The sequence below is a fragment of the Myiozetetes cayanensis genome, unplaced genomic scaffold (genome assembly GCF_022539395.1).
Source record: "Myiozetetes cayanensis isolate MyiCay16 unplaced genomic scaffold, myiCay2020 scf1, whole genome shotgun sequence".
NCBI classification, from domain to species: Eukaryota; Metazoa; Chordata; class Aves; order Passeriformes; family Tyrannidae; genus Myiozetetes; species Myiozetetes cayanensis.
The window spans coordinates 38,911,056-38,983,144 of NW_026086604.1; the positions used below are offsets into that span (position 1 = coordinate 38,911,056).

At 37.6% G+C, this 72,089-nt stretch overlaps 1 protein-coding gene across 1 annotated transcript; it reads left to right on the plus strand.

Annotated features, from left to right (window-relative positions):
- Window positions 1-5,187: 5,187 nt before the first annotated feature.
- On the plus strand, window positions 5,188-42,498 carry ALKAL1 (ALK and LTK ligand 1). Its single transcript, XM_050328611.1, has 5 exons — window positions 5,188-5,521; window positions 31,214-31,267; window positions 34,768-34,848; window positions 37,063-37,139; window positions 40,019-42,498. Exons 1-4 carry the CDS (start codon window positions 5,188-5,190, stop codon window positions 37,125-37,127), a joined length of 534 nt encoding a protein of 177 aa, XP_050184568.1. The 3' UTR covers window positions 37,128-37,139; window positions 40,019-42,498.
- The last annotated feature ends 29,591 nt before the right edge of the window (window positions 42,499-72,089 follow it).

Here is a 72,089-nt window from a genome sequence, read left to right on the forward strand (position 1 = left end):
CTCTTTGCTTCCTGCTATACAACTTGAAGGTTAGTTTTTAGGTTATTGCTTGAAATCTGTCAGAAGCTGCTTCTTGTTTCTAGCTGAGCTTTCCAGAGCACAGGGGAGCCAAAGGTCCTCCAAAAATTAGTCATTATGTCTTAATTTCAAAATGCCCTCAAACCCAAAAGCTGGTGACTTTGAGGTAGAATTTCTTAATGATAAGGACAGTAAAGATCATGATAGCTTTGTAATTAAAAATACTTAGATAGACAGGTAGTAATAAAACTAATCTGCTATGATGCTCTTTATTCTGTGGAATAACCACTGTAAGCTGCTGCCTAAAATTATGTTAAGAACAAACCACAATTCTCTGCTGCACCAAAAATGTTCAAAAAATGGCATCAAGTTATGAGATGCACTAAGTTTTTTCTAAGATATATATAAAGCACACTGATTCTCACATCTCTTTTTAACACTGTTTCACTTCTTTAACTGCATGGCTTTCCTCCGTCAGACAGTTCATTAGCGTGTCCTGTGTCTTAAAACTATTTCCAAAAAAGTCTATATATTCATAGAAATAAACGACTGCAAAAGGTATTCAAAAGACCATCTGATCAAGTCCTCTGCACTGAAGTAGGATCCAGTATATTAGCCTCAACAGGCATAAACGTATATCACTGTGTAAAAACTCTGATTTTAAGGAAACAGTGTGATATGAAAACCAGCTGGAATCCCCTGTTACTTATCAGAAATTGCAACAGCTAGCAATAAATTACTGCCTTGGCTAATACTTTCATGTTTTTGATTTTTCACTTCCTCACCTCTCCTTTAGTAACAACCCTGCATTAAATCCCTGCTCAACAAAGTCAACAGGAAAATTCCCATGAACTTCAATAGTTTTTCTTCTTGATTTAGATGAGTGGCCATGAAAATCTTTGGCTGACAGATTTATTTAGAGACAGCAAGACACCTACATTTTAAATCTTTGCTTTAGCCTGTCTTTTATTTAAGTGTGTGCTTTGGGAATACATTTATATAATTTTTAAATTTCAGTATAAATCCTGAGGTAAAATGTCACTACTAAACCAACATTTACCAATTTTTCATTTAATGGATTTGTGATGAAGAGTTGAGCTTCACGAGAAAAATTAAAAGTTTCTTACTGAGTTCTGATGACACAGAAAGAGTTGTCTCTGCCTTGAGGAACGGAAAGCACTAGATCATCTCTCTGAGTCCCTGTCAACCCTGTGATACTTAGACATAACTAGTTTGCTTTTGACTTCAATCAGACAGACCTGTGGCTAAGACAGATCAGAAAATAAAAAGAACATGCCACAGAAAAATAATGTGATTTACTTGTTTAAATCCATTAGCTACAGGAAGCAAATAACCTCACTTATTTAAGCTCACTATGAACAGGTTTGCTGTTCCTCAATAAGATACTGAGTGCAGTCTTAAGATGCTCTCTTTGATGTAGATCTCATGCTGAGGTTCTTTCTCCATATAATGATGAGGAGGAGCACTAGAGCTAACTACCAAAAGGGCCAGTGAGAATGGATTTTCATCCTGCCAGAATTGCCTGGGATTAGTAAAACAATCATCCTCTAGATGAGTCTGATTGTTCTTCTATCAATAGATCTCTGATGAATTCAAATATCAAAACAATTTAAAAAGAGACATGGCTTCACACAATAATAGAACACAAAACTTTTTTTGGGGGGAGGTTTTTTTGTTTGTTTCTAAAAAGATCTTTAAGGTTCTTGGGCATAGCAAGAATTTGAAAAAGCTACTTAAAGCTTGTGATTTAGATGTGGTGTTGTTCTAATTGTTGGTTGTTTTTTTTTTTGTGTTTCATTTTAAGATTTGTCCCAAATCCCACAGAAGTGAATGGAAATCATTGCACTAACTTCAAGGCCTGATAGATCTGCCTCTCAAGCTACTCTGCAGGGATGCTCTCTTCCTTTCTTGGCTTCTTGTTTATTCTTTTGAAAATACCAAAGGATAATATACGGGGGGGGAGGGGGGGAAATGTCCTGATACAAAATGAGGCAACCAACCTGTCTGTTTGGCCTAACCTAAAACTAATTAATAAAACAGTTAACTGCCCTCTGGATGGATATAATGTCCATATAATGTCCCAAGGAAAAAAGAATGCATCTTTTCCAAAGGAGGGAAACAAGTTACAGCAGAGGTAAAGGACAAGGGTAATGGCTTCATAATGGTAAAGGGCCTAGCTGGTTCCAATACAAAACTTTAAACCCCTAAATAATCAATACCTAATTAAAGAAAAAAATGGAATGGCCTTAGCATTTGTAGCAGCATCTGTATCTTGGAAATCCACCTCCTACAGGTGGAAATTTGACAATCTTTGCTGAAGGAGTTACAAACTATCTCAAACCAGCAGCTTCAGGATGTTGTCCATCAAGATTGCATAGTCAGCTATAGAAGTTTGCAGACTTCTTAGATCTTCTTTGGGGATGTGGGGGAGAAAAGAGGGACTATTTGCTTGCCTGTTGCAATGCTGCTTTCAGTTCTTATGAGGACTCTGCTATCTGACTCAAATCAACACCCCATAAAGACTTTGGGTTTTTTATGAGCAACAAAATTATTCTGTCTTGACAGTGTTACATAGATTTCCTTCCCATGTGATCTGCTCCCAGGGCTAGTAGAAGATGCAAACCTAATCCATGACCAGTAATGAAGGTGGGCAGAGGATCTTGAATTAAGGTAATATTTTGGTAAATTCTGGAGGAGAATTCAATTCCATCCTGTGGTGGCAATATGTGTTTCTGAGGGCAAAGTTAAAGCAAAGAAGCAAAAAGCTAATGGAGAGAAACATTGGATTTATTTGGGGACTGGTTAATTAATATGCTGCTTTGTTTCTCAGCTTATTACTGTTCTCCCTCCCTCTTCACTCAACCTAGTCATCAGCGTCACCAGAGAAAACTCCTTATATGCCCCCATAAATATCTAAAAGCAAGAAATCATGTAGCGACAAAGAGAGGGCACCTCCCTTCTGTTACCCTGGCAATCCACAGGTCAGACCAGTGTATTTAGTGCAGTGCTCTGACCTCTAAAAAAATTGTGTGATCAAACCCTTTGCAAGCCTTCATTAGTTAAACTTGGTTTGATTTCTGATCTTAGTTGCATCACTCCCCCACCCTCAAAGGTGAGTGAGGATGGCACAAGCATAGAGGGATGTGGGGAAGAAGCTGGTTCCCATCACCAGCAATGATGGTGAGATACAGCCCAGAGTATGCCCTGCCTGAGATAACTAGAGAAGGATATGAAAGATAGAGTTTTGGGAAAGAGACAGAGTTTGTAGGGAAATGTTATATGCCAGACAGATTCAGAAGAGTTTAAATCTCTTTCAGATCTAAATTCCCCATTTTCACATCTTCAAGGATATTTCAAATATATTTTCTTTTTCTCCCACTCTTATTAAATAAATATCTCTGTGGTACCTTCTGACAAAATGTTATACTTGCAAAATCTGTCATAACGCAAAATATTGTCTGGTATAATTTAAAAAATATGTATTGCCTTTCAGTCTACCAAGACCATCTTCATTCTCTGCTCTCTGAAAGTTGAGACCTTATTAATTAATTTTTGCTTATTTATTTAGGGCTCTAGAAGGCAAGTTTTTTAACCTGTGGGTTTAATGGTTTCACTAGGTCAGTACCTTTTTTGCCAGCTTTTCATTAAGTCTCATTGTCAAACATTAAAAAAGCTGTTTCAGAGAGTCAAACTTTTACAAGGCCCCCAGTTTGTGAATTTGCCCATCAAAGACAGTCTACCATGTTCCTTTCCATCAAAACAGTACTAAATTTATACACACTTCAGACTTTGTCCATAGCTTCTTGATTCAATAAGAAATCGGGGGCATAAAATAGTTCCCTTGTACTCCCAAGGGAATCCCGCTAAGTTAAAGCACATTTTAATCTCTTGAGCCGGCAGCTTTATTAGTAAGCGTTTCCCAATCTTCAGGGAAATCTAATTTCACAAATAGATCAGAGTCACTTCAAACGCAGCTTTCAGTTGCCATCCACCGGGGGACAAACGGGGAGGAGGAAGTTTGTCAGAAAAGACCGTCTCTGAGCCCAAGAGTGATTACCAGAGGTTTCTCCATCGACCGCCACCCACCTAAAGTCGATAGTACTCAAATGAGTACGCCGGTGCGGACTATATAAGAGAAGCGCATGGCCCTGAAGGGCGCATCCCCCATCTCCGGGCGCAGCACCGAGCGCCCCGCTCCGCGCTTGGCGGAGCCTCCGCGGGTACAGGGGCTCTCCGACGGCGGCACAGCACCTCGGTGCTCGGCCCGCACGCACCCAGCCGGACTCGCCTCCGCCTGAAGGTAAGCAGCCGCCCGCCGGCTCTCCGGAGGGCACTTCTGCGTGGCGAGTCGCTGCCCTGGCAGCGAAACCCTGGTCGTTCCCCGGGTTACCCCCCGGGTTTGCCGTGCGCCCCGGCGGTAGCGGAGGGAGGGAGAGCCCGGAGCCGTCGGGGAGAGCCGGCTCCCTTGCGTCTCCGATTAACTTCTTCGCCCAAGAGGATTTGCACGGGAGGCCAAGTATAAAAGAGTTTGTAAATAACAGAATTTCCCTCCCTCCCCCTTAATCCTACCCGTTTTCTATAATTAGAATAGCTTACTTAGGGGCATTAAGCACCGCTCTCGAAGCCCCTGCCTGTTGTAATTGTTTTTGCCCTTTACACCCTGATTTGCAGCAGTTCCGATGTAACTCGCCCCTCACTGAACCCCGTCCAGTTGCCCGTCCATGCGCTCTCCCTCGAACACCACCGTGTGGCACTACCCTGGGGCGGCGGGCGGGTGGGAAGGCTGGCCCGCCGGCGGAGCAAGGAGGCACCCACAGGAGCTCTGGGGGCAAAGGGAGCCGAGCAAATCCCCTGCAAAACCCTGTACCGCGAATATGTGTGGCGGGATTAATACCCTTCCCCTAATCCGTGTCTATAAACGCACCCTCCGGGGAGCCGGGCGAGCGCAGCGGGACATCCCTGGGGCTGGCGGGGCCGGGCGGGGTCGGCCCGTCGGGTCCCCGCACCGGGAGGGCTGAGCTCGGCTCAGCGTGCGGGAGCGGCGGGCGGGAGTGCCCCCGGGCGCGGCATGGGGGGCGGGCAGGCAGGGTGCGGGCCGGGGCCGGCGCTGACCGCCTTCGCTCTCTACCTCCTCCCAGCGCCGCAGAGATGCGAGGGGCGAAGAAGCGCCAGGCGCTGCCCGCCATCGTGCTCCTGCTGCTGGCCTCGGCCCCGCCGCCGCCGGGCGCCGAGGGCAGGGACGTGCCCGCCGCCGGAGCTGAGCGGGGGGCGCTCCTCGACATCCTCCTCCAAGCCCTGGGCGACGACGGCCGCCCGCTGCCGCCCCGCCCGCCGCGGAGGGAGCGGGTGATCTCCCGGCGCTACAGCGGCGGCGGTGCCCCGCAGACAGACCCCCGCGCCGCCGCCGCCGCCCCCCGGCCACCCCCGGCCAACGCCGCCGCCCCGCCGCCCCCGCGGCTCCTCGCCACCGCCCGGCACGGAGGTAAGAGCCGCCGCGCTGCCCCGCGCAGGGAGCTCCGGGGTGCAGCCCCCTGATCATCCCGTCCCTGCCGCCGCCTCCATCGGGCCAGCCCGACGGCTCCTTCTCCGGAGCAGCCCGCTGCAGGAGGGGGCGGAAGAGTGGGAAGTGGGCAGGGGGTGGGGATGCGCTCCCATCGCCCCGGGACAGCCACGGTGGGGCTCTGCCTTAGAGGCAGAGCAAGGTTCGAGCCCCCTTGAGGGTAGCACAGCCCAGCCCCGCTCCCCGGCTGGAGCTGTGCGGGGTGTTCGAGACGTAAGGGAGGAGAGGGTAATTGGGACTTCAGCATTTTCTGCCGGCGGGTCAGCTGCGGCCACCGTTCATCTACAGACCCTCAGAGCAAGCCTTCCAACTTCCCTACATTGCAAAGTAGCACTGGGGGAACGCCGTTTCTCCTCAAATTTAGAACCACTCCTCTGATTTGCACAAAGAGGAAAAATTAGTAATCTGAGAGACAGCTGTCTGGACTTACTCCTTTAAACTTTCTCTTCAACTTTACTGTTTCCTGTGTGATGCATTTTTCTAGTTTTCCAGGGCAGCTGCAGAAGATCCAGGCTGTACTGGCCATGGGGGTTTGTTTCACCTTTTGGAGGATGCTCAGACTGGGGCAGGCAGCTGTCTCCAGCACTGGCACAGACCAGGCTGGGCTGTGACAGCAGGGAGAGTTCAGGGCCAAGCACAGCTACCTGGTGATAGTGAGATTGTCCGTGGCCAGGAGACTGCCACAGACAGCTAGGTTGGATGCAGAGCTATGCAAAAACTTTTCCTACTAGAATGGAGCTACCTGAGGGTTTGTGTAGGTTAGGATGGTGCAGTTCAGCAAAAACGAGATTATAGTGACTGTTCTTGGCTGTTACCAAGCGTTTTTCTCTTGTTGCCTACCAGAGATCGTACTGGAGAGAAACTAAACTGAGGAAACCCAGGGAAGTTCGTTTTCTTAGGGATTTGTGTCCCTGGAGGGCATACCTCTGGTTGATGACTGGTGAAGCTGAGACGCAGCCCTCCACTTTGTTCTTTTCTGTTCAGTAGTCTGTTTTAAAGGAAATCAAACCCCACTTTCAAAAAACTTGAAGTTGGGTGACAAGTTCAGAAGTTAATAGGTGAATAACTGATTGTCAGGACAGGCACTTGTGCATGGAGATTGCTGCTCATTATATGGAAACTAGGCTAAAAATATATTTTATCAATCAAAAAGTAATCAATACTCTGGCCTTGGGAGCTTCTCAATGTGACCTGTCCCAGGTACCAGGCATACACTGGTAAGGGGTTGTAGTGTTGCAGTGAACTTCCAGATATTCTTGATTTTTCAGACCGTTAAGTCTCTGGTAGTTCTGGAAAACCAGCCCAGACCAGATTGCCACAGATTTGTGTGCTGATTGGAAAAGGTGCTGCTGGTTATCCGTGTGACTGGTTGTAAGTGTTTACTTGGCTTCTATATTTGCTGTGGGTTAAACCTCAGTCCAGGAAAAAAAAAAGTAAAATGACCTTTACAAGGCAGAATATATGAAGGCTTATGTGTGTCTTCTTTTCAAGTGAATAAAGATAGAAAAGTATGAATCTCAGAATTGCTCTCATATCTACACTTTGCAGTAATTATTGCAATAATTACTAGTATCAGGTGACTTGAGGAAAAAGTTTGATTTGGACAACAGTATCTCCAGTTTGAGATGTTTGCTTCTAACTAAATAATTTTATTTAACTATAGAAAGTGTAAATATTTCATAATATTTATATAACTTTGAAGGGGAATTTTCTTGAATCCATCAGTGCTATACATCGTAAGGTTTTGTTTTCTATTAATTGTTACATTTAGTAAACATATTACTAAATAGTAATCCTGTTCCTAAACAAAAGGAACAGCTGAACATCCTTAGAGAAATTCTCCAGTTGTCCCTGGCATGGGTGCAGTGTCCTATGGGCAGCCCAAAAAGTACCTTTCTCTTCAGCCTAGGAAGGGCAAATCTACAGTTTAAATAATAGTCACATTTTCTTAATCATTCAATTTTTTTGTAACAAACAGCAAGGATACTAATTAGTACCTGTCATGATGGCGTGTGCTTGTTTTTTTGGGATAGAGAACTGTGACAAGGCTTTTCTTACAGGTCATTAATTCTTTTATTATAACTCCTGTCACCAACAAATTAATGGCAGCTTTTTACTCCAGCTGGTAGTACCTGATCATCAACTGAGAAGAATGGCTTATCTTCCCCTCAGTCAGGAAAGTTGTTGCATTCCGCTGAGTACTCAGCCAAACATTTAAAACTGGAGCTGTATATTTGGATTGTCTGTAGTTGCTGAAAATCAATCCCAAGTGTCTGATTTAAAGACAATTAAGCACTTCAATTGGTTCTTCTGTTTGACAAAAAGCATCTGGAACAGTGCTGTATACAGAGCAGAGAATGCAAGACTAATAATTTCTGTGTGTTTTCTCTTTTCTGAGAATGCTACTGTGTATTATCAATCAGTTGAATAGCAGGAGGACTGAAATGTGCTTCCCCTCCTCTTCTCTCATTCCCTCACTCTAAGGACTCACTTGAGAATTAGTCTAGCCACACCATGAACTAACTCAACCCACTGAGCCATGTCTCCATGCACATCCTTATTTTATTTCATTTGAGGGCTTGGCTCATTATTTGTATAGTGAGAGAGCTGGCCTAGAGTGCCACCGGGTGAATTCTAGGAGCAGCACAAGGCAAGTGATTAGACCAAATGTCCGGGGTGAGGTTTGAGAGTGGATGGGACCTCTTCCTTAGATTTAGCTCAGGCCATAATGGAAAAGCAAAGTGATGCTTCCAATGAGGCAGGAAAAAGAAGAGTGAAACACTTACTGTCAGACATTGAACATATATCTCTCATTTAGAGATACATAAATAGGATATGAGAGCAAGAGTGTTTGGTTTGTAATGCCCCTTCTGGATGTGGCTTGCAGGTGGTTCAAGGACAAGTCCTGGGCTAGAAGTATGTCATGGGAACAACAGTTATGCTCTTATTCATGTGCTTTTGTTGCAGGGTAAATTGTTGCATGCTTTTGTTGCATGACTGAAATAGGATGGGTACTCAAACCTACCCTGCCATGTTGGGGCATTGAGCTGCTGTGACCTGCCTGGAAATGACTATTTAGGTCTTTCTTCCCCCTTATTAATCAGGGATATATTGTCTGTTGTGTGCTTAACCATAAGACAATTTGTGTCATAGTTCTTGTAGGACTCAGAAGGACACCCACACATGCAATAAAGATACCAGTTTCACCAGTTTCACATCACTTTAGCTGTCTTAACTTCTTATCTCTTTTATCCCTACATGTTCAAAAGTCTTATCTCACACAGATCTGTCCCTGCTTTTCTTGGTGACCTGAATAATGAGAGTGAGCACTTATCTGAAGAGTACATTTAGAAGAAATTCCAACTAACCAAAAAGCAGTCTTTATCTTCTGCTAGGATTTCTGGTAGGATGTCACTGAAAATACAAGTCGTTCCTTTGAATTATTATATCTGGTGGGATTAAATTTTCTTTCATAACATTCTTTACTTGCCTAATTTCCATGAAGTTTCTGTGCTTGAGTGTGATTTTATTTTTTTTCACTAGGAAGTGTCTCATAGTTTTTAAGCTTAATGATGAAAGCTTCTCAATGGGCAATCTTTTTTTTTTTTTTTAACTATCTCCTGCTTCCGATGCATAACTGTGGATCAGGTTTTTTATGAAGAAGATGATATTTTCAGAAAGAGAAGGTATAACATCAGGTTATTTTTGGATATCACGTCAGGGGAACTAGAATAGTTTGTCATTCTTCTTCTCAGATTTTCTTTGTTACTTTTATCCAGACACTTTCCATGGAACCAGAATAGCTCCCATGTAATTAGATTTAAAGAAATCTCAAGAAATAAAAGTCTGAATTAACTGTTCTTTCCATACATATTAGCTATCTAAACTTATCAGGGTTAGGGGGCTGAAATTTCCCTTTGTGCTAGGAGACCAGCACATTTTAAAACATTAATTTCACAACATTTTGAGTGGTTAATTTTCAAGCATGAAGGAATGAAGATAAATAGTGCTCTCAGTTTACCGGTATGTTCAAATTAGCCTCCTGAGCATATCTACTTCAGATTTAGAATAACATGTCCAAGAAGAGAATTTGTCCCTCAAACTATTTAAACTTAGAGGTTACAATTGAGCTCAGTTTTATGCCAAAATTTCTTACACATCATCAGCAGAAAACTATAAGTTGTCCCATGACATGTTGGTAGTTTAACCGTTATTCATAATGAATTAGATTTGAAAGATACGTTTGAGGTTTATTTTAGCTTACAGTCGAATCAAACCCATGTATCCTTATGTAAGGCATGAGAAATGTTTCATTCTTTTTGCTCACTTGAAAAATCTCCTGTAAGTGTAGTGATAGTTACAGCTGGAAGTTCCTAATTCTGCAAGAACTGTTGGGCCTAATACCAAACTACTCCAGTGAATATAATAACAGATCTGGAGTAAAAAAAGGAGACTGCTGAGGAACATAAACCTTGTTTCTAGGAAATTAAAATGTGTGGCATAATGTAACACAGAGTTTTTTGTAATACTTATGTCTTGTACAATTATTATTCCTATTGTTAAAATATCTTTTTGTTTATTTATTTATTTTAGTATATTTTGTTAATAGGAGTTGCTGGCATTTCAGGAGACTTAAAAGAAGATGAGAGTTAATAAAAATAGCTTTCTTCAAAATCACCTTTTACCAAAACAGACATTACCTCAGAAATTAGCAAAATAGTAGATGAAATTGATATGAAAGAATAACTGTTACATTAAAAAATCAAAGTAAATTCTGTTGAGTGGTAGTAAACACTACTGATTCTACAACTAGTTTTTGAATAAATTATTTTTACAGTGAAGCTAGTAGGTAGGCTTTTCTGGAGCAGAACCAGAAAAATGTATTCTGCTTTTGGATGCTTAATATAATCCATATTCCAAATGTTTTTCTTTATTTTTATTGAGGTAGACATGCCATGCAAATAAGTTCTAAATCTGCATATTCAAGATCTAGTGATTTAAAGAAAATATATCCTCATAAATGAACAAAGGGAATGAATTGTACTGGAAGCAGTGAAGATGCCATAGGGCAGTGTAGTTCCCAGGCCAGTGGTTACTGAGGAAGGATTAGAGGGGCTGTGAGTATCTCACCACATCACGAGGTAAAAATATAAACAGTCCCAATGAATTCAGTGGAAATAACCATTATCTCTGCTTATACCAAGATTAGGTGTCAGTTCTGCCCAAAAAGTACAAGTGGGCAGGATAGATTTTTGTTACATAGTGTTTCATTTCAGTGAGGGGAAAGAATCACTTTTCATTAAATATCTTGATAGTATTTTGATCTCAAACCATCCTCAAACTTTCCTTTATAAATTCTCCTGAACAAGTTGATATTGTCCACTTTTATTGACCCATTACTTATTTCTTCCTGTAATAAATACATAGTTTCACACAGCTATAGGTTTAATTCTGATGTGCATATTTGCAACTGTATTTGTATTCATAAGAAAATTTTGTGTTTTGTGTAATTTTTGTAGTTTTTAATAGAATGAGCCTTGACTTTGCTTCCTTCAGTTCAGCTGTTCTTTCATGAATGAAGCTGACCTTCATTTCCTTCCAGAAAGTGTTAGCTTTGTACTGGTTCCCTGACCTGTAAGACGCCCGTCATCTCAGTTCCTCTAATTTGCATGCTGACTTTTTTTATTTCTAATTTATTTAAGTCCCAAAGGTTGCAGAGATTCTATATTCCTTCAACCTTCAATTTTACACAAGTGTTTGGATCTATCATCATGGTTCCTTCATGGTTATGATACTTTTATGACGTGTCATGCCACTGCTATGTTTCTTTCCTTGACTTCTTGGAGTTTTAGGTGTATTGTGCATTATGCCTTTTAATACCAATACTCCATGTTTGGCAAACATAATTATGAGACAGTAGAGCCAGACCACTGAACAGAAGGCATCTGAAATCTAGGATAAGTCAGAAGTCTTCTATTTCATGGTGGAGAATGTCAAGCCTATGGACCAACTCTGACAACTGACGATGAGCAAAGATAAAGCATATTTGTTCCATACATGGAGGCTTAAAATATATTGAAGTCCATCAGAATAGTCCTTAAAATGAAATCATGGCACTGGCTCTGCAAGGGGCTTTGCTCTCACTCCCAAAAATTACGGAGAAGGGAGCTCAATATCTGAGAGTATTGGCCTGACATTGTGCTGTCCTGATAAAGGAGGGAGAGGCCTCACGGAACTGCAGTATGCTGAGCAGCAAACATTTCAGATGACAACGTGCCATTTCAGGAGCAAGATAGTGTGTCAACATATGGAAAGGCTGTTTTGTTGAGCTATTCCTTTAGTCAGTATGAGGTTTTGTTTTAATCTTGAACTTCTGGGTTTTGTTTTAATCTTAAACTTCTGGGTTTTGTTTTAATCCTATTTGATATTCTTATAAAAATTGCATTTACCAAGACAAGAGGCACAGTTACTAATGCATACAGTTCTGGCCCCAGAAAAGTGAATGTCAGAATTTTCACTGTGTTACACCAGGCCTGAAGTACCTGAAGTACACCCAAGAACTCCCCCAATATGCAGGGAAATGAATAACAAAAAAGACAGAAGTTTTGTTTCAAAGTAGATCTGTCTGTAATTCAGGAACAGCATGCATTTTGATTTAATCTAGCTTGGCCCTGAGCCTGTGAGCAAACTGAAGAGTTGATGTGTTTCATGGGGAGGGGTGGTGGTGGTGGTAGTTCTTTACTTTAGGCACAATTTGATTTTTCAATCAAGAAAGAATGGCAGGTCTCTGTGTTTTACTGGTTTATGTTTTCAGGTCTTAGTCTGCCATGGAGAGCCTCTGAGAGGTGCAAGAATGGTAGTGCTCAGGTGTAAGGCTTTGTAATGAATTTACTGTTTGATAGATAGCCTTTAGCCTCGAAAATACACTACATCTTGTCTGGAGATGTTGATTTTTAAATATGCACGTATACAGGGAGAAAGCTTTAAAAAGATGAAAAGTTTAACTATATATGCATGCATATAGGGACACACATTCCTGTTTTAATTAATAGGGTTTGAGGGCAATTTGAGTGATAATGATGCGGTGTACACCCACTTGGCTGATACTGTATTGGCAAAAAAATTTTGATAATTTGTTGCTTACATCTGGTTTTGATGATGATAGAGAATACTAAAGTAGACTGCTAAAAATCAACATAGTATCTCCTGAATGTATGCACACAGGAGCAGTGTTACGTGGGATGAGATATATGCTCTTAGCTGGAAAAACATGTGTTCCTGGGACATTTTTTCCTTTTGTTTTGACACCTAAGCAATTACACATAGTCCTTGCCCATGAGGCCACAACTGAAAGTTAACTCTGGTGATGAACATATGTTAAAATGAAACTTGCAAAATGCCTAGAAATCTGGTGAAGATACATGATGGAAAGCATTTTACTATAAAAAGTGCAGCTTATCTCCCGTGACAGCCTCGGTTGTTGGTTAGGTTTTCTATTCAATTTAAGGATGAATGCTTCATTTTGTCATTTGTGAATTAGAGGTTATTACTTCTGTGAAAGTCCTACAGGCTATTTATTCATGTTCTTAATGTCGGTCAATTGGAAAACAGTTGCTCCAGTGGGGGCATTGATTGACTATTGATTACATACTGAGGGCACAATTCCTTATCTCTAGGTTATAAACAAGATTTTACACATAAAGGGTCTAAGAACTTGATTGATTAGTGGCCATTTTTATATTATCTTATGTTTTATTATGTCTGCTGCTCCAAAAACAATTGATGTGCAGTGGTCCACTGATTTTACTAAAACAGTGTAAAAAAAAAAGTGTTTGTTTAATACAGATTTTAACACCAGTGGAAAATGCTGTTCAGAGTTAAAACTGGCAGCTACTTTTTGATCCTAACACTTTGTTTTTAAACATAAAGTTAAAATGTATGTAGTCAAGCAAAAACCACGCATGGTAAAGACATAATTTTGCATACTAAGAATATTTAAACTTTCTTTGTAAGTTTGTTTGTTTGTTTTGGTTTCTTTAAGTCTATTAGGTCTTTCTTTGTCAATTCAAGTAAACTGGTTAGATTGCATTTTAGTACGCGATATCTTACTACATAATTTGAAATCTGTGTCTTTTGTTTAAAGAAAACCATTAATGTTACATCAGCAGAGCAGCTGATGTCCTGTTTCTTGCATGTTTTAGACAGCTTCCATAGCACAAATGTAATTATGTTCTCCTTTTCACTTGAACCTTTAAGATAAAGGTGAAAAGCAGAATAAAACCCTACTGGAAAGCAGTCAGACACCTTTTTCCCCTTAACCTTTACCGTTTATAATGTGTTTCAGTAGAAGGAACCTTTGAAATGAAGTGTTAGGAAATGCATCCTTGTCAGTATATGTGGCAGTACTGGATATGTGCACTGGATTAGTAAAACCCTTAAATCCCATTGGATTAAAATCATGATAGAGTAATTACTTCTTTACTTCTTACTCTAATCATGATAGAGTAAATACTTTGTCTGTTAATGACCTAGCATGCCTAACACGTGAGAGACTTCTCTGCTATCATGGAAATTTCAGTTTAGGAAATTGAAGGAAAAAGATTTTCAAACTTCTCTTCTACACAGTAGAAAAAGACTTACGACCAAAACATACTAATATGAGGATTTCTTCCAGTCTCCAGGAAAATCTAGGGCAGAAGACAACCTAGAGCAGACTAATTCCTTACATTTGATTCTGTGGGCCTAAAGTTTGAATGGACCTGTTGGTTGGTATTAATTTAGCAAGATACCACAATTTATGCTTCCCATTATTACATGATCAAATTCCAAGTTTGCATGTAAAGTTAACATGTAGAGGTTTCTCCCTTTATTCAGTAACAAAATATCAGTCAATTTTCAGACTTTCAGAAGTGGGATTACTATAAAATAAATAATTCTTGTGGATAAAACCTGCAGAGTCTTATTTGCAGCAAATTTGCACCCGTATGTACTTCTCACGAACAGGGTGGCTCTAGATCACGTGCATGGTGGAGTATATACTATATAAACTGTAGTTAGGGTTTTCAAAATCCTTGAAACAGATCCAAACTACACATTTATGCTGAAGTCCACTGACCCAGAACTGAGCAGCACCTCCACATAAACCCTGCTTCTTCTTCTTTACCTTTGGATGGGGTAGCTTATTCCTTTCCTTTCAGAGCAAGGAGTGAAAAAAAAGAGAAAATCTATATATTAAGTATTACAAACAAGGTAAGTGTTATCTCAGAATAAATAGAAAACTCTAGAATAGTAAGAGTAACACTTTCTCTGCAGTTACACTTCATCTCAGAATATTATAACAGCGGCATTGGTATCAGAAAATCAGAGACATGTTAAACTTGTTCAGTTCCAGGATATGGAAAGCTTTCTGATTTTTTATTTAAGGTCGGCTCTTTCTGCTCAGCGCCTTTTGGCCCACTGAAATGTATGTTTGAATGTATTTCACACCTGCTTATGATCTTTGAAGATAAAACATCCAATATGAGTATGTCTAAGAAGCTCTGTAGTAGATGTATCCTCATGTAACTACAAAAGGGTAAAATGACCTTAGCCTGAGTATAAACCTGGCACATGATCACTGGGAACACCTTTAAAATAGTAGTGTAGCATGAAAGACAACAGAAAAACCATGGATTATTAATCTATTGTGATAGTTCTGTATCTGTTCTAATTCGGAAAGAAACAGAAACATTTCTAAAATAAGCACAGGAAATGTAAAGTACAGTTAAACATTACCATTTGCACAGCAAATCAACCTGGAGCCTATTCATATTTCAAAAAAAGCAGGGTCTAATTAAGCTCTGGCAAACTCAATTCTATTTTCTTTGCTTATGTTTGTCAGATCTGAGTTTGGCTTGTGTGCAGTTAAGCACATGTCATCAGCTTTCATTCAATTGATTCAACTAGTTCATATATTGCTTTTGATGTATTGCAGCTGTTCTTGTGTTTAATTTATGCAAATATTCCAGAATCTACATTTATTAGCAGCCATGATAGCTAAAACAGAGTACTTTGCATAGAGTCCTGCAGAATTGCAAGATATGAATTTCCTCTTCATATTTGTCAATGTGTAGTATCTGTATCTCATTCTAAGAGTGGTTCTGCCTTCAGTCAGGAGTCCTCCAATAACTTTCCAGGCATAATTTGGAGTCTCTGGATTCATCTGAAACATCTCCCTTGATAATTTAGTGATTTCAAGTAGCTGAATAAATGGAAAGTGTTATCTGTTACAGAAAAAAAATCAATATGAAAAGATAACTTCAGTAAATAATGCCTTGAGTAGTTTCTCCAGTCTTACCTATATGTCTCATTATTTTCAGTGAATTATCCTTTTATAAGTTTAATGAACAATTAGTATTGTAATACATCTTTCTTCAAGTGCATATTCACAGCTTAGCATTCAAAATAGCAAGTGTTTTATAATACCCTACATTTTCTCATTTGAGTTGATGGATATGCCATCCTGTTTATCAGATTATATTTAGAAAAAAAGAGTACTTTTAGATAAACCCATACATCATATCTGTAATTGTTTTGAGATTTTTTCATTTACTTTTCAAAATAAATATGTATTTCAATGTTTTCCATGTTCACATCTCTGACAGAAGAGAAAAAAAAAAAATGCTTTTAAATTATGCACATGGTGCTTATCTGTATGTGTGTGGTGCTGTTCCCAGACTCTCATAATGCAAAGCATAGTTGTTAAGTCATTTTTTACATTTCAAATGAAATGTTGAATTCTTGACAGAATATGTTAATCTAGACCTTTATCCATTCTAGTTCTAACTGTATTCTCGTGTGATCCCTAATAGTAATAGGAGAAAAGTAATTACATATACTATGTTTAGTTTATTTCTCCATCTCACAGCATTTTCTCATGGAAACAGGGATTTACAGAGTGGAAAAGAAAAGGAAATCCATGCTTCTTAATGTTCTTTTGCCAAGCAAATATAAAGGTCTCCACAGGCAAGGATTAACTAATACAAATATGCTTTTTGAGCAGCTATTGAAGAATTACTAATAAACGTAATTATAGCTGAGTTCAAGATATTCAACCTTGTAAATATATCCTGCTATAATTTCATTACGGTTGGCTGAAGCCCTAGGAGAAGCCAATGTTTCAATCTCTTTGTTCATGTCTTAATGAATTATTGGAAAGTGGCTGATTAGAAAGCATTGAATCAGAAGGGGCCACTGCATTCTGAATGTTGCTCTCTTTGATGTTGTTTACCTCCCAGGTTGACTCATTTCCTTGGCCAACAATCTTGGTATGTCAAGCTGTGAGCCCTCTTTGTTGGACCATTATATTCCAGTGCATGTGTGGAAGACAAATGTGGTATGGTAGGTAGGTATCTAGTGAACATCCTAAGTGTTCACTGGAACTCACTCCTTAGAATAGAATTCTCCCCTGATATGGGGTACAACTATATTGCAGCTGAAGGGGATACAATGAAATAGGTATGCTTGGATGACCAGGCAGACATTCCATTTCTTCTTAGACTAACCACACTTTCCATACTTACTACCCTTTTTTTATTTTTTTATTTTTAATTTGGTGAATCTTCTTACTACCTGCTTCCGGTTGCTTCTGAAATCAATGACTCTTCAGCTGCCCAAGGCAGAGTCTATAATGCAAAAATATCTGTTTGTGACACTGAGGCCACTTTGTGCCTCTGGGTGAGAGCAGTGGCCTACACTGTGTACCAGCACATGCTTCTGGAGAGCTCCAGATTTTAGGTAATCAAAGAAGAGCACAGGCATAAGGGCTTAGGATGTGAGTGCATCTCACCTTGAGACTGGAGTCTAATCCTTGAAAATTTCCTTGACAATGCGAACATATTCGAAGATGCGGATGAAGTTTTGAGTAATTGATACTGCCTTCACAGTGCCTTAGCATTGTTACATTGCTTCCCACAGCAGTTGCTCACACTGCTCAGCAGATCGGTTCCACATTGTGTCATTGCTTAAAGTGAACTCGGATAAGAGCAGTGTTAAATTACATCCTGATTTTTTTCATCTCCATTAAACTAGTCTCACTTGAAGATCTTTTCATTGGGTGCATCACCTACAATAATGAAGAAAGGGCAGCCATTAACCATAAGGTTCTCCACTCAGGCAATGATTGACAAACTATTCAGACTGTGTGGCATTGTTCAGTCAAACCTTTCACACAAGCTCTGCTCTCTTGGGATGGGGAGATGGGTTTTAAAAGTTGACATGCTTGGATTGAAGGTCTTTCCATTAAGAATGACCTTGCACTATGATTAAATTATTAAGCATGGCCTGCACAGAGTTCAATGGTTCAGAGCTTCTGAGATGTCTCATTGGTAACATGCCTTGGACAGATCCTCAGTTATATGTCATCTGAAATACCACAGATGTAGGTATACTATGGTTTTACTTAAGTTACAATAGCCTAAGAATTATTTAAAATTAACCTGATAGCTTTAATTTGAAGAGGGAAGTATACAGGCTAAGAATAGCTAAGGCATGGTAATGAGAGCTGTAGCCAGGCCTCTTACTCTTTCACATAAGAAGATGGTGAAGATTCAGAGGGTTCAATGGAGGAAGAAATAACATGAAACCTGGTTTTGCCAGACAGGTAAAGACTTAATTCATGCTGGGAGAATCTCCAGCTGGGAAAATCCACAGTTGTTATAGCCACCAGAAAAGAAAAAAGGGTTGGCTCAGAGAAGAGAATCTGGCTCAAAGAACTTAAAATAAATATCAGATGTCAGAGCTGTGACTTAATTGTTTAGCTAAGTAGATCATGTGAATTACACACAGATTGAGGACATGGTTTTGCTCCCATTGAAATCAAGAAGAACAGAATCAGGGCATACTCTCCTTCTAGTGTTTTTCAGCCCTTAAAAATGTGTTATTTGAGAGTACACCAGTTCCTAGAATAATTCCTTGTACCAGCTGGGAATCCAGAGAGCTGCTAGTATACAACTGCTTTGTGGTTTTTTACTGTAGACATAAGATAGGACTATAAACAGAATGCACTTCCCTAGTTGCTCTTAGTTTTTATTACAAAATGTGTCATTCAAGCAATGGTTTGTGTGACTAACCATAGAAATTGGAACTCCAGGTTCAGACAGCAGTTTCTGACAGTTGCCAGTTTCAAAGACACACATCAAGACATACATGTTATTTTCCTCTCTTTACAGTAGTCTTGCATTGCAACTCTGACAGTCTCAGAATTAAACCTATGTTCCAATTAAAAGACATTTTCTGATAAGTATCCCCTTGGGAAACTGTAGTTCTGAAAGCCTTATAACTTCATAGAGATTCTTTTTCTTGTAATAAACATTTAAGAGATGTTTGTTACCTTTATGAATAAAAGGAGATAACTTTTTTTTAACTTATCATTATTACACTATTGCATGCTTCCTTTAGTATTTTAAAATTCTCTTTAAAAAAACTCTAACATTAGTCACAAAGGCTCTACAGGAGTGGGGAAACTATCAGAAGAAGGACAGTGTTACCTGAGAATCTGAAAGAAATTTTTAGTTACAATCAAAATTAAGTGGAGCTGACCGGCAATCTTGTGTTCAGGAAAAAGGGGATGGTTTTGGGAGAAGGCTTCACTTGTGTAATTGAAGTAACATTTCCATTACTTGGCTAAGATCCTTCACATGGTTCTAGTGACAAGGTGAAATATTGGTAGACAGGTGACAGAAAGAAAATTGTTTGGAAATAGCTAAAGCCAATTTACAGACTGACATATATTTTTACAAATTCTGACTGGATGATGAATAACTTGGTACAGCATGTTACTGATGACATTATAAAGGAACAGAACATAGAAAAATTATTTAGTATCATATTTCTGGACATACTCAGAAGATACTTTAGGAAATATTATAATTTAGATAGGACAGATTTTAGGTGCTGGTTTCTGCATTCACACCACATCTAGGGCTCAGCTTTCAAAGTCCATGATGATAATAATACAGCAGTCTTTTAATATCAGCAAGGTGTGATTTCTTTTTCTGATAAATGAAAACACAGTGCCTAAGCACTTAATGAGCAATTACATTCCCTTCACAAATGGTATATTAAGCAAAGAAAAATCGAAGTTTGAGGGGAAGAGGAGGAACATAATATTACCAATGTTGTAAAACCTGAATAATTCACAGTAGGCAAAACTATCCTCCCCATCCCCTGTCCACCTATACTGACACTTCAGACATAATTAAATGTTTCTTCTGTAGCTTGAGTGAATTACCTCCCTCCAGCCTCAGGTTATGTCCTTCCCACAGTTCAGTGCCCAGGCTTGGAGGAGCCAACTCTAGGTATAATCTCTTGCCCTTAAGAGGAGGCTGAACGGGAGACTGGCAACTCTTTCAGGCCGTAAATAGTCATTGCTCTGCTGAGGTGGGAAGGCCTCTCTGGAATTACTGTTCGTGCCATTAGTTGTCTTCATAGCAACAATTGCTAACTATTCCTGTCATTCTCTGTTCCCACTCGCAGCTCAGCAGAGACCAGACAAGGCGAGGAGGCCAAGCAGAGCACAAGGGAGGGGAGAAGGCAAGAGTAGGGCATGGGCAGGAAAGAGTGGGTCCTTCCCATGGATGCGAACAGATTTTTATCATCCTCTCCTGACTGCAAGTCAACCTTTTCTGCTCCTAAGACTACTGGAGGGACTTAGTTGAAATTAGTTCTCCTCCGTAACTTCTGAAGACTTGACCTAAGTTTGGGTAAAGATGGGAATGATAAATAGGCGTCCTTCTCCTGTGCCTTGTATCCTTTGTAGGTGCTCCAAGTGTAACAAGAGGAACACCACAATGCTCCTATGCTCGTTTCTCTTGCTTTTGTTCTCTTATCTCTGGATGCGTTTTCCAGTCTCCTCCCTTGTACTGTCCCAGGTGCTTTCACTTTTGTAAGATATGGTAATGTGGATTACCACCAGAGAGTGGGAAACTGAGACAACTTGAACAGTGGTGGTGTCTCAAAGGTGGTCCTTTGAGTTCAAGTCAGAAAGTTGGGTTATAAAGGAAAGAAATTTTGTCTCCTTCCCAGGAGCATAGGGTAGTAACATAATAAAACAAAAAAGATCAGAGTGAAGTGAAATCATTATGTTTGTTTTGTTTGCTCTTACTGATTTGATTTTGTGAAAGTTTCTGTTGAAAAACTGAACTGAAGCATAAAAAACCCTGGAGACAAAAGTTTTTCTCCGAGTACTTCATGTCACTTCATCTATCTTCCTTGCATGAAAGAAGGCAAGTTCCCCACAGGTTGTCCTTGAAATATGCTTGCTTGTGTAGGCAAGAGTGCCATGATAGCACAGGATCTTTGTCCAGGGCACTCTGCTCTTAATACGTCCTGTGAGGTCTAACAAAGACGTACAAGGATTACAGCACTAAAGGTCTTTCTTAAAAAAAGGGGACAAACTTCACTTTCATTCATTTTATATGACAGATGAATGGAGAGAAAACTGCAGCAGTGAGGAAAATTTAGAATACAAATGAGCACAGATTTAGAGTATAAATTTAGAATACAAATGAGCACATAACGCCTTCTGAGACAGCAGCACAATTGTAGCTCAGGCGCTTCAGAAAGAAAAGCTTGAAAAAATGGACTGTTTTAAAAGTTATCTGTCTCATGATGTACACCAAAGTTCAGTTGATTTTCATAAAAACAGTGGTGTTTTACAACCCGAAGAATCCAAAAAGGGGCTAGATAATGGACATTTGTTTCATAAGAACTAGCTGAATCAGTAGGTTGTTACTTATGGATTTACCCTGTGCCAGAAATGTGACAAGTAGCTTGAGACATTTAATTTCTAATGGCATGTACTCCTTTGTAATGTAATAGTAAGTAAATTGAATTAGTTCAGAAACTGACTTCATTTAATGTTTTGCAGTAAACAAAGAATGTGGAAGTTAGGGATAAAGCACTATAGCAAAGAGACGTGTTTCTTCTTAAGGTAAAAGAAGATGTTTTGCATGGGTCACCATCACTTGTTTACAAGTTTGCCTTATTTTTAGGTAAGATGTCTAATTTAGTCAGAAGGACTCCATGTGAGTGGTAATGGTAGAGATTAAAGGAGAAATTCCTCCCTCTTAGTTTCTCATAGGCCATGACCCAATGGGGATAATAGCACATAAAACATAACTGAGATAATGATTTGTTGAAACTGGTATTTCACAACTAGAATAATTTGGCTGAAACCTACTGGATTTATTAAATCTACCCATCTGCTGTTTTAGGCAACACATCCAAGAATCTTGTTCATAACCTTTTTGAAAGAACTGGAATGTACCTAGCTAATGTAAGACTTGTCTTGTCTGTTTATCAGTTGGTAGAGATAAATAAATATCCCTCTATTCTTGAAGAAAAGTCCAAGTCACACTAGCCTTTTGTGTTACTATTTATATTTTATTAGAGTATGTACAGCATCTTCCATACTATTTATAACAGGGTGTTGCTAAAGTTTACTGCCTCATCGCTCAAATAAAGTCTATAAATCCAACTGAAATTAAGCATTTCTAGTTTGTCGTCTGTTTCCTTAGTACCTACCTGAAGGTCTCCATAATTACAATACAGTTGAAAAAATCTGGGTCCAAAATGCCTTCCATAATTCCCTAGCAATTACATTAATAGGGTGTTGATGAGTGAGGGGGACTATGCAGCCATTGTGAGAGTGGAATTTGACCCTGGAATTGGTGGGTCACTATAGAAAGGCAGCACTTCAAGCTAAATTTTGAGACTATTTTTAGAAATCTTAAAGAAATAATGCATATTCCAGTCCAAGCAAAAGGTGAGTAATGAGAAGTTTGAAATACTTCAAATCTATTCCCATCTGTAGTGTGCAGAATATCAATCCATCAAACAAATGTTATGAGGACATTTAAACCTACAGATGAAACTAGGCATGATGAATTAGGAAAGCAGTATGTCTTTACTCTTTATATATTTTTTATGTGATCATTTTCTTATTTTGCTACCATTTATAGGAGGTGTCCTTATCTGTTTTTACTGTCAGTTTTAGGAATACCTTTGTACAATACTTTGTGCATTTTTAAAAATGTTCAGTATTTGCAATACTGCAATTTTGATAGAACCAAATAAATTGCAGTTATGCTCCTGTGAATGCCCTGTGGATATTAATCCCTCTGGATTTAAGGGAGCAGCTGATGTAGATAAAGCTTGTAAGGGGTGAGTAAGAGAGACAGGACATAGGTGAGTAGACTTCCTGGGATGAGAATGAGTGGTTGACAGTACATGTGATGATTGTCAGAGCAAAGAGGACAAAAATAGAAATTGTGACTAAATGCCAGACTGAGATTTTGAAAGACAGTGTTTCCTTTTATGCCCATCTTTAGCACATTTAAGAGAAACACTGACTTTTTTACTGGAATGTTCTTGCCAGTGGTGACTGACATGGTAAACTTTATCAACCATTATGAAAGACCCTGTTAGGCTTTCTCTTTACGGTCATACAATTCTACTTCTGCACTGCCTGATGTCACAGTCCACCTCATTATGCAAGTTCCTGGTGAATGTTACAGAATAAAGACTTATTACAATTTTATATATAAAACACCAGATATTGTGTTCATAACTAAAATTGGGAGAATTTGAAGATATATCAATTTATCAGCATTTAAAAAGAGTATTACTTGCCATGCTCACATCCGAAAAATATTACTGGAATGAATACCAGGGAAAGTAAACGTTAAGTCATTAGTTTAAGTATCCTTGGAAGCACTGTTTCAAATCTGGACAAATAATTAAACATGGAAGCATTTGTTAGACATGTGAGTAGAACTAGCATTTTAGGACTTGACTAATGAGGTAGAATCATATATCACAATGTGCATTCCAAATATTCTCTATAAATAAAGTTGTAATGCCAAACACAGACTTTATGGACAACAAATAAATCCAAAGAGATTTGAATACTGTTTATGTCTACTCTTTGAGAAGATAAATTGACCAAGTCATTCATTATGAATTCTTAATTGCCCTTTATTTGTAACCCTTAAGCTCTAGAGTACACTTTGTATTGTGGATACTGAAAGGGCTCCCATAAGACAGAGCCTAGTAAACTCTGCTCTCATAGCAGGAAGGTATGCATGAGTACATTCAACGTATTCTACATTCAGTAGATGGCAGTGGTATGCAGCTATAGATTAATTCAGGATTTTCTCTTGAGCAGACACTCTCAACTCTGTGAATCCAAGCAGCCTTGATTTGGGGGTTTATTTGAGGCTTTTTTATGCCCCAGAAAATGTTGAGATACCAGATAATTCTTCACCTGCCAGAGCAGACTGATAGAAAATGAAAAAATTTACTAGTTTATTGTAATCTTCATTACACAGCACTTGGAGAAATCTGGTAAGTTTTGAATTTCAAACAGCAATATTACACATAGAAAGGAATGCGTCTGTCTGGAGCACTGACTCATTTTCCATCTATGCTCAGTATGTACACATCAAAGTCTCAAAACAAAAGTATTCAGTAAGTGGGAACTGTGTGTGTGACTTAACAGGAGTAGTAACACAGTGACTTCTCGGAATATTGCACACAGAAATAGATATTTTCCCTTGCCTAAAGGAATGAATTGCAGATCTACTGGGGGAAGTGTGGGGGGTGCGTGTGTGTAAGCAAAACAAAATTACTAAGATTACTAAAATTTAGAAATTATTATAAAGCTTTTAATTGTGGAAAACTAGAAGAAAAAGAACAACAACAAAAAAAGAAATACAGTTAATTTCTGTAGTAGAAATTGCAGATGAGTAGTCTAAGAGAATTAAATTACACCATTTAAGAAGATATTTTCTCATATGGCAGTTATTTCTAACACAAAGAATAGAAAATGTTTAATGATTTATGGTTTTTAATGATGGAAGGAGTTTCTCTTTGTTGCAGAAAACAATGTTTTTTCTTGCCTCCCTATGGGAGACTGCAATAGTGAAGGCATTAAATATATTAGTCTGTGAACAGAGTTGTAATACAACCCCAACTTCATCATAAGGATTTTGAACACTTACAGACTCCAGAATCAACTGGTGGTCCCTTAGTAGGGAATACAATTCCCTACTAATACACACATTTTCAACAAAGAAGTGCATACTGTTTCTCTGCTGTTTCAGACACCCCAGGGGGATCCAGAGAAACATTTCAATCTATATTAATGTGGCTGTTGTACACAGAACAAAACCTAATACCATTCTGGTAGAAATGGAATAGCAGCATAGAAAAAATAACATTTCCAGCTGAGCCAAAGCTGCTGGAAGTCCTCAGTTTTTCAGGTAAGAACTTTGGCCAGCCATGGGCCCAGAAGGTCTGGTGCAAAAGTAAGACCTTAATTGGTTGGGGTACTGAAGAAAGAAGTGTATGTTCAATTGATTCAACTGTACTTGGTGTCATCTGCTGCTGAGGGCTGTATTAGAAGCAGTTCTCCCATGTGCTGTGTAATCATGGTGCTGAAAGAGCCCCAGCCAGGGATTGGGATTGACTCCGTCTAACAGCTGCCCACAGTGGTGACCACATGTTTCTGTCTAACTCTGGACAGGAATACCCGGGTCAGGTCTGTAATCACATGCTTGATGCTCTATTTATTCACAGGGTATTTTATCATCTGATTCCCAAGGATACCACTGCAGTCAAACACCTGTGATTTACTCCACCCCACACCAAACTCTTATCAAATGAACATTAGCATGTTTTTTTCTCCACTAGGATGCCTTATCTTACTCTTTGCTACTTTAATTCTTGATTTTGAGCAAAGCTCTTTTTTTTTCTTTTTTTTCTTTTTTTTTTTTTTAACTGAGGAAGTATATCTCTTCTTAAAATTTGTAGGAATAATTACATATGTAGATTAAATCATACAGAGAAAGGAAGGTTTCTGACAATCATGCTGAGGATAATTTCATCCTGGCATTGCAATGTCATTCCATTCATTCATCTTCCTAGCGTATCACTTTACTTGGATATTATTCTCTTGTTCTGGTCCAGTTCCATCTCTGTTGCTTAAAGTCTTTGGAGAGCTAATCAATTTTTTTATGAATTAACATTTGAAAGATTTTACTATCACTTCTTTTTTATGAACAAACATTTTGTTTTTGTGCAAACTAAACCATCTTGACATTGCTGAAAGTATGCAAACCTCCTCCTACTAGTGTTTCACTTTGTGGTATAGTCAGTAAGAAAGGGTTGCCATCTTTAGGCACTGTGGAGAATTTGTAGTAAAGAGAAGTTCCATCCAAATAAATATGACTTGTCTATGTAAGAAATCCAGACAGTTTTGATGGCAATGTTCCAGTATTGGCGGAAGGATGATATTTCAACCACTGCAAGATCTATTTGTGTCCTGTCAACAGATACAGCCTTTGTACAAGTTGAAACTTTGGAGAGTCTTGTCCTTTAAAAGGCTACTTTTATCTAAAACTCTTCTGATACATACTGTGTTTTAAGCAGTTTCATGACATGAAAGATTCTTCCATAGAAGAATCAGCTGCATCTTACTACTGACAGTTTTCTTCTGCTATTTTACAGATAGAAGGAAGAAAATACTTAAACATTTGTTTTCTAAATGCTGTAGTTGAAAAAAAACAATCAAGAATATATATGGGAGTTAAGATTTTTGTAGGAATGTATGTGTGACCAATCTGCAAAATTTAGATAAATTTAGTTTAGACTAGAAAAAATTTCTTATTAGTTTGGTAGTGCAAGATCTGTGAAAATTTATTGCTTTGTATTAAAAATTTATTTGACTTTAGAGGACTATAAAGTAAGGGACAATGTGGGGAGGAAAGAAGAACAAAAAGCAAAAAAAGAGGAGAAATTGTAAAACATTGCTCTTACTGAAGAATAGACAGTTAAATTAATTAAAAATAGCTTTACTTGACTGAATAAAATCAAATCAGATCAGATAATCATCTTAATAAATAATAAGATATTTTATTATTACTATTTACTATCTTGGACTAAGCATTGGATTGTAAACAAATTTCTGCAAGATTAAATTCATTCAAACCACCTAACTGTTAAAGTAACATCTTGAAGTGCAGAACTACATAAAACCAAGAAACATCTGTTATTCCATCATGTGACATGTCATTTCAAGGAATGTTATACAACTTAACAGTAGATATTCTGAATTTACTATGAATATTCTGGAAAATAGGTAATTATTAAGCCTGGTACAAAATGTCAAGTTTTAAATACTGTAGTTGGAATGTGTTGTGCAAAGCACTTAGCACCTGCACTCCAATATGACAAATATAATTTATGTGGCAAAAATAAGGATAGTGATAACTGATGTAATTTCTGGGTTTATGTTCTATTGGACACACAGACACTTCTGAAACATTTACCTACTGTGGAGAAGTTCTCCACAAATGCTTCATAAGTTTTTTTTATTTAAGTAATTGAGGAGAAATGGCTTTGGAACTTTTTTGCCTTTTTTTTTTTTTTTATGTGTAAATATTTCTACAAAGGGAGATTCTTGATGAAGAAATTTTTTTTTCCCTTAATTAAAAATCTTAAAGGACTTTGGCAATGAAGCAGAGCCTGGGCTCTGCTATTTCACATTTTCTGCACTCACCTACTCTACAATGAGATGTTGTAGATGCCCCTTGCCTAGACCTGGACTAGGCCAAGAGTAGGAGTAACTTCTGCTGTCTGATGGACACTGCTTCTCTGAATAAACTCAAAATATGCAAAAGCTGCCTGTTGGGAGCATAAAAAAATTCAGATTTTGATTTTTTTCCACCACGATGATGTCATCTAAGGATGTGGATATTTCATGTCCCAAGTCAACAAACTCTTGTGTGAATTTGGCTTATTTCAGTGCTGGGACCACAGCTCTTGTTACTTATACTCCATCAGGACATGAATTTTCCAGGCACAGTTATGGTGTAATGATACTGGAGACAGTGCAAACACAGGGTAAAAATCAGAACCTGCAGTCACAGCTTAAAACAGAGAAACAGAGGACACAGAAATGTGAAACACCCATCCAAGGTGAAGCAACTACGTCTTATGTTGCAAGCTGAGGACATGCTTGAGACCAGGCTGTTGTTTATTTAGTCTTTGCAATCACACCCAAAGTAGTGAAAAATTAAACATTCGTGTCAGCTGCTGGGTGTTGAATAACAACTGGAAAGCCTGCATAATAATATTCTAGGGAATTAGCTTTACAACAGTGATTTAAATCAGCTTCAGAAAGTTTACAATGAACAGTGAGAATGGGGAGCTGATGTACCCATTGCTCGCAGATTCTTAGCTCAGACCTTGCTAGCTCTTCCTACAATCCCATTTATCCCAGTATAGGAAAAAACCTAGGCTGATCCAATCACCTCTTACCTGAAGCCATGAGACCTTCTGTGAAGTGTCATCTTGATAAAATTAACAGCATGGACGGTTTAGAATCAGCTTTGCAGTACAAACTTAACCATTCTGTCTGTGACGCAGAGCTGGAAAAACCTCAAAATTTATCTTGTCCCTAGATTTTTCCTTAAATATTCCTACTGTTTTAGGGAGAAGATCCAGTAGCAGATTTGTCTTTGCACCATTTAACAGTCCATGGCCATTGCTGTCCGTGGAAGGGGTGAGGAGTTCGCAGCATTTTTCCCCTCATAAGTAATTATCTAGGGATACACATAGAAGTCCTAATATCACTAAGAAATAAATCCTTAAACTAAGGTTATTTATGGTTATAAACTGAGATTATGCCCAGAATTATGCACAGGGTCAATAACATAAGTACCTTTTAACTCAGATATACTCCCTCTGGTGAGCTGAGCAGGCTTTGTAAGCCTGGGCACAAGAATGCCACAGTCTAAATATTCACCCAGCTAATTAAAAACAATGTTACTATATCCCATGGGGTTTATACTGGCTGTATTTTACTAGTTTGTGTAATATGGTCTTGAGGCAAGAATGGATTGAGTATACTCTCTCCACTCAATACTCCCTGTTCATGTGGACTTCACACTTCAAACATTTTATTGTTTCATTTTTCCGTTTCTTTTGTAGTTTTGCCAATCTATCTTATTATATTTGCTTTTATTATATATCCTTTTCTTTTGTGAAATTAATATGTCAAAGGAATTTTACTTACATTGTGAGAATGTGTGCAGTCATTGTGAGAATGGATTTTAAAGTATCTGCCTTAGTAGGTGATAGATAACACAAGAAATATGACTGGAGTAACTAAGAGCTTAGAAGCCAGGAAAAACTTCCTCAGGGGCTTTCTCATGAGGGTTTTTCATTGCTTTATAAAAGCATCCTGTATGGGCTTGATATCCTTCTTCAGGCTGCAGTGTGATCAGGAGTCAGTGATACATATTCTATTGAAAGAAGATGTTCACTAGTTTGATTGAAATTTTAAGTCCTTTGAGGCCTCAGCCTCATAGCTCTGTACAGACAGAAGAGCTTGTCTATGCTGCTGGAAGATGGAAGAAAATGACTGTGCTTGTGTTGGGTATTTCATAGTTCAAGGGGTTCAGTCCTCTGCCGTTAGAGCAAGCGGACAGAAGCATTCCAGTAACCTGCACTACCCGTGATTCTTCTACAAATGAGCTCAGACTGTTTTTGTGCAGGACTGGGGTCTCACTGGTCGTGTTTTATCAGCAAATACACTGTATTATTAAGAAAATGAGCACTTGAAGAAGCTGAAACACAGGCATATGTTGAAAGGCTGATTGCTGCCTGGAGGGACGGCAGCCACAGCAGGGGAGCAGCAGGCACGCAGGCAATATCGCTCAGCTGCTTTTCAACACTAAACTGACCTAGTTTTCCCTTTTGGGAAGGCAAAGCTGGGCTGGTGTGAACTTTGGGCCAGTGTGGGTTACTCATGGAAAGCAGACTCTGCAATGTTCCTTCTCAGGCTTGCCAACACGGCTAGAACTGCAATTTTATGCTTGCAATGCCTAGCCCTTTGCCAGAGCATCAGATCAATTCTCCTTTTTACTTCTTATTTTACCTTCTGGGCATTCACAGATGGGGGTTTGGCTGTATACAGATTTTTCCTAAACAATTTTATGGGGCAACTAAAGAATTTTATGGGGCAAAAGGCAACTACTGTTCTCATAGCAAATTCTATGGACTTTGAAAGGGCCTGTGTCTAAATGCTCTTTGTCAGAGCAAGAATGGGCAGTTCCTAGCCCAACCTTCACCAAGCTGTGGTCATTTGTCAGAACTTGTCCACTCAAGGCATCTCATTCAAAGTTCACGCAGACTGTTTCCCCATTTTGCCTTTTCATAATCTTCATTCCATGTAATTTTGAACTACCTGACATTTTATGTCAGTAAAATTCTAAGTTTAATGGAGAAGGGATGGAATTTCATCTGCAATAAGGAACCAAGTGAGTTAAAACTGATATTTTTGAGGAACCTGAAGAAAAGTAGGTCTTCTAACATTGCTGAGTTGCAATAAGGCTTGGGCATTTTAGCTCAAAATCCCAGCCTAAAAATACACTCATCTGACCTCTGAGAAACTGCCTAAAGCCAGTGGTAAGAATTGATCTTGGCAGATAACCAACATCTTCCTATACTATGAATGAAAACTTGCAATCTTCTGAGCTAAATGTTAATTCAGATGGGGAAATGAAAAAAAAGTAGGAGAATAAAAAGATTTAAAATTACATAAGCTCTAAGGAAATATTTTTAATTAATAAATATGTCCTAATAAATAGGTCCTAATGCTGTGAGTTAATCACGTTCCCTGTAATACTGCTTAGAAAGGTATTTCTTTTGAATTTGACATAAAATGCAGTTGTTATATACAGTAACTATCTGCAGCAATAATTACAGTTACCCAAGAATTTTTAATAGTTTTTCAGTGGAAAAACTATTAAAAAGTTTTATTTATGAGATGGGGGGGGGGGGGCATGTGTATTAGTTCTTAGAATATTTACTTAGAATATTTACTTGCATCAAAAGTTTCTGCAGCTTCCTATTAAAAAAAAGAAAAACAAGCAACTTTAGTTTTTGTGTTAGCTCCAGTTGTGTTCTTCATGGTTCCTTTGGCTGTTCTGAGGCTTCTACTATCTTGTACTTTTAAGAAAAGATTACCACAAATGGAAAGGGAGCATTTTAAAATTTTCAGCAGTTTTCACAGGAGAGAAGAACCATTTTTTGTCTAATAGTGGAGTGAAAATATACATGACCCATGTGATCTTTAGGAGACTTTTCTCTTCGGATACTTGTTATTTCAAACCCCAGCAAATGGTATTTGATTTGTGTTTATCTACATGTTTTACATGATTTCTTAAGGGACTCCTGTATTTGTCATAACATGATAATATATGTGTATTATTTGTGGTCTTTCAAAAGTTATAGCCCCACTCAGAACGAAGATAAGCAGAAATTATTGTCAGAAAATCTAATAGTATATTTTAGGATGACCATTTGCTATTTATCTGTGAACTACCTGAAATACTTCACAGTGTCATTTACACATCCACCAATACACCCACAACTATGAAAATTAATTTCATGGTCAATTTGGGAAGTTGTTTGATCTCTTTACATCAGACATCTTGACATAATATGTTTTCAGGGCTTTTGTTGTAATTTCTATGCTACATAAATGCATCTTTTTTCTTCTCTTTTCAGAAATTTTTCCAAGAGATTCCAGTCTAAAAGACAAGTTCATAAAACACTTTACAGGTAAGGCAGATGATTGCTCATAATTTTCCTACATGTGCTTATTCTAAGTAGCCACAAGAATCACACCATTAGTTTTTTTCTTTGAGGTTTGGCACCAAGTTAAACATTTTTGAAGTTAAATATGCATATTTTAGGACTAGAACTTTTTGAAAAACTCTAGTTGCAATGACTAATCAACTGAATTATCTAGCATCAAATAACTCTCAAAACATGGTAAGTTAAAACATTATTTAAAAGCTTTTGTTTAATTTTTAACATTCTATTGATGCTTTCATTTTTTCACATTCAGTGATTTTATGACTTCTCGTTGGACTGCACATATCTTTCCTAAACAGACCTGTGTGGCCAAACAAGTTTTCACCATGTCTGGGAAACTATTTTGCATCTGTCTCATGATGTATACAAGGGGGTGCTTATTTTAACAGTAGAAACAAATAGAAAAAGGAAGGATTAAATCAGAATAAATGAAAAAGAAAGATAACTGGTTGTTTCAAATATAAAAGTTCATGATGATTGCAGTTAAGTACTTGAAAACTGAGGTGGAGTTTTATAATGCACTTACCTTTGAGGGTCTATTTGTAGCTACTGGGAAAAATATTGTACCCTATGAATATATCTACAATAAGAGTTGCCAATGGCAAGGTGCTTGCACTGATTCTTTATTCTTCAGTTCCAACTGTTCTGTAATTCAGAAAAATGAAGGTCTCAAAGTATGACACTGCAAATCTGTTGGTGATTTTCAAGTTTATTAGTAAAACTAGAAAATAGAGAAATAGTTGGCAGCTGGAGCATGAAAAGAGAATTGGAAATAATTATGCATTTCCTCTTTATTGGAAATTTCAGGCAGCCCTTGACAAGAAAGGAGGGAATTTGTTGTCTCTTTTGCATGGGGGAAGTGCACTTAAATCTTTGGGATAAGCAAAACTTTAAGAATCTTTTTGTCAATGGCTGACTGCAACCTAACAGCAACTGCAGGAAATGTACCAGAGCCAGTAAACAAGAATTACGAATCTGCCCATTTTCAGTCCATATGAGAAGGAAATCTACATAGAGATTCAAACTATGCTATGCTGTGTAGTGCAGCAGTACTGAATATTCCTCTCCTGGAGAGGACAGACAAGAAAGATTAGTTTATGTTAGTACTTAATCAATTTCCTTTTATTTTTTAACTTTGGAAACTCCTCAGCTACTGTAAAAAGCTCAGCATAAGAATCTGGAGAAGCTAAATAATGATTACAGAATGAGTCGCATTACTCAAAACCAGTGAAAAACAACCATGAGTTTTACAGACTGTATTTTGAGAGTATTAAATCATAGAAAAGAGAAAAAGAAAAAAATAATTGAAGACCTGTCTCTGTAACCAATAATTAAATTAATAGTCCTTTTCTGCACGAGTAGTTGCCATCAAAATTGCTGAAATTACTTGACTAACGTTAGCTGGAATGAATAAGGAAAGCAGGATTCTAAAATACTGAAGGTTTATTTGTTGGCTCAGAATTTCTGCCTACACCTCCAATCGTAATCCTTCTTCTAGCAAATTTCATTAATTAAACAGTTCAGTTATAGTCCCTATTAGCTCAACAGTTAGGAAATCCTAGAGTTATGAAGTTGTGAAAAAAAGGGGAGAAGCTGAAATGAACATTATCTTTACAGTCCATTGTCTTTACAGTTTCAGAGTTAAGAAAATTAATGTATACCTCTCGCATGCCAAGAATAGTAGACACATTTTAAAGCCAAAGAAGAACCATATGTAACAGTCTTTGACTACAGGAAAAATCATAAATAATCTTGTGAGTCATAAAGCAATCTATCAATTTATCTTGAAAAACCTGCTGACACAGAGTGCTCTGTAAGGGACAAATAAAATCAACAGCCTATTTTTGATGATAGGGAAGAAAGCTGGAAAACCATTTTTTGTCTGAAGGGACATAGAATTTCTTTGGTGACAAAAGCCAATGTTGTCTCCATATATTCTGGATTATTTCAATTTACATACTTTTTCTTGAGCCTAATTACTCAGACAAGAAATGGTGACAATGTTACAGTTCAAAGTTGCAAAGACTACTTTTTCAGTTTATCGAAAACCTTACTTGTGGCTGAAAAAAATCCAGTGAAGTCCATGTACTTCTGTAAAACATATCTAATCTTCAGGTGTGTTCACTGTCATAGAGAGGAATCTCCTCTTGAGTTCATGGCAGTCTGACTTCACTATCCAGAGAGAATTAGCTTGGTATATTTTACCAGGCTAATAAACCACCTTTCAAGTTATGAAATTAGTAATTTTTTGCCTAGAAATGCTTGCTATTTCCTCTTACAGGAAAGTTAGCCGACACAGTATGCTTCTTGTGGATCTTTTTGCAGCATTGCCTGAAACAGGCTATTTTTATTCAGGGTTCCTATTTGTGCTGAATTTAGATTTAAATTTAGTCTTATTCAGTTAACATCAATTTATGTCAATGTTTTCTGTCCAAATCACAGGATACTCATTCCCAACTGTCAGTGATAGTCTTGCTAAGCAGGTTACTGGATGCAAGTATTACATTTTGTTCTCTTCAACCTGAATGTTATCAGTAATTCTTTCCCAGGGCCATCAGCGATTATGGAAGGGCTCTTTGGCAACTTGTTAACTTTGACATTCTATAATGTTTTTATAGAATCATAGAGCCATAGAATGGTTTGGGTTGTAAGGGACTTGAAAGGTCATCTAGTTCCAAGCCCTCTTCTGTGATCAGGGACAACTTTCTTATCAAACATTAGTGTAAGCAGATGACACTCTATACCCAGAGAAGGGAGCAGCACATTGTACCCTGGGCACATAGGGATTTGCCTCATCCAAAAAATGAAACACATCTTGCCTGCTGCACATTTGCATCCTTTCTTACTAGGATTATTTTAACAGGAGATCAGGTTCCTAGATGTTATTCAGCTGTCTTTTTTTTTTTTTTCCCCTCAACACCCACGCTGTATATTAAGAACTTCATAAACCATCTATGTGCAAATTAGGAGCATTAGTATATGAAAGTACTTCATCTTTCCAGGGATTAGAAACCCGTATCTACTTAAAATGTTGCTTTTATTTATCTTTAGAAATAATATCCGCATTCCAGATGCATTGTTACTTTTAAAATCAGACTACTGACAACTACTGAGTCAACTAAATTCTGTTGTAGTTGCACCTTTCTATTTTTCACCATATAAGAAACTTTACTGCTAATTTTGAATTACTAGAATTCCAAGGCTAAACCAGCCCATCATTTCCGGGGGTCATTCTTCTGGTTCTCATATCATGACCATAAGGACATTGCAATAATATTTCTTTCTGTTACTTCAGTAGCATTATTATACCTATTGCATCATAGTTGCTTAAGATATAGTAAAAGACTAAATGCAATTTTAACCAAGAAGAAAGGAACTTAATTCTATGTGTTGTCGTCATTCATTGAAGCTGCAGAGCACTGACACTGAGAGCTTGTGGTTAACTCCTGATTACTTTCAAACAGGGCCAGTCACATTTTCATCAGAGTGTAGCAAGCACTTTCATCGACTGTATCACAACACAAGGGACTGCTCAACTCCAACCTGTAAGTAACAAAGTACCTTTTAATGCTCGCTGTGATACTTGTTTAAAAGCAACTCACTTTTTCTACTGTTTGGCGTCCTGGTCCTTTTGTAACAGTGGCTGTTTAACAGCATGCTACAAAACATACTCAAGGTCCTCTGATACACAAAGATTTTCTGTTAATACACTTGCCTTCAGCGGAGTATCATGGAGTTCCTTCAAAGAGAGACTGAAATAAATGAAATGAAAACTACACTCTGAAAAAAGAACATAGGGCATGCTTAGGCAGAGGGCAGATATGAAGCCATATTCTCCTTCCTGCTTCCTTTAATTTTACTTATTAACTTGTGCAATAAGATAAAACTGAACCATTCTTTACCTTCTCTTAATGCTCAATAATATGGTTATATCTTGGGGTTTTTTATATTTCAATTTGTGAGGATAATTTTCTATTATATACCCATTTTTAGAAAAACACACAATCGATTTCTCATTTCTGTTATTGATACTTTCAGTTCTTGTCAAACAACATTCCTCTAGAAGATCTACAGAAGCTTTGCTTGAACACAACCTGAATGTAATTATGTCAGAGAGACTGAAAAATAAGTGTTCTAAGATGTTATCAAATGGATAAAAAACCCCCCAAAACCCAAAACAAAATGGAAATCGCTTAAATAGAAATTGCTTACACATTCTCTAGTGCAAAGGACAATTCAAAGAAAGTGACTGAAAAATACATAGTATCTTTTGTTTAGAAAATGTGAGTCTCATTAGTGATTTCTAAGGACAAACTATGGACCAGGGTGCTTTAGAAGCTTTTCAGGATTTAACCTGAAAGACCAATGACACTTTTTGACTGCATCACTTAGAGGCACTGTTTGTGAGCAGCTACAATGCTCTCTCTTCATAGCTCAGCACCTCAGAGGACCCAGCCTTTGAAAGGGGATGGAGCAGCCCTCATCTCCATCTACGTTTACATTATCAGAAGCTGGAATGTAGAAATCCATGGCTGATCCTCAAAAAATATACATATAACTTTCTAAGTAGGCATGAGTAGGCTAGGCATATATCTATTACATGATGAATAACAAAAATAGGACACGTGTTGCATGTTGTATGCTTTGATACATGGATCCAGAGTATGTGGATATTATTTGGATAAACATGTATTGCCTGAGTGCTTCACTTTACTTGTAAAGAGACACAGTTGTATTACTTCTCTTCTAATAAAGTAGCCTTTAAAAAAAAAAAATTGCAAACAACACTATGGTTAGAATGGTGTGAAGAACTTATTTTTAATTTATCAAAACAAAACAAATTGTAAAATAAAAAAATAAAGCAGAGGTTATTTTGTCCCTTACATCAACACAACCCAAGTCAGACACTGAGTTACGTTCTATCTGAAATATTCTGTAGTTCTAAAAGGGAGAGCTAAATCTTCAGAATTGTCTTCACCTTAGCCAGCACTCAGGTTTTAGAGTTACTCCAAGGCTGATCACAGCCCAGGGTTTTTTTTTTATTATTTCTTTAGGGTGAGTGTGATAGTTTCTTTCAGAAACACCTTAGACACCATAGGACGTCTGAGGATGCGTTACTTCCTCTCCTCCTGATATACTTATGTACTGTAAAAATATTCCCTGAGGAACTGAAACCCAGTTAGCATTCAGTTTCTTGTTGTTTGGCATAGTTTATATTAAGTTTTATTAATATTTATCAAGCAAGAGAATAAAAGAGCACCTAAATATTTCTTGTTACCATAGTCAGAAAGGATGGATGTGACTGAGGGTCCACTTGAATGAAGTGTTAGTTTGAACCAAGGACACAAGAGAGAGGGATTGGAAGATTGAAGTGAGACACTAGTATCTCTAGTCTGATGACTAGGAGATGTACAGATTTCCACCAGTGTTAATACTGAGTGAAACAGCCTTACTTCCTACTGTGCCATATATACGCTGCTGGTTAGAATAGCCTCCCAGTTAATGAATTAAATTTCTTCATATAAAATTGGGAGTTGAACCTGGTCTTCCACATCTGGGGAGGAGACCACCTAGCAGAAATTTACCTCCTACCATCACATTCTCTAGAGCCCTGACTGCGATAATGTACAATCTAATATTGCATCTTGCACACATAATTTCATGAATTTCCATCAGATAACAGTTTCACTGTGTAGAGTGTCTGAAATTCTATCTGGTAACAGAGATTCATTATTACTGTGGGTAATTTTGTTTTATAGATTACAAAAGGTGTGCAAGGTTGCTAACAAGATTAGCAATGAGCCCTTTGTGTACACAGTCCTAGGATGTTTGCTATGTAAGTATCATTTTCGCCACTCATTTTTTTATTTGTGGAATGGTCTAGTGGTTCACTTCACAATTGTACCATGTGTGCATACAAAAATATGGTATTTAGAGAGTGCTTTGACATTGCAGGATCTTACTGGTTCCTCATGAGAATACACAGAAGCACAGATAGTCTGAGAGGCCCCACCATAATTTCCTATAAGTCACTTGGGGCACCACAGTCTGTAATTATGCATTGGGTGGTCTCTTACTGTTCAAAGTTTCAAGGGGGAATCTAGTTGGTGAAAAAAAATGCTGAAGACTTCATCAGCACATTTATTTCAGGCCTTTCAGTTCTGCAGAGGGCTTTTTTGTTAAACCATGGAAGAAACAGAGTATCTCAAGTCTGCCAGCACAGTTTTCAGAGATAACCTGTCACTTCATTTGTCTTCAGGACCCCTTTTCATTCCCAAGTGGTCTCCTGAGAATTTCTGTAAAGTTAATGCCACTTCATGGTGATGGAAAGAACTGCACATAAAGATGTGGCAAAGCTAAAGGCTTCACTGTGTTTTAACAGTCTATGGAAGAACCTAGTCCATTCTTGATTATATTAAATGTGTTAACTAAACAGCATTGTCACTGTTAATTAAACAGCATTGTCACTGGCATAAGGAACATCTCCAAGTGAACTGTTTTCTCCTATTGTTTGAATATCAATATGACAGTTACACTTTCAAAGGTTAATTTAAAAAAACAACACTGGTTATTTTTGATCAATAAAATATATAAAATCAGTGTATTTAATTTATCTAAATTTCTTTGAAGATAGTTTCTTTTCACCTCCTCCGCCTGACAAATACTGTAAGCTTGGAGTTTGGGGGAGTTGTGTATGTCACTTCTTCCTGCATCAAGACTTCAATTCATATTAATCAAGAATAAGAAAGGAAGAGTAGGATATGAGTCAGTGTTAGCTGAATTGATTTCCAAGTGGAGGTGGGATTCATTTTGGTAGCTTTGAGAAAATGCTTTAAGAACAGGGCAATATTTCAGTGCTGAGAAAAAATGACATAATTTCTTTCTCTTCCTCTTAACTATTTTCTATCTGTTTGGGCTCTTGCCTTCCATGTCTTGCAGATGCTTATGAATATATCAAGGGCAGTGAACTGAAGATTGACTAGGGATCTCATTACTTTACCTGGATCTCCTTTTCATGACTAAAGGAGGAATCCTTTTCCAAATGCCCTATTAAAAAAAATTTTTAAAAAAATGGTTCCTAAATTCATATTTGTTTGTTAATTTTCTCTTTCAGAACTCAGCTTTTTCCAACATCCCCGCATGTGCCCATTTTCTCCATTTTTCCCTATTTAGTCTGTGTTTGTCCCTCATCTGTATCTGTTTACACCTCTGGATTCATGTATCAGGGCTTTCAGAAAGATTTCTGGGTGTTCTAATACTTTTTTTTCTTTTTCTTTCGAGAGGATGAGTCAAAGATCTACCTACACATCCACAGTACAGAAGCATCTATCTCATTCTATTTCCATCTTTAAAATACAAAAGGATCAAAAGTTGCTAGGATTTTCAAAGCCAGGTGTTTTAATTTACCTGCCAAAAATACACTCAAAGACATGACAAATGGGGAGGGGAGGTTTTAAATGGTAAGCATTGCTAGCAGATCGTGTGGACTGTGTTCACTTAAACTTGTATCTAGGCTGGCTTTCTCTCTACTTTGTTAAAAATAGAGAAAACATTAAAGGAAAAGTAGAGCTATGATCTGAGTGTTTCCCAGATGTCTCTGTGCTCCCTCACCCTTTTCCTCCACCAAATAGAGTGAATAGTTTCCATTATAAATAAAACAGCCTCAGATCTTCATGTTTACTCATATCCACTACTTCTTGGAATGGAAACATTTTCCTGAGAAGGATGAAGGGTAACAGGAGTCACTCTCTCTTCCCTTCAAGTAGAGAGTGCAGTAAAGGACTTACATATCTTCATCCCTCAATACCACAGCATTTCTAGCATGATTCTGTGATTACTTCTGCTGCACCTTTTGTCATGAAGAACCTGTTTTTCTCACCACCCTTACACTAGCTTAGAGAGGACAGGGTCATAGATCCTGTTACCTATAAGGGAATTTGCCTTCACTTTAACACCTTAGAGAGTCTTGGATATTCTTGGTTGCCTTGAAAAAGGTGGCTCTCACTCAAAGAACTGACAGCTATTTTTAAATGTTTCTCCTGCCAGTACTAAAATAGGTTGCCTTTTCCTCATAAAAGAGAACTAAAGTGTTATCATGCAAATCTTTTCCTTCCTCACTGTCAATGGCCAGGTACATACAAGAGACGTTGTCTTTTTCTCTTCATAATGAAGTTTTGCTTTTGGAAAACCTATCATCTTCCCGTGGGACCTGGTAGCGCAGGCCTCGGCTGGATATTGCAGCACCATGGACAGGGCCGGAGAAGGGACACGTTTCTGGGCCCCGGACATTCTCTGGGATGGCTTCGGGGCCGGGGTACCAAGCATATGCTGCGGGGCGTTACTGCCCTTATGGCTTTTAGACGTTTGGGTGGATTTTTTTTTTTTTTTTTTTTCCTAATTCAGATCCTTGCAAGTGGACGTAAAGCATTTGCTGACACCCAGAATGTAGGAATGCACGTGACTCTGTGCATGGGAAATATCCCTGCAAGATGGAGCAGCACGGACCATTATCTGTTAAACCTCTTGGCATTGACGCTGAGGATTTGCCACGGCAAAACTCATTAGTGTTCATGAGAGGGCAAGACCCACTGACATTCCGGAGTTAAGATTTATGCAATCTGCAGGAAACTGTGATTTATAAACAGAACTAAACTAAGTGCTCTGCCTCTCTGGTTTGAAACTAGATATAAATTAGCATGTCCTTTTCTCTTGCAGACTTTCTACCAAGGAGAGAATTCTGATTTGCCAAGAAAGTGCCTTGAAATCTTCAAAAACAGAGAAGACGTCTTTTACCTTTTTGATTTATAACATTTTGTTACTAGATGCATTTTATTTTCATATATTTGTCGGACATTCCATATTTGTGTGAAACATTATTTTATTTTGTAAATTTGTTGCCTATAGTTCAGACAAGCCAATTATTTAAATACATTGTATATAAAGAATACTAATGATATACTGATTAAATGTTATAACCGTATGCAGGGAGCTGGTAAAATTTTGCTGTTTCTTTTCCATTGTATTTACATTGTTCTGCTCAGGCTCTTACTCTCATTATTTGCACTAACTTGAAATGCAGAAGTCTATGTAACTGAAATCTGAATAAGCTGTAAGTGGGGAAGTTTTACTTGCCATGGAAGATATTTTATATTATGAAGCTTTGTTAATATATACATATGTATTATTGCACATCAGAAAAGAATTGCTCAGAAATGCACCTTGCTTTCAGGAACATTTGTATGACTATTCTGGATTTTCATCAGTTACATTTGTACTGGCACTTATGGAAAGAGTTGCAAATAATGTAAATATAAAGACTGGAAAACTGCAATGCAGTTTTGGTGGAATAAAGAACATAAAAATAAACTATTTTACAAGAGGGATTATTTAAGTTTATTAAGAGGTCACTTATTTAATATGTAATTTTTATCTATCTGGTGAACTTGAAATAATTTTCCACTGAGAAATTCAAACTTGTGGGTTTAGTATTTTACAGCATTTAATTTTCAAGTGGTAAATTTTATTCAACCATTTGTTCTACAGCTGAATGAGGTGCAAACAAAAATGCATCATGCTCCCACAGTGTGAATAACAGAAACCATCTGTGAGGATAAAAAGAGGGTAATAAAATAGTCCAGTAGAAGAGAAAATACTTTAAAGAATAATATCATAAAGCCAAGAGGTGTAATGAATGAATTTGGCAGGTGACACATCAATCTTAACTATTTGGGAAGAATGCAAACCACAGCTGCTGCATATTTTTTATTTAAAATCAAATTGCGTTGGTAACAATTGCTATCCATTTGTCTGCATATCTTCTATTGCAAGCTTATATGATTGCTTTGCAAAGAACTAAGTATAAAGTGAGGTTTTTATGGTTAGGCCCAGGGTAATTGACAACACACGTTGATTACTGTGCTCAAATCACAGTTCTTGAGATTTATTGACCATTCAAGATAATCCCTTCAGATTAGATGTTATCTCTATCCTTTCCCTCACTGAGGCCTTCATGAGCCCCTTAACTTCTATGGCCAACACTTTTCTGTGTACAGAATAGGAGGAAAACCCTGTCTGGGTTTCGAGTCAAATAACAAACAGCTGCCTTATTATCCAAAGGGTTTTTCCTTCATATTTCTATTTTGTTCAGTGTGTTTCAACACCAAAGTTGTGCAGTGTCCTCTGATGAACTAGGCAGTTCAACTCACAGCTCTTGCAGGTACTTTTATGTTCTGTTTGGGCAAGAATTTATTATAGCACCTGTTTCTAACCAGCCCCTTAGTTCTGGTCATTGAAATAGTTTCTCCCTTTGTAGTCCCAGCCAGAAGGTTGTCCTGTGCTATTTTTATTTGTGATTAATTGGTTTGGTTTTTAACCTTTCTGACATCATGTTCTTTTGGTAAGAGCAAAGTTTTCAAGTCTCCTTCTAATCCATGTTGGAGGCAGTATTAATGCTGAAGGCACAGTAGCATATGGGAAGTCCTGGTGGTTGAATAGTGAGATGGATATTCTTATTTCTCTGTAACATACTGCATAGAAGGATTATCAGCCAAAACACTTTAGCCAGAGAAGAAAGGATGAGGCTTAGAACTGACAATAAGAAATTTCAAGAAAAGCATTTGTCTTTACTTCTGCTTTTATATTTCTACTCTGGTTTGCTTGCTTCCCAATTTTTAATAAAGTTTCTTCATTGTCTCCTTAAGGGACTGAAAACAATGAAAGTAGAAGCAGAGAAACTGGTGTACCTTTTTTTTTTTTTTTCCCTGAAAATGACTTTTTGTGATATTTGAATTCCAATGAGAAAACCTAATTTTGGTTATTTCATAAAATTTTGGGGCTCAAATCTAATGTAATAATCAAGAGCTTCACCTTTGTAAAAGTAAAGACATCTTTCTATTGTGTAGAAAAGTGATTAACTACCTATCTTTGAGAAGGTCCATACATGTTACAAAGACGCAAAGCAGAGATCATTATGACAAATAAAAATTTTGATGAAGGAAAGAAAGTGCATGAAGTGATTAAGAGGATAAAACCCCATAGTTCTCTCTCAGAAGGCAAATGGCTTAGAAGTATTTTTTTCCCCTGGAGAGAAATTCTTCTTTGAGACAACGGTGGCATGGATTCCTTCTTTCTGTTTAGCCCCTTTTTTGGTGGTCAGGATGTTCTGAATAACTGGAAATAAAACCAGCTTTTCTGTACCATCCCTCTAACTCATTTATTTGTCACTATCCTTCTCCTTCACCATAATTTTTAAAGGCTACTAAAATTAGTAGCATAAAAATCACAAAGTAGCATAACAGTCAATTTACTATTTAACCAAAAAAATGCCTTGCATTCCTTCTGTTCTAAAATTTGTTAATGGTTCTGCATTTTAGGAATCAAGTCTAGAGGGTAGTTGTTTGGAAACAGAATAAAGGACCAAATGCCGTAGAAGTTGAGAAGCTTAAGTAAACTTATTTAAGTAAGCTGTGGTTTTGTCACATTTTCAAGAATAATTTCTATTTTTCTTTTTTTTTTCTTTTTTTAACTGTGCCATTAAATCAAAAAAATATTTTGGCTTCAGAAATAAGTCTGGTTATTGTTTTCCCCATAATTGTGTTGTTCTTGTATGCTCAAAATTTGTCTACTTTCTGTCCTGGTGGAGAATATTGCATAGGGACAGAGGCTGCAGTTACAGTAGTACCTTATCCAAATTTTTCACTCCAGTTAACTGGTCACCTTTCTCAAACAACTTCATTCCTCCAGACTTTTGAATTTCTAAAGAAAACCACTGTAGGTAAATAACATTGTTATTCTGGCATATAGCAGAGAGACTCACAAGGCCAACAGCAATTTAACCTGGATGCATGTAAATGGAGACTATAAAACAAAGTTCAATTTGCTCTCTTTATTGCTGAGACTGTCTTAATTTTTTATCACAACACCATAGAACGTGTCCTAGTCTCTGTTTTGGGTGCAATTCAAATGCAGGACAGAGACCCTATTCTCATTTCAAAGAGCTTAAAGCCAGAGAGTAAAACAGTGTGAGGAAGTGTAGGTGAAAATAATGGCCTTTTGATGATCAGTGAGGTGGATAATGACTCCATTGTGAGCTGTCTAAATGCATCACTTATAGTTTTGACAGCAGACAGCAAGATGACCAGGCAGAGTTTTATAAGGAACTCTTTCTATCATGAAGGCTCTCATTGCAGAGGGGATGTTGAAAGCTTTTCTAAAAAAACCCCAAAAGAACTTAACTCTACACCCACACAGGAAAGAGATGAGGGTGTAAAAACCTTGTAAGTGTCAGAAACTGAACTTTCAACATGGAATGGGACATTAGCTTTAAAAAGAAAATTATACCATGGAAGACCTTGAAAATGAGAAAAAGCAAAAGTATGGAAAACATTAACTGTCAGAATCACCTTGGACACAGGCACTGGTCACTTATTGGGAACTAGTAACAGGGATGGCAGAGTAACTGAGATGTAAAACAACAACATGAGGAAGTGCTCAGATTGTATCTAAAAGATTATATAAATGGTTATATTGGTTTTCAGCTGTAGGAGAAAATGGGTGAAGTCGAGACTTGTTGACCAGATAGATGAATACAATGGGCACAGGAGATGTAGGAATCCTAATTATTTCAACCTAGCCTAAGAAATAAGCACCTTACGGACATTCTTTTTATCCCACCTGATCCTCCTTCTCCACCGTGGGATCCCTAATTCACCTGGGCCAGAAGCTTGCATTGGTCAGCAGAAATAGAGACACTGCTCACAGACATGTCACAAGTACCCAGCACAAGTTCATTTGGCACGAGAGACTCTGAGCTGTGACAACTGGTTGGTGCAGAAGATTAGGATCAGTGGCTGCCATGCTGGGAAAGAAAGTATCTGCCTGACATATGTTCCACTACTCTCCCTGTCCCATGGTCAGAGGCTGCCTGCACTGGATCTGAGCTGGGAAAGATGTTAAGAAAAAAAGGAGAGGTACGAATAAAGAGTGAGGGTAGGCAGCACTCAGTACTCTGGAGCATGGGATTGGATTCCCTATGGTGATACTTGCTGCTGGCCTAATTTAATTTCTTTCATAGAATCATAGAATCATAGAATTAACTGGGTTGGAAGAGACCTTCAAGATCATCAAGTCTAACCCTTGATCCAACCCCACTGTGATTACTAGATCATGGCACTCAGTGCCACATCCAGCCTCATCTTTAAAACCTCCAGGGACGGTGAATCCACCACCTCTCTGGGCAGGCCATTCCAATGCCTGATCACTCTCTCTGTAGAGAACTTCTTTCTAATATCCAACCTAAACCTCCCCTGACAGAGCTTAAGCCCGTGCCCTCTTGTCCTTTTTCCTCCTCCATGAACCATGTAATAGCTGAACTTGCCACACAGTCTTGGATATGACCTCCTCACTGTCTCCATGAATATGAAAGCCTTATCAGCTGCTCACAGACAGGTATTAAAAAAATCATATATAAACTATTATCATTAAAAGTCTACCAGAGAAAGAACAGAATGCAAAAAATTGGTGAAGCTTTCATGTAACTTCACTCTAAGACAATAATTCTTAAATAGTTTAACAAACAAGTCTATACCATTTGATAGTATGCGCTTTTTTGACCCAAGGATGTGTATTTTTTTCAACCATATCAGTGTCACTTTATGATTACTAACTCATTTATTACAAATAAAACTGGTATCTTTATTTGAAATATTCCCTCATGGTAATACACTCTTATGAAGCACATTTCACAGTAGTCTTCTTTTCTCTGTGGTATGAACTCCATTTATCACATTTGCCTATCTTAGAACACATTTTCTAAATATAATGTGAAACAAATGTTTCCAATTTATGTAAATGATATTTCTTTTCTAGTAACATTCACTTTAGTTACAGTTGAACAATGAACTAATGTTTTCATGGAAATATCTCACTTTGAGATCTTAGAAAATGTTGGCTCAAAGCCCATCATTAAATGTGTGCGTAAGATATGACTTTTCTTATATGCATTGCTTTATGATTATCCATAAAAATATATTATTTTCATCATTGCCCTGTCACTCCTCTTAAGGTCTGCTGGCAAACGTTTACAAGTCAACTTTTATCTTTGATACCCAGAGTGACTTATCATCATCAATATTTAAGATTGATCAATTTTTAATCTTGCTTCATAAGAGGGGACTATATTTTGTATTTGGCCATGAGAGAGGGCTAAGCAAATGAACAAACTGCAGCTTTCCCTTCCCTTCCCTTCCCTTCCCTTCCCTTCCCTTCCCTTCCCTTCCCTTCCCTTCCCTTCCCTTCCCTTCCCTTCCCTTCCCTTCCTTCCCTTCCCTTCCTTCCTTCCCTTCCCTTCCTTCCCTTCCCTTCCCTTCCCTTCCCTTCCCCTTCCCTTCCCTTCCCTGCCCTTCCCTGCCCTTCCCTTCCCTGTCCTGCCCTGCCCTGCCCTTCCCTTCCCTCCCCTTCCCTTCCCTTCCCTTCCCTTCCCCTTTTTTCCTTTTCCATTTTGAAGCCTGGTTCTCCCAGTAAATATGCCTCTGCCTTAAAATGTTCTCCCTGTTTCAACTAAAAGTTATGAGAAGGTATATAACTCATGCATTTTCTTCACAGCACCTTGAATGTTTAGGTATAAACCTTGAATGTATTCTCCATAGCAACTTCAAGCCTTGTTCAGATGAAGGGATAGGGACATAGGTGTTGATTCCTTCCTGACATGTTTTTGGTTATATAAGACAAGCTGATGTTTACCCACACTAATTTTCCAAGCTTATGGGTCCAGCACCCAAACTGTCACGTTTGCTATTTGCCTTCATTCGGTTCACAGATAGGACTCTACCAATGTTTAAAAACTGGAGGGTGGAGATAAGCTGTGACAACTGCTTGTATCTGACTGCCCAAGGAACTCAACAGGATATATACCACTTCTGCCTATACTGCTGATAGAGCTCCTTTGTGCCACCTGCCTCAGTGTTGCAACATTCCTTCTACCAGGGAGCCTGGACCTTGCTATTTCTGTGTGTCTAGTTTCCTGGGAATGTGGTAGAATTGGTCCTCAGTGCTCTTTGGTAATTTTCCTGATACCTGGAGTGAGACACTACAAGAAAAGAAGTAACAATGCACCAAAATGTAAGCTGTCTCTCTGATCCTTTAGGATCTACGGCAATCGGAACTGTCAGGGTTTAACCTAGCTATTGGTTTGGAGAAAATAGCTTGCATGGGAATTTCCTGTGAGAAGATCAAAGCTGCTGTTAAAAATGGCATGACACTAATGTATAGTATGTGCAGGGGGGATAGTATAGAGCACAGGATATTCTTATATGGTGCTAAAAGAGACACAGGCACTGAGCATAGCTTAATTCTGCATATTATGAGGTCTCTCACACTCTTATACCACAAAGAAAGGCAATAAATGACACTACTGACATCAGAGGCTGAAGTTTTCAGTATGGAAGAGAAGGGTCTTAAATTTTGCCTGCTCTTAAAGAGCTCCTTCATTCCTGAGATTTATACCTCTCTTACATGAATTGTGCAACTGCCAGGGCACGCTAAACAGGCACATGGTGTATTTAACAGGTAATAACCAAGCACAGAGCATAAAAACACTGGTTCTGAACACTAGAGGTTTGAATATGCCCAAATCACACCCAAACCCAGGGTACACAGCAGACTGACACAGCACATAAGTCACTGGCTTATATTCAGTTCTCACCTGCACAACAAGAAAGTGTTTTTAATTTTATATGGGGCTGAATTGGTCCTAGTGAGACTGGGGTTTTTTCAGTTTATGGAGTTATATTGCATTTTTCCCCAAAAAATAACTGTATCCATGATGCTGCTTGAATTTTTGCAGTTAAACCATATGCAGGCTCACGGCTGATGGGTGACACCAGAGTTCCCAGACTGAGGGAACTATCTTGTTCTCTACTGTCCAGTATCCTCAGACCAGGATGGATAGCAGTTCCTCTGGCCCAATGCAAGTTTAATGGATAGTATCAGAGTCCTTGCCACTGCTTTGCTCAAAGAAGGGTTTGGATTGAAAGGTTTTTCCAGTAATTTTTTTAATTGAGACTTGAAAGCATCAGCAATAGTGACAAACCGAGAGAATATTCTTTTCAGTTTTAATAATCACCCACTTTGAATAATAATAAGAAACACTGATTGAGTCACACTCAATCTTTTCATTGCAATACTGATTTTTGGAGAAGAAGCAAGATGCTCAGAGATTTAGTAGCATGATACAAAGCAGTTTATTTCAGACATGGCTTCTAGTTTATTAGAGTAGAACTGCACTAGAATACTGCTAGACTCAAAGAGATCCTGGAGACCTCACAGTATAGTGAAGACTAATGTGCTTTGAAAGAGAAGCAATCTTTGTTTTCGTATGTATAAATTATTATTGGAAAGAATAGAGATGAATTCCAGACTGGATTATGTTTGAAAGGAAGGAACGATGGTTAGAACTCCCAAAATGAATTTATATGCCTTTACATTTGTAAACAGAAATGAAATGTAGATACCAGTGGAAAAAATTCTATGAATAAGTCAGGGAGGAGGAAAGAAAACTATATTCTTGACAGAATGAGTGATCATGGAAATGATAATAGCTCCTGGAGATGACTAAAATGTAAAATCCAAATAGAAGCCATTCTAGAACTCTGGAGGGAGAAATATAGGGCAAATTATGGAGTCCAAAATAGCATGAATGAGTGACACAATATATCATGATACAAATAGAAAATGTAGAGTGTACTTCTCTTTTTCCTAATTAAAAACCCCAAAAATAAACAACACTGTAAAAGCTTTTCCACATATGCAAGGCAATGACAAATTCTCACATGGGAACTGTCAGAAAACTGTTGTCTCAGGTGTAGGTTCAATGACATGCATCCTCTTTTGGTGAATAAAACACAATCATTTTAGTTTGTTTTAATTTTACCTTTTCTATTATAAAAAAGTGAACTATGTTATTTAATATTAGTAATATGTGTGGTGCAAGAACAGAGAAAAGCAGAGAAAAAGGTATATGATGTTTTCAGTAGACTCTCTAGTGGATTAGGGAGTGCATATTCCAAGGCTTCTTTCCAGTTGGTGCTCTGCCCAGAATAAAAAACCCTAAACCAGAACAGCAGTATGTGAGGCTGCTTCAATAAATCTGGCTTACACAAGTGTTTAAGTTTATTAAGACTTCAGTGCCTGAAAGCTGCTTGGAATTATTGCTACAGCTGGATTATAACATTCTCTCACTGGTCCAGTATTCTTTCCTCCATGGAAATCTCATAACTTAATGTCTACTTCATCATGATGATTGCTAGCTTTAAGCTAGGGGAGGCACATGTATGATAATATTTTTGTCATGTGGAATTTTTATTTTTAAATTAACATGAGGTCTAATAATAACTTGCAACATGATATTTGCAAAATATCTCAAAGAAGATGAAATAAAAACTTCCACTAAAAGAAGCGGTCTGTACAGTGTATCTGTCATTCCTAAATAGTATTCCTGTCACTTGTTAACTAAAGGAAATGCAATGGTAAGAAAATGACTGGGAGGTGACCTTGAGACTTGACTCACTCTAAGATTTGGCACTCCTCTTCACTGATAAAAGTAAGATAATTTGTTTTATGTTTTGACATCTAATTATATGGAAGAAGGGACCTTTGGAATGGGGAGAAAATGAAGAGACTTGTCTAGGCATAGCAAAATAAGTAACAGCACAGGTTTTAACTAAAATATTCTGATCCCACATGTCTTGGAAAGTGCATTCTGGTTTTAGTTTTCATGGTGTTTCTGTGGCTGTAGACTCTGTAAAAAATTATATACTGTCTACCTTTTTACCAGAGCAAACTCGGGTATATAAATAAGCAGAGAAGTGCAGTTTGTTTTAACAGGCTGAGAGTCTGGAAAAACAGATTAGAAGTGGGAGTAGAGCATGTCTATTCACTTCATTGCTTCCCAGTCTATGAAATCCTAACTGACAATGACTATATTAAAGGCCCAATGTGAAATAAAGACTCTGATTGGGTTTCTCATTCTCCCTCCCCCCCTCCAAATTCTAGACATTCATCCATCTGAGTTTTATGTGCTACACTGGGTGAATTCAATCACCTGTTTTTGAAGAAGGCAGTATGTGCTCTTTTCTCATTTTAATAAACTTTATCATTTCCACAATCTGACTTACATTTTGCTTTCTATGTTCTATATAATCTGCATTTTGTCTTTTTAGGCAGATTGCAAATAGCTGACAGACTGATCTGAAAGGAACTGACAACAACAACTCATTATTAATTGGGAGAGTTGTTGAAAATGGGCTATACATCAACTAGTGCTTTAAAGCTTATTAAATATTTTTGATTTATTATTTGGAAGTATGAAGTTATTGCTGGTAACATCACCTTAAGTAATCACAAAAATGTAATCATATGGATTATTTGATGTCCAGACTGATTTATAAAACAGTCCTGCTTTAATATTGCATTAATATTAGCAAAACTGAAGCTACACATGCAGAAATATGGAATACAGACCATATATACAGAATGAAGTATTACTTCCTGAAAACTCTGGGAAGAGTTCTGTGTTCAGATTAGGTGTGCTAAGAACTTTCTCACTGAGAGAAAAAGTGCTGCTGCCTCTGTGATATGTTGCATCACAGTGTTTAACTTATCTTTATGCCTCCATACTTGTATCTTATCTGTACAGCTCCATGATATGTAGATTTGTTGCAGAAGTGGAGAGAGAGCAGGGAAGGAATATAAATGTCTGGAAGTTGGAAAGTATACCTTAGAATGACAGAATTAAAGGGCTCAGTCTGCCTAGTTGATTTTTAAAGGCTACCAAGTAATGAATAGATTTCCATGTTTAATTACTTTCCCAAGGGTAAGGCACAAAGGGACTTCATAAATTTGTATGGAGAGGTACAATAAAGACCAAAAGCTGGAAGCTGATGCTATGCAGATTCAAATTTGGAACGGCCCTAGATCACTAACGATCTGTGAAAAAAGTTAATCTATCGAGGTATGCTCGATTCTCTGGAAGTAAGTAGCTAAACAAAGATGTCTTGCTCTGCAACACATAAAAACTTGGATAATCTAATGATCCTTTCTGGCTTTAAAGCCTATGCCTGTCACTCTCCCTGTTTCTTTCTAAATAAGACTTCCAGAGACTGGCAGTGGCTATACTTTATAATTAGGTGGTCCTGTAAAACATTCTAGGCTCAGTTGTTTATGGCGTAGTGATAATAAAGCCAAGGTTGTGGGTTTGCTTCCCAGATGGACCATTCACTTTAAGAGTTGGACTCAGTGGTCCTAGTGGGCCCCCTTCAATCCAGAATATTCTGTGATTTGTACAAATAGGTAAGTATGTCTGTGATTTTGTACCCCTTTCTGTAAGAAAATGCAATTTTATTCATGCTGTACTTACAGTGTGCAGATAATCTTGATATCTCTAAAATCTTAGATGCAGAGGCACTTCTACCAGAAACCTCTTTGTTACTCCAGGATAAAGAATAAAAGCTACTTTGAATTAATCTTTTTCTCCCCTATTTCCCAAACTATTACAATTAAGGTTGTTTCTTGACAGCTTTGTTCTAGGCACAAGACAGTCACAAACAAGCCAATATCCCTGCTATGTGACTGAATTAATAGCTTATGACACATCACATAGTTTTGGCTTTCCCTCTTAGTGCCTGTGTATGATAGGAGATCAGACAGAGGAAACAACTGTTTTGTGTAACTTTACTTTTTCTGAAGTTGACAGAACACAATGGATGTTTCTTTTTTTACTTAAGAATATTTTAAAAGCTTCTGTGTTTTCCCACCATTACTCTAATGCTACACTTTTGCGGGTTTTGTGACTGACTGTGAACAGCTATGTGAGTCCTGTGTAAGTACTATGGAGAGAGAAACAGAAAAGAGAATGTCTCTCCAGAGTGATCCAAAGTACAAACCACCCAGGAATGCTTGCTGTACCACACCATTAAATTATCTGAGGATGAAACCCAGGCTATGACTAAAAATTCCAATTCAATAATTTTGTAAAAAATAAAGTTTTCTGATATTTGGGTTTTTGTAGGCATGCTTTTAATGTGATATGTCTAAAAAAGAATTGTATAACAGTTTTTGGCCTAACTGATCGCTACAGGAGAGGATCACCAGCAACATTAAAATATTGCCAATAAATAGCAATGAAGGTAGTATTTTTTGCACTGAATTTATATCTGTCACCTCCACACTGACAAATGTTTCTGATGTCTAGTGTGAAAATACAAAAATGAGGGAGTCCTGCTAGCACTATTTACTTTGGCTGACATGGAATAGGCTATGCATCTTACATGCTGAAAAACTTCTACATAAAGGTCTGCTAATGTCTAGAAGAGTCCCACAGTCTTGGCTTGTGATGAAAGTAACCTTCTCTCCGTGTCCTGCATGGCTTGCTTCCCATTTGGCCAAATTCGAGTCCCTGAATGCCAGAGATCTGCACCATATGTCCTTTGTATATCTGAATCATGACAAGGATCAGCTGATATAAAACATGAGGAAAGGCATGAAGGCCATGTTTGCAAAAGCCTGGTGACTGCAGGGGGCAGATTTGCACTAATTCACATCAGTGGTGTGTGTCTTCAAAGAATGTGAAGCTGTGGTTATACACAGAAGAAGAGCATCACATTAACATTATGTTTATGCCAACTGGCACTCAGCAGCACTTGTCCACAATGTTCACTGTGCCAGACCTGCTCTGCAGTAGTAGTGCATGCATTGTGACCCTTCGATCCTATGGATGATTGAATAGATCCTGATTTGAGAAAATATTTAATTCTGCAGCACAGATGTGATTCGAAACCAATTACTCCAGTTACAAAAATCCAGTGGTCTGGAGTATCAGTGTTGATTTCATTATCTTATGAAGAATACTCTGAGGTGTCAGAACACTGCAAGAACAGGGAGACAGTCAAAAACAGAGTGTAGATCTTAGCATATCATTAAGCAACCATACATGTAGTATATGGGTAATTCCATATGTGTCTCTTAGTAAGTTATGTGAAACTTGTGTTTCTCTACTGCATTCATGTCTGGTTGTGTGCCTGAGTAACCAGAATTGTCTGAGCAAAACTACACAGTGACACTGCCATGTGAGAATCACAACTGGCTTTTTGCCATCCACAGTTCATGTGATGTAAATGTTTTACTTCCACAGAATACACCAATGAAATTCTAGTGAGCTGCTAGAAAGAATATATAGTACGTAAACTGAAGCCTTGTGTTTCATTAGCTATTCCCCTTATTTTCTTCCTTTTGGTGTGACTAGGCAATGTTAAATATTCTAGCTGCTATTGCCAAATATAATTCTGTTGTTAGACACCGCTTGTGTAATCTGGATGTATCTGAACAGTTCCAGGTACTTTCCTTACATATATTAGCAGAAATAAAAAGGTTGGAATCTACTTTAAAGATGACAAGGAATTTTAGGAAATTAGCTTGTACAATAGACAGAACTTATCACCCTGAGTCTTTGTCTCCAGGTATTAATCAAGTATAGGAAAGCCAAGTCCTGTATCTGTGTAGAAGAGTTACCGTTCAGCATCAAAAAGTACCTGAACATGGTCCAAAAATTTCTTTAATCTGACAGTGTATCTAGAAATTATTGCCAGTGTAGTGGGTGCTCAAAGGGAAGCCAATTCTTTGGTAATTGATTTTCTGGAAAATCCTTTGTATTCTAGTGGAAAAGGAGTAATAGCATTTGGGTTTTGTATTTATAGTAATCTGTATCCCTTATTTTATCTGTTTGATAGTTCTCTAACTATAGATAACCTTTGAAAACACAACTTATTTTTTCTGTGTTCCAGACTGTGGAAAGAGAGAAGATTATGTAATTCAGTTGTTTTTTTCTTGTCCTCTTATGTGTTACTTGTTTAACAACTCATTATGATTTGTTAGACAGTAAAATTACTATTTTCAAAGTCCCTAAATAGTTTAGCTTAAACTTTCAGTAGCATCACCTAACTTGTACATTTTGACACCACTTAGTTACTTTTGTCACTGACTGCTTTGCCCAAAATCAATTAGCAAGCTGGAAAAATAATCTGAGGAATGGTTTTTTTGTTTATATTTCTAATCCCAAAAGCAATGCTTCAAATTCTATACACCAAGATACTTGTAAACATATTCTAAGCAGCAGCTTTGCTGGAGTTGTTGAGTTTGCTCTTGGGATTTGGCCATGTATTTAGGGCTGAATACATCTTAGCTAAATTAAGAATAAATTTTTTTGGTTTCCCTTCACAGTAAAAACTGCACAAAGGTGGAGACATCCCATAAGTCTGCATAAAACCATAATCTACATTATGACTCTAACTGAAAGAGCTTGTTCTTTCTGTTGATGTATAGGGAGTTTACAAAGAAAACTGTATTCTTTCAAACTGATGAACTTGGATAGATAAATCCTGATGTGGACATGTAAAAAGAGAAATTAGTGGTATCACAAGGACAATAATTAAAGAGCAAGAAGGAGGGTATAGAGTTTTAAGGATTGTTTTGAAAGTGCTTTCTTCTAAGTGAAAGAAGAAGGGAACAATATCAAATATTGTAAAATACGGAGTAATGGAGAAAATAATTTACATTTCTAAGGAGAAGATTACGTCAATGCCACCATTTGATACACTGGATGTAGCATGAAGCATGTTGAATGTTGGTATTCATGGGGTTTCTTTGGGGTTTGCTTGATTTGGGTTTTTTTCTGTTCATTTCCTAAGTAGAAGAGCAGCTCTTAAGCAGGTGAGGAAAGGACAAATGTGTCAAAACATGCATTTCCAGTGGGGTGAGAACTGGGGCAAGCAAAAAGTCTTTGGGACGGGAATGAGAGACACTAGGTCATAGTGCAAGGAGGAGGAAAGAGGAGCAGAAGACCATGGCCATGGAACTTCTTGAGCCCACATAAGACTGAAGATAGTTTTATTATTTATGATAAAGAGGTACTCACAATGTATACGTTTGGGTTAATAATTCAGAAAATGAATCACTAGCTGAGCCCAGGCAAAATTATTACCTGGTAAGTTAAAAATTAATGACTGACACATCATGGATATTGACAAAATACAACACTTTTTGCGAGAATAGAGTTTGCACGAACATAATCAGTGTGGTCTATGTCAGCTGGTAAAATGGAAATAAATGAGAGTAGATGTCTGCTTAGGCTAAATGTGTAAGTAAAACATAAAGAACTACATAGAATTTTATTATTTCCGGCAGCCAAGCAAAGTTACATGGTATATTTTGATGTCATTTTGGCATGGAGTCTTAAAGCCCAGGTGGTCTGTGCAAATCTACTCAAGCCACAAGGTTAATTATACCTTAAACATGGAGTAGCTTAGAAATAAATACTGTTTGTAGTTTTTATTCCTGTTTTTACCACCAGAAGATGGAAATGTCATTCTTGTGGCTGTCTGAAACTGAATATTTCTTTCTGTCATACTAATCATCAGTCTCCATTTTTTTAATATAACTTAACAAACAAACAAACCCAAAAGCAAGCAAAGATAAGAAGATTGATTTTGGCTTCCTCAACCAAACAATTGACTTTACTGTCTGCTGAGGGCAGGCACCTGGATCTTCTAACTTTCAAGAGTCTGAAGGGAGCACACTGCTCCCTTCAAGGGAATTGAAACTGTGACAGTCTGCTTTGACTGGTTCATGTAAAGGTTTCTGGGATCTCTTCCAACTAGCAGAAGATCCCTATATCCTCTTTTAGCCTGCAGTATTAGGGCTGCAGACAGTGGTTAGGTTGCTAGAAGAGAAGACAACTGAACAGTACATGAGAAACAACTGACTGTGACAGACAAGGTAAGAGGCCAGCAAAAGCTGCTGGAAATGCCATGAGGGAGATTTGGTTTTCACAGGTGGTGAGGGGACTGATGTGAGAGCCATCTGACAGACATCTACAGACAAAGCAGGGGGAGTTCTGGGGACCTGCTGGCAACAGCAGTCCATCCTGTCCCACCACCCCAGCCCATCTCAGCCCATCTCAGCCTATGATGAGAATATAGAAATGTCCCTCCACAGCACAGACTGATGGTTCCCATTGCCAGGCCATTTTCCATATGGAAGCTGCATGGAAAATAGCTGAAAAAACAGTCATGACATCTCACTGCAGCAATAGCTTTCCATATTACCTCAGCCTACATGTTCACTTTGTATCCTTAGCATCCCTCATATCCTACTCCCTTCTCCTCTGCTTTTCTGCATACTTATTGTTCAGTAATCTTGCAGATATAAGTAGAAATGTATATACCTATGTATACATCTCTCTATGGCCTTGATCTGACCTCAGCATTTCCAGACCTGATTTAGTGTTGACAATAGTTCAGCTCCGAAAGTCTGGTCTAGACCTTTTAGAAGTTTGGTCCAGCTAACGCCTCTGTGATTTTTACATTGTCTTACATACATCCCTCTATATTCAGTTTTCATCTTGCAGGTATTCCTTTGTACAGTATTTTTTGGTAGAAAATACAACTGCTCACTGAGAAATACCAGTACATTTTTTTCATGTGAACTTTTTTCCTTAAGGTGCTTATTCATTACATTAATAAAGATTATTATTTGGTAAGAGGACCATTTTCTCTGATATTACAGAGGTGTAGACCAGAATCTCAAACACCAGCTTTAGAAAAGTCTCTGGAAAAAGAAGTTTTATGCTAGTTTGACACTTTACCAGAACTTGTGGAAAAAATCAGACCATTCCCAAAAGCCATGTGAAAGTCAATTCTGGCCAGGCCAAGGAGGATCAGATCAAAAGACCTTAATTAGTTATTGAGAACATGACAAATTTCAACCGAAAAGTAGTTTAGTTTGTGAAACAGTTAAAATTTCAGTCCTGAAAATATAAAGCTGGTTATATAAAAGCTGGGAGTTTTAACTTCAAGGATAAATGGTTTTGAATCGGGTTCCATAGCTTTCAGAGTGAAACTGAAGAATAATAAAATAATATATGAACACACAAATTTAAATTTTGTACAGAGGGAAGCAACTTTGATCTAAAATAGAGTGCATCTCTTAAGGTTGATTTGAACCACAAGTCATCAATTGTCTTGTCTTTGAATTCAGACATGGAAACTAAGCTTGGAATTAATATTATTATAATTAGTGTGGCAAGGATATAAATCTGAAATCTACCTAATTGCTGTAGGCTTTACTTTTTTCTCAGGTGTTTAATTATACCACAATAAACAATTGAGCTTGGAATAAATTTGTAAGACGAACATAGGAAAACAGAAATATTTCAAATATAATAACATCAAGCCTTTCAATTACTTCAGGGGAAAAGCTACTCCTTTATGTCCTTTTAAAGCATTGAAAGTACATAAAGTATCTTTCAAAACAGATACAGTAAGCTTGAGCAAACCATCAAACATGCAAGACAATAGTCTATCTTTCATTTTCCATCTCTCCTATGGATATTTATCCTTTAGTGCTTTTCTTCATTTGTTGTCTTTAAAATACTAACTGTGAAGAACAGTAGAATACAGGCCAGCAGCTTTGGTAGTGTTCTTTGCAGAATAAGTTCTGTTTTTTACTAAAAGCAAGCTTAGGGACTGGGGAAGACAGCTGAAATTGGAACCTTACCAGGTAAATGGAGTATTACTTGGAAAGACCAGAGAGAATTTCACTGAGTTTGCTTTTCCTTTTCTGTTTTTATGTCTTTTTGCTTACAGTATCATGGAGATGATAAATGCATACATAAGCTGAAAAAGGCACACTTGCTTCACTGTCAATAAGGAGGATGCAACACGTGTGTTTTCCATAGGGAGTGAATATAAATATTTGGGTACATTCTGCTAAGGCCAACCTTTTTTCTGGCCTTTTATTTCAGTTGTTTTTCATCTTCCCAGCTTCTCTGCTTGTTCTGTATCCTTTCTTTAGGATATCTTTGTTTCTCCTGTCTCATGCAGAGGTGTATATCCCTACAAATGTATTGCACAGGAAGTATTACCATGTCAGCAGCAGACTTTCTAGGAAGAGTCATGTGCTAAATCTGGCCCTAGAAGTATTGACAGGAAGGCGTAAAGAGGCCAAGAATATTTTCTCTGGCATTTTTTAGCCTCTTATTTTCCCTGTTTTGCTTCCTTCTGCAGAAGATTGGTTTGAGCTATAGTAGATGGTGAAGTGTTTTAGAAGCAAAAATATTGTTAAAACCATGGAGTTATTCATCCACCTGCTAATATTTTTAGCATTTGTATGAGCATCTTTTATTTCAAAATGAGGAATGAGGTAAAACATAAAACCTAAAGGAAACTCATGAGCCAAATAGACTAATTTTCATTTTGTAGAGATTTCTGTAGAATAATCTCCCATTGAATGTAATGGAAGCATTACTGCTTGAATATTTAAGTGGTAATTCAACAAATATTTAGAAAAAAATATATACTGTAAGGATCAGTCTGGCTATCGAAAAATGGATACCATGACTTAAAAGCCAGTGCTTCTGAATTAGACTTTATTCTTGGAAGAATCTACTCTCACCAACAAAATCTTGCAGAGCTTATCTCTGTTTGCTGCACCTGGTTTGTGCAGTGGACTTGAGCTGGATATGAGCCTGTGATCTGAGAGTTATTCAAAATAGTGGGTTATCAATACAATGTGTTATGTATAAAAATGTGTGTATGTGAGTTTATAAAGAGTCCAATGAGCTGTACTTTAATTTCACTTAAATGCCTTTATTTTCTGTATAATAATCCAGCAACAGTAGCTGCCAAGTGGATGGTGTGCAATGTCAAAAAGTAATCGAAGATAACACAGAGATCAGCAAGCCTAGGTGATTAGAACCTGAAAGAATAAATCCTATTAGTGTATTTATGATTTAAAGACAGATGGTGCACCGTTGAGCTGAGTAAGATTAGAGAAAAGCAATTGGCAAGTAACATGTCTGTATATTTTGGTTAATAAGACATTCAAGATTGCACATGCTTTTATATAAGAAATTTAGAAGGCAGATAAGGTTAAGCTTTTGCACACACTGGATTCATTCCTCAGCTGTCTCCACGAAGGCCTGTAGATAGAGACCCTACTCTTGTTCCTCGCCCAAGTCCTCTTCCTAACCCAGTCTGCCTAGTTCCTTTCCCAATCTACAGTAGAAATTGGAGCTAAAGAGTTATTGTAATGGCATTCCCTTCCTTAAGGACAGGTTGATGGGATCACAAGGCTTTTCCAAGATTTCCTGGCCATACTTTCTTCCCTGACCAAAACGGATACCTATAGAGGCAATTCAGGGAGCAATGGTCTTAAGTAGAAGCAGCTGTTGGCTGCTCCACAATCTTGTTTCTCTCCTTGGAGCACTTTGTTTCATTTTTGTTCTGTAATATGTCCTGTGCTTTGCCCAGAGTTGTAGTCATAGCTTTTGTTCTAGGCTCACAACCATCATCTCTATGGTGTTCAATAGTAGAACAAACACTTAAAGTATGTCTATATTGGTATCTTTTAAAATTTATCCTTTTAAACTCATGATAGCAATGAAAGATAAGGAACAGTAAGAGAGCAATGCTTTCTGTGGTTCAGTAGGAAACTTTTCTATAAGATATTCATTGCTGAACAATCTGTTTCATTCTCCAAGCCACTTCATGTAAAGTATGTTCCTGAGTCTGAGTGGCAGTGTGTTTTCAGTTGTATGTCACTACTACTGATATCCTGTAAAGTCACTGACACATTTACTTTCTTAGGCTGCTGATCAACTCAATCACTTTAGTATTTCCAAGTCCAGTAGTCAAACCCCTGGAATGACATATGCGAGTAGTTTTTGGCCAGCTTGATAAAATCTTGGAATTGTATTTGCATCCATAAATGTTTATATTTTATTAAGCTTACTGTCTAGACTGAAACAATCCTTACTTCAAAAACTTGTCTATTGGAGTGAGAGAAATATGACAGTAGAGCAGGCATAGTAAATATGCTAATGGAAATTAAGGTATTATATTATGTTTGAGTACATGTTGATGGAAGACACCAGTTAGTAAGAAAGCTGGCAGCAGCTAAAGACACAGAATAATGTGTTTTTATCACTCGCAGCACACCTATAACTAAGGATCGTTAAAATCAAATAAGAATTAATACCTCAGTTGAGACTGTAGCAGAGATTCAAACCAAAGTAGTTAAACTTGAGTTAAAAGCTTGAGTTAAACTAACTGCAAACTGGTCTAAAGGTTCCTAACTTAAATGTGGTTTTGTGTATATGAGCAGGGGTTACAAAAGGTTCATGTACTTCCAAGTATGAGGAAAGAACAAAGCAGCAATATTTAAAAAGAGTGCTTAGATAGATGATGTGATTTTCTTTTTGTTTTTGCTGAAGTATAGAATTCCTACAGATCTCATCTGTATTTTCTTTGTATTTTAAATGATATTTTACCAAACCTACATTTGTAACTTTAAAGAAACTGGTATGTTCTAACTAGCTTTTCAATTTTTTTTTTCCCATCAATATTACTAATGTATTTGGAACCATCTTCTAAATATTGAGATATAGTGGGTTTATAGTCATGTATGTAAGCACGATTTCCTTTCCAGATCTGACTGGAACATTAGAAATTGCAATACGTTGATACGAATTATCAAATGTCTGAATTCTTTGAAACAGCATCCTTAGAGTATACTCAAAATAGCAAATTGATAATGACAGCAATAACTAATAATCAGTCATGGTATAGTAGCAATTGGTCTTTTTTTTTTTTCCCTCAAGCACAGCACTAAGAAGGGCATGTGCAGAGTTTAGATAACTAATGCTGTCTACTCAGACATCTCAGATTTTCTAATACCCCCTCCAAACTTTTACCAAGTAAATAAAATACTATACTTTTGTAATTTATTTCATTACTATCTGGTTAATATAATTTAACAGGTGGGAGTGTTTGATCTCATTCATAGTATATATGCCAGGGCTGCAACACCTCCAGATAGGCAAATAACATTCCAGCAGTAATCTAAGGCCTATATGAAATGCTTGTGGTGTGATTCTTAGGGTGTCCCACGTAGGGTCAGGAGTTGGACTTGATGACTCTGATGGGTCCCTTCCAACTCAGCATATTCTATGATGTTACAATACTAAGCAATTACACTATCATTCAAGAATCTGTAGGCATTTCTTTTCATTTGCATTCATCCAACCTAAACCATGAGCTGAATCACTGCTTAATCTGGTCACTGACAGAATTGAACCTGAACTTTATAATTAAAGTCCAAGAATAGTACGTAGAACTGTCTCAGCAAAAAACCAACCCAACAAAAAACAGTTAAACACTTAATTCTGGTCAGTCACGTGACTAGGATACTGTCTTGGATTAATGATTTTTTTTTAAATCAAAGTCAAATCTCACACACGTGCACTTTATATTCAGAATTATTTAGACAACATAGGAAGTGTCAGCTTGCACTGTCTGGGAAGATTCTGAAAACCAAAAGTATTTCTACCACACACAGTCTCTGAATTATATGCAGTAATTGTACACACTGGATGGAAATAAACCAGTTTTTGTTTTGTCTAAAAGCTTGACATCTTCTCTAAATTTGCATCATTAATATCCTAATTAGGCTGAGCAGAATATACTGGTTTATACACTATATAAACAGAATATTTAGTCTAAATTCTATTCAAGGTTATAATACATTAATATGCTTTTAAGGTTATTCAGCTGCTTCACAAGACTGTGGATGAGAGGCACAAAGATGCTCTTGTCCTACGCACTTACCTGACACCCCAAACCTTTCATTTGGCTGGGGAAGACTAAACTTTTCAAGGTGTTAGGTTTACAGAAGAAAATTCCCAGGGGTGTCTGCTCATCTATTGCTTGGCATGTGCAGTAGTCTTGAAATCTTGACAGAACTGGTGAACTCCATTAGCTTAAACAGCTGAGGGACTTGCAAACAGAAGTGTCTCACACAGCCAAGGGATCTCATCCTGCCCATACTGCAATGGGCCATGCTTGCCTGTTGCAATCCAGAAGCCATCTAGGCATTAACATAGCTCTGTTGAGGCAAGATGTTTTAGTTTTGGCACAAAGCCATGCTAAATTGGATCTATAGCTTCCAGGCCACAGCTGGCTTGTGTCTGTGAGCTCAGGGAGCTGGCAGAGGAACTCTGTGATGTCTTCAGCTAATGTGTCGGGTAGATTTATGTTTCTCTGGACCCCATGGGGAAGAGAGGCATTCTGTTAGATAAGCATATAATACAATTCACAAATAAAGCACAGCAGGAGAGAAAAATATAGCCTATTAGGTCAGTTCTGATCAGCCTAAGGTCCAGTCTGAAATCCTTCAATTTCTTGGGATGATTCATACTCACTGCCAAATTCGTACTTCTCATTGCCAAGTTAGAGGGCAAAGTTGTATGTGGACAGGGTTTCCCAGCTCTTTTGTTTGAAATTGTTCCATTTAGAGGTGGACTGGACTGCACAGAGAAAAAACAAACTCGTTCAGTGATGTAACATCCAGAGTTACTGGTGTGGTGTGTTAGGTGTTTTACACCAAGTGGGAGAGCTTCACTTAGAGATTATGAATAATCCCCAACCTCGAATACCTTGTAGTTTTTAATAAACTGCATGTTAGTTCATATGATATGATAGACTTGTGCATGAAATTTAAAAGAAAAAAGGTGCTAGAAACCTACTTGTAATTTTCTCTGTTAACATACAGGATATCCAGCACTCTTTTCATTTTAATGAAGCAAAGTACTGCCTTTGATATTAGGAAAAATATTAAGAAGGAGAAGCTCAGCAGTTATTTCCCTGCAACAGGTTTCTATAGCTGAGTGGTAAATCTGTTTCTTTCCCCCATGCCAACTCTAGTTAATCACCCAGGGATAAGTTCTACAACAGATGTTTTAACTTATATCAACTTAGCATATTGCCTCAAGGCTTTCATGCAAATTGTCAGTGTTTTGAGAACATTACAGTCCTTGAGTAAAAGCTCAATGTGGTCTTTATTAAACAATTTAATAGCAAATACTGACAAGATTGTTTGCCTTAAAACAGTTCAATATAAATAGCTCTGTAGCAGCCAAAATGACAGGCCCAGCTCTTTGAAGTCTTTAAACCAGTAACCACGTGATTATTCCTATTGCCTTTCCTAACATGAGGACAGCACCATCAACTCCTTTGTGAAATTGTCCATGAACATAAAGTACCTGACACTTCTGACATGTTCAAACTCTCCTATGGAGCTTAACACCCTGCAGCACCACTTAAATCTTGAGAGTTCTCATTCTTTGAGTCTCTTTCCCACCGTCAGAAAGCTGTCCTTCACATGTAGTGTGGCCAATTCACAAATTTCAAATGCAGCTTTGAAACACTCAGCAGACTGGACAGTGAACATTGAAGGTAGTTGGAGTAAAATAAATAAATATTGTTATTTTAGTGTCAAAAAAGAAAAAAGAGAACCATGTTTGCATGCAAAATGCTCTCATATACCATTTGATCACAGACTTAAGGTACTGTTGCAAAGCAATGAAGAAGTATCCCAGACAAAATGATTTATTTCCCTTTAGTTGCACACTTAACACCTGAAGGAAGGAGAGCTGTTATTAAAACAAAAAATTATATAGCTTGCTGTTATGCTGCTTGACTCAAAATCCTTTTGCCACTGGCATAAATCCATGCAGTCCTTTTCTCCTGTGACATGGATTTATAGCTTTTTAGACACAAGACAGTCATCTACGCTAAGCAGAAATGACTCTGCAAAACCACCTTGCAATGTTTATGCAATATTTTGGGAATTGAGCAATTTGGAATATCTGCAAGAAGAACTCTAAGAATCTTGGTTAGAAGAAAGGGAGTTTTTCTTTTGTTTCATAGTGTGTGGTGGCTGTCTGCTTTTGAAGGATCACAGAGATCCAGCCAGCACATTGCAATAAATAGATATTTGAAAAATGTTTTAATTCCTGGAAGCCCAAAAAACTACATTCTAAACTTTTTTGTAAGGCAACAACCAGAATGAAGTCTGTCTAGTGATTTTAATAGATGGTAAAAGAAAAATAGAACTATCTGGATCAAGCATGATATCTGCAACCCTCAGTAACACAACTGACACTAAGGGGCAATCCACTCACCTATAGAAACAAAGACCCCATGTTTCTTTCCATAGACTTGCGCTGTGTATTCTTGAGGTAGGGTGTGAGTAAATATCGTGTTTCAGTGCTGCAGCTGATAATTGTCTTTTCTAAAAAGCTATGGGTGTGGTTCAGGGGAAATTGTTGTGCATACAGGTGAAATTGGCACAATATTCCCAGATAGTACAATCACACTAGGAATCTGCAAAGTAAAATTTTAGACAGATGTTTAGATTTAGAAAGAATAAGAAGTTAACAAATAGATTTTAATGGCAGGAAAAAAATCCAGAATACGTACTATACAGTATAAAAAAATATTCTTTTACTATTTACTCAAAGTGTGAAGTTGCATGTAATTTTAGACAATTTTTTTTTAAGCTTACAATTTGGCTGCACAGTTGTTACACAGGAAAGATAGGATTACTATACTCTGGGTGGAAAAGAGCATCATACTTCATACTGGGAAAAATTTTTGTCAAAGGGTCAAGTATAGCTTGTTTTCAAATTCCATCTATAGAGGAAATGTGTAACTGCATTTTCCTAGGGATAGAACAGTAAGCTGGTTTGATTCAGTTATAATCCACCTTTGATTTTCTCTTTCCTCAGGCAAACAAACTGGACATAAGATGTAAGTGTCCATGGGGAAATTTAGGACAATCTGCATATCCATAAATGAAATAAGCCAGCCCTTGGTGGGTTCAGTATCATTCAAACAAGATGCTTGCCAGATTTTTTATATTCAGAAATCTGATTTCAACTTCTTCTGTGTTACGGAAGTAACAAAGACTTGCAATAAGTAACAAGGTGCAATTACTGCCAACAAGGACTTGTTGACTATGCTATTTTTCCATATTTTAAAGTTTAGCAAGATTACTATAAGCACAGTTTTTCAAGGTGTGAAATGTATTGATGTTTTCAGGGTACACGAAGTTGGAAGGTGCCTTTGGGGTCATGTAGTCTAACTCATGGTTCTTCATTAACTGGTTATGGAGGCAGCAGACAATAAGGAACAAATAATCTAAGTTAAGCAAGCAGAATAGGAAAATTAGGCAAGCTGGGGAGTGGAAGGAGAGTTTGAAGACTTGAAAAGCGCAGCTGTCTGCCTATCATATGGGTTGAATACTGAGGAGAAGAAAATCCACTTCTTAATGCCAGGAAGAAGAAATAGGCAGCTCTCAGAGCTTTTTGTGTCGTAAGAGAAGCCAGAAGAAAGGAAAGGTTAAATGGCCACCCTCATTTTTAGCCAAAATGACAAGAGGCTCTTCAAATAGACATGAATTGATAAATATAGTCTGGAATTGTGTTTTCTTGTCTTATGTGTTTCTTTTCTAATTGTTTCCATTACAGGAAACACATTATAGTCCAAACTTCAGCAGAGCTGAACTCTCTAATCCTACACATCAATGAATATTAAAATCAACTTGGTAACCTGACAACATACTGTGCCATTCTCACAGCAGTCCAGACATAGGTAGGGTGTCAGGCAATGCAGATCTAGGAGATCAGACAACCCTCAGATCCCTTCTCCACAAAGTTGTTAAATTCTGTCTTTCAGCTCTTGAATTGATTTTATCAATGTTGTGTAGGGAAGAATCTCTCTTAGTCAAAGGGACTGTTTAATTAGAGGAAAGCAAAGTGATTTTTTGAGAGTAAGGGCAGGAAGAGACATCTTTTTCCTGCTCCTGTGAAGGCCACCTCCAAAACAATGATTTTATTGTCATATTTTCTTGAAATCGTGCAAACGTTGTCGGTATTTGAAGTCTTCCAATGTGGTATGTTATAAGAACACATGATATGTGTTTAGAGTTTTTCTATATTTTAAGTATATTACCCATATGCCTGCCTTCTTTTGATTGTTTGTGTATGAACTTCCCTGTATTTATTTCTATGGCTTTGGTTTAGATAATTAGACTCATCAGATCTACTTGACAAATACTTTTGTTTCTCAGTCATATCTAACTATGTACCTAATAGTCTTGGCATTCAATTGAAATTGTATTATCAATTGGATATTATATTTGTTAAAGGATTCACAAGCTTTTGAATTTCATGTCTTGATGCATTTTCTAAATACTTAGAATTTTTTATTATTAAAAATATGTGTAGATCACAAATGTGAGAGATTTCTTCTCTCTAACTTAATTTATCCTTGAAGTCATATATCATTTCTATATAGGCTCTATATTTCTCTGATTTTAGAGCCACTGATTGTTCAAAATCAGAGCTACTTTCTGTCTACCTTTCTGAACTTCAATGAGTTGCATTCAGCATTTTCCAGACTTCAAATCTTACTTACTTATTCATTCCTTCCTCTTGGTAGTACAACACCAAGTAATCTCCCAAAGTGAGCTGCTTAACATACATGGCTAAAACGTGTTGTGGTCAACTACCTCGTGTGACTTCTTCAGAGAGGTAAAAACCAGTGTTCTCAACAAGTAATTTTCCTCATCCACACACAAAGCCAAGGAGACTTAACTTTGGGAGCTTTCTCTTCATTGCATAACTGATCTTTGCCAGCAGAAAGAGAAGAGCAGAAATGGATCAGAAATGGAGACATGAAAAATTACTGCAGGATAATCTCCTTTTATTTCTTCTACATATATGGAACTGTTATCAAAACAATTTGATTTTTCAAGGCAGAGGATGCAGAAATTTGGTTTAAAAATGGTGCTTGATATAAAAGAAGATGACATATTGAGACTACAAATGACATCTGAAGAAACTTACTCATAAGGTATTGCAATTGTATGAACTCTTGATGGGAATACTGCTCCTAGCCCCTATTTGTCAACTCTTTAGAACAATTTACAGATAGCAAAAATGTAGTTGCTCAAAGAAGAAAACGCTTTCATTTTAGATCAACTGCTGACATACAGTTTTCGTTTGAAACAAATGAATACTATGGGTTCTTAATTTAAAATTTGGTGAATAATTACATTTTGTTATGTAGTGCTGACAAAACCACTAAGGTCAACTCAATTAGATGAGGAAAATAGTATTACTCAGGATGATTTTGGTGAGGAGATTGTAAAGAGTTCACAAAATGCCTTCCAGCAGTACCTTGATGCAGCAGAGAAGGGTTGGGAAATGGGTGAAGAGAAGCAATAAACATCTGTGAACGTGCATTATCCCAACAATAGAAGTGGACCTGGGAGAGGGCACAAGTGCACAGTGTGCTGGCTGGATCTGTGTGTGGCACATCCAGCAACAGCTGCAAAAGGTGCAACTACTGCCAGATGACACCACGGTCTAAGGAAATTGAATGTATGAGCTAGGGGAATTACTGCAGAAGAGAAGCAAAACTGAGCAGCAGGAGAGTAGCTGTCTCTATACCCTGTTCCAGGAGTAAATATTATTGTTAATGAGCTCATTCCTATGTCCCTATTTCAGGGAATTAAGTGCTAATCCACCGACTATTGACCCTTCAACTGCACAATATTTTTGTAGAACTTTTTTTGAGTATTTTGATACATCCTTGGAGGGAGTTAGAATCAAGACATGGTTGAGTGCCACTTGTTACCGCTCCATGCTGACCGCTTGCTGACCAGATATGTTTTTGTTAGCTTGATTGTACAAGGGATAGATTAGGCTGATAAAGACAACCTAAATGGACCACTCCAAACCCTGATGTCCAGTGGTTGATTTACATGGGAGCACGTAAAAGAGTTGTTGATTTGCTTCCACGGTTTTGCAGATGTTATAAGGGCTTCAGCTGAGTTCTGGGTAACATTCCATGACTTTTCTATTTTTTTAAATAAAATCATGTTTTTCCTAATTTAATTCATGAAGCAAGGACTGTACTTTGACTTATTCAAGCTGCAAAATCCAGTGACTGATGGAACTTTACGTACTTGCCCATGAGAGATTGTCATATATACAGTTTATGGTCTGACTGAAAAAGAAGCCATGTTTCACAAGGGCTACCATAAAGTTCACTTGGCAGTCTGTTTCCAGCACATTCTCTTCATTAAATGGAACTTCCAATCATAGCTTCTCTCTTGAAAAGAAAATTAGAACCTAAGCACTACTGGAAAGTGAGGGAAATCAAAAGTTGGACTCTACAGCCACAAATAAAGACCATTAAGTACTGATTTTCCAAACAAAATAATCACTGAAATGAGAAATCAATAATGAACAGCTATGAATGTTACTGGCTTATTTGTTGATGCCAGTTCCTAGTCTTTTGAGATATTTGTATGAATAAACCATGAAAATAGTATCACACTTATCAATACATTTTAACACCTGTAGGTCTTAGAAGAGATTCTGTTATATTGGGAAATTTTTGGTAATTTTGGAGATGTTTTTGCACTTCCCAGTAAGATCTGCTGTGAAAAATATATTTGGTAGTTGCTGGCCTACAGCATAGAACCATCTGTTAGTAATTGAAAGGTAGAATCAGTAAAGCTCATAAAGATGGAAATAGCAGGGATAAATGGATTTGGGTTTTGTGTTAGAATTTATAACAATGAAAATTTTGGACCTGCTGCAGTGAACATTAAGAATAAGAGTAATAAGAGAGTGACTAAAGGGGAATATCTTAGAAATAGGAATAGTAGATTTTTGTTCACAGACTGTAAATTTGTAGAACACTGCAAATTCAGCAGAATGTATCTCCAAAGAAACACTTTCTTCAGCAGAGATTACTGTCACCTCATGGCTTCAATTGTTGTCCATTTTATAAATAACATGTTTTAATTTATTCCAGTAACACTGTGGTTGTTGTACAGGGTATTTTTCTATTTACTGTTTGACAATTAAGCCTTATAAACCAGAAGTCATAGATATTAAAATACCTTTTATTAATTTTCTGGATATTATTAATACTACAGATGCGGATGATGGTTTTCATGGGCTGCGAACAGGAGAACAAGATCCGGCGCTTATATTCAAAGAGCATCTTTAGAAGTCCTGTGGTTAGAAGATGACTGAAAAAACACCAGGATGGAGAGAGCACCTCTGAGTGGTGGGATCCCACAACCATTGATAGTATCAAGGTATAGTTGCATTTGGAAAGGATTTATTATCTTTGATGATATTAGAGTAGGAACCATAGCACAACCAGGTAGTACTGACTCTAACTTTGTATTTTCAGTTTTAACTTGCTCATACAGTAGGTTTGAATGGAATGAGTAGAATTTTCCTTTTTTTTTTTTTTTTTTTTTTTTTTTTGGAGCTAAATGTCTCTCTCAGGATAGCTAAGTCTTTGCATGTAGCTTGATAGGAATAAAAGCCAGACAACAGTGCCTTTGTTGATTCTCTCACAGTTTCAAAAATAATTTCTTTTGTCTTGCAAACAGAAATGTGAAGCTAAAATTAGTAGAGATGTAGAAAAATGCAAATTGTGTTAGACATTTGTAAATCTAACTAAGCATAAACACTTGACTTCAAAGCATTCCTGTGAGGGAATGATCGTATTTTAACAATGTAACAAAAAGTGTAAATTTTGGATTTAATAAACCAGTGAAAAAACTCAAGTTTTTAAAGTCAGTTAGTATTTTATTAATGAAGGTCCCTGATATTATCATGATGGACTTACATATTCTTAAATAGAATAGGAACTCAAATCAATCTGGTTTGATTGTATCAGGACACTTAAATCAAGTAACTACTGACATAAAGTAGACCAGCATCAGATAACATACATCCTTCTGGAGCATCCCTGTACATTTCCCTGTGTTTCGAAGACAAAATATTAAGAAAAAGAAAAGTTTCAAGAGTTGACAGAAAGACAACATCAGAGATTAGATTCTTAAAATGAATAGCTCATTATTTTGTCTGCATTTTTCACTTGATCAGCTTTGCACAGTGCCTTATACTTCCAGACTGTACCCCAATGGCGAGGTATTTAAACGACAGTCCTTTGCTCTTTGATTTGCCCCTGTAAGTAGTGAACTGCTTTCCAGTATCACTAATTCTTAACTGCAGTGCTTTATCCTCCTCTCCTATTCACCAGACTCTATCACATATTCACAAAATCACTTTATCCCTTTCTTTATCGCTTCTTTGACACACATTGATGTGGTCATCTCCAGCACCTTGAAGCAGGAGTTCATAAATCAACTTATTTTAAGGCATATTTGCCTGTGCTCCTACAGATCATTGCAACATGGTAAATCCCACAGCCAAACAAAAGCACACTTCAGTGTGCAAATCAATTGCACAGCTTTGATCCTTCCTTCACACCAATCTCATCACAAAAGTGGGGTACACCAACACAGCTTTAGCCAAACTTCTGAGCCCAGCTGAGAAGAGTTGCCAATGGCCATTCTTCCTGTAGTTTCACATATCCAACACATTCTCCAAAACAGATGATTGATATTAGCAAATTGTTACTGAAATTGATGGGATTGTAAGGATTCCAAGCTAAGAATGCTACATGACACGTAGCATATATATATATGCTAGTATATATAACTATATATATAACAGTCCAGTTTAGCACCTCTAGTAAATTTGAGGATTACTACATTTCTGCTTGTCAGATGAGCCATACCAACTAACCCAGTGTGCAGGCTTCACCAAAATGAGTGGGTAACATGTCAGCTTCAGTGCAGGAGGACTATAGAAAACTTCAAAATTAATGACTTCCTCTCTTCTTTTCCCGTGGGCTATATGTGTATGTATCATTTACTGTGTCTTGGACAATGCAAAAGATGATGCATCTGGGTCTTGAAGTTGCTGTTATCAATTTCAGTATGTAGTGAGAATGTAAAAGCTGAAATTTTGGGGTATTTTTTTGTTTTATTTGCAAAACAAGTTTTCTAGTGCTGCTTCATAACAAAATGCAGGTCCCTGAAGTATTCAATGCTAGACTATGTTTGCCTAATCTGATTTTTAGCCAGCCAAAATGAGGTATGTTCATATCTACTAATATTCAGGAGTTTACCTCGCAGTACACTTCTTCCCTCAGGTGTAAGTATTTCAAACAAAAAGATGAATCTTTTCAGGCACATTGTTAAAATACGATCATTCCCTCACAGGAATGCTTTGAAGTCAAGTGTTTATGCTTAGTTAGATTTACAAATGTCTAACACAAATATATCAGTTCTCAAGATGTATATTATGCTCCAACAAAATGATTAGTTATGAAATTGTGCATTAATAAAAACAGTTGGTTCTCTTTGTAGCTCAACTCCCTTTGCCCTGACTCTATATACAATAATGTCAAATAGCTCTCTGCAGTACTTTTGAACGACTATAGCTACACTATAACCATAATATGTGAATTTTTATTATGCATGAAAGGTCATGACCTATGAGGAAGTCAGTTTCTTTTCACACATGTACTCCTTAAGACTTGGAACTTATGGGAGTGAGGCAAAAAAAGAAAAAAAAAAAACCAAAACAGACACTGCAAGGAGTGTAATCTAAAACCTTGATCCTGTAAAAAAAGTAACATATATAACTGGACATTTGGTGAATAATGGAAAACATGCACAAGAGATTGCCATAGATTAGGGAAAATGTGCATTTCAGTATCAAATAAAGTCCTGGACCTTGTAACCCAAATGAAAAAGAAAACTGTATCATACCTCTATGAGATTGCCCCTGTCAGACAGCAGAATTTATTAGTAACTAATTAATTACTGGTGTAAGAGGTGAAAAGATTTACATTTTCATCTCTTATTCAAAATACTGTAACATCCGAACACCATGGAACTTGTAAGGAAATAGCAGATGCAGACTGGACAGTAACTTAAAGATTTGGGCATGATTCAAGCATCATGATTTTAAGAGAAGTATTATTCCTCTTCATCAGCGTGCTTGTAGCAAGCGTGGGTAGAGCCCTTCTCAAATCTTCGTTCGCGAAGCCTAGCCATGAATGAAAAATGATGACTCCTCTTGATCTGGGATGTCAACTAAAAACTTTGTACCATGAATATTTCCAGTTTAGAAAAGGAGGCGATCATTGAATGTGAAACGTGAAGCGATAGTTGTTTATTTACTAACAATAAATTAAAAACTATTTTTGACTTCATCAAGCACTGAATGAATAAAAAAAAGGAGACAAAATTCCTGTTCATAGACAGAGGAATTCAATTTAGTGAGTTTATCAAGGTCAGGTGCCCAAGGGCTGCTCTTATTTGCCTGCTCCTTCCTAACAGTATGCTTTACTTTTTGTCATTCACAAACCTTTGTGAAATAGTTGTGGGAAACCCTGGATCAAAATGACCCTCTCATTTACCCTTATTTCAGCGGTGACATGAGTCTGTGCTTGGAACAGGGCCTAGTACTATTTTAAAAATCATTTGAATTCTTTTTTATAATGGTTTTATATTTACAGGGCAGCAGTCACATTCTAACGTGTAACTACCAGTAACCCTTTATCCTACTTACAATAGCTTCCTTCCCACTTTAAATAGCTACAAGTTTTACAGAACTAATCGAATTAAATGCATGCTTTCATGTCATCCCGTACTGTTGATGCCCCATTCCTGGAAACATTCAAGGTCAGGTTGGACAGGGCTCTGAGCGAACTGATCTAGTTGAACGTGTCTCTACTCGTTGTAGAGGGATTGGACTGGATGATCTTTAGAGGACCACTCCAACCCAAACCATTCTATGATTCTTCACAAATCAAGAGGAAATTTTGCGAGAAGACACCCAGAGATGAGGAGAGCCATGATAGACTTCACTGAGGATAGGGTTTAGGAGAAATTTAGTGTGGAGTAGTATCCCCTTTCCCCTACCAATTCCTCTGCCCTGTAGAGCTCAGGA

What these genes read in the sequence shown, in the direction of transcription:
- ALKAL1 (XM_050328611.1), top strand. Translation starts at nt 5,188, where the DNA reads ATGCGAGGGGCGAAGAAGCGCCAGGCGCTGCCCGCCATCGTGCTCCTG. An exon ending in CGCCACCGCCCGGCACGGAG is followed by an intron (nt 5,522 to 31,213) that starts GTAAGAGCCGCC and finishes TTCTCTTTTCAG; the next exon opens with AAATTTTTCCAAGAGATTCC. An exon ending in GTTCATAAAACACTTTACAG is followed by an intron (nt 31,268 to 34,767) that starts GTAAGGCAGATG and finishes ACTTTCAAACAG; the next exon opens with GGCCAGTCACATTTTCATCA.